General features: G+C 34.4%; 2 protein-coding genes and 6 long non-coding RNA genes across 8 annotated transcripts in view; 4 read left to right on the forward strand and 4 right to left on the reverse strand.

The window, feature by feature from the left end:
• The window catches only part of LOC113701193 (chromatin structure-remodeling complex protein BSH-like), a 6,139-nt gene extending 5,704 nt beyond the window's left edge, over nucleotides 1-435 (forward strand). Inside the window, exon 10 of the mRNA XM_027221724.2 lies at nucleotides 143-435. Within this exon, the coding sequence (XP_027077525.1) occupies nucleotides 143-242 (100 nt within the window). The 3' untranslated portion in view covers nucleotides 243-435. The remainder of the gene's footprint in view (nucleotides 1-142) is intronic.
• Nucleotides 436-2,734: 2,299 nt separating this feature from the next.
• On the reverse strand, nucleotides 2,735-3,403 carry LOC113700865 (putative wall-associated receptor kinase-like 16). Its single transcript, XM_027221297.1, has one exon. It carries the CDS (start codon nucleotides 3,401-3,403, stop codon nucleotides 2,735-2,737), a length of 669 nt encoding a protein of 222 aa, XP_027077098.1.
• A 683-nt stretch (nucleotides 3,404-4,086) lies between these two features.
• On the reverse strand, nucleotides 4,087-7,948 carry LOC113701518 (uncharacterized). Its single transcript, XR_011818173.1, has 3 exons — nucleotides 7,745-7,948; nucleotides 5,478-5,550; nucleotides 4,087-4,265 (listed from the first exon to the last, which is right to left on the reverse strand). It is a non-coding gene; the product is annotated as an uncharacterized lncRNA (long non-coding RNA).
• Nucleotides 7,949-9,720: 1,772 nt separating this feature from the next.
• LOC140010973 (uncharacterized) lies at nucleotides 9,721-11,671 on the reverse strand. Its single transcript, XR_011818172.1, has 2 exons — nucleotides 11,491-11,671; nucleotides 9,721-9,934 (listed from the first exon to the last, which is right to left on the reverse strand). It is a non-coding gene; the product is annotated as an uncharacterized lncRNA (long non-coding RNA).
• A 14,772-nt stretch (nucleotides 11,672-26,443) lies between these two features.
• LOC140010911 (uncharacterized) lies at nucleotides 26,444-34,563 on the forward strand. The gene is made up of 2 exons (XR_011818111.1): nucleotides 26,444-26,823; nucleotides 28,182-34,563. It is a non-coding gene; the product is annotated as an uncharacterized lncRNA (long non-coding RNA).
• A 6,858-nt stretch (nucleotides 34,564-41,421) lies between these two features.
• On the forward strand, nucleotides 41,422-42,378 carry LOC113702372 (uncharacterized). Its single transcript, XR_011818079.1, has 2 exons — nucleotides 41,422-41,696; nucleotides 41,875-42,378. It is a non-coding gene; the product is annotated as an uncharacterized lncRNA (long non-coding RNA).
• Nucleotides 42,379-42,899: 521 nt separating this feature from the next.
• LOC140011018 (uncharacterized) lies at nucleotides 42,900-45,792 on the forward strand. The gene is made up of 2 exons (XR_011818240.1): nucleotides 42,900-43,341; nucleotides 44,978-45,792. It is a non-coding gene; the product is annotated as an uncharacterized lncRNA (long non-coding RNA).
• A 15,406-nt stretch (nucleotides 45,793-61,198) lies between these two features.
• On the reverse strand, nucleotides 61,199-62,405 carry LOC140010975 (uncharacterized). Its single transcript, XR_011818176.1, has 2 exons — nucleotides 62,190-62,405; nucleotides 61,199-61,412 (listed from the first exon to the last, which is right to left on the reverse strand). It is a non-coding gene; the product is annotated as an uncharacterized lncRNA (long non-coding RNA).
• Nucleotides 62,406-72,089: the final 9,684 nt, after the last annotated feature.

The raw sequence follows: 72,089 nt of genomic DNA on the forward strand, positions 1-72,089 counted from the left end.
AGAAAGTGTCTAAGCATAACTACAAGAATGCTGTAGAACATGTTGCCAGTGCTAATATATAATAAAGGAAAGGTTAAAAGTTTTGAGTACTTGGCTGTGCTTCCACTTTGAAATTTATTTGTTTCTTGTGCTGTTATTTCAGGAAAAGAAAAGAGTGGGATGTATTTGAACCCATTGTTGACCTTTTGTCAAATGAGGAAGTGGATGCCTTAGAGGCAACAGAAGAGAGGAATGCCCGATGATAATTAATGCACATGTACTTAAACCTGTCATCAACCATAACTGATTCAGATGACAACTATTTTGTAAGAGACTATTTTTTCTGATAGATTTGTTGACTTCTTTTGAGAATAGTGCAGGAGTATGTGAATGTGAATTTGACTGTGACTGTGACTGTATTTTAGCATGTATAGATGAAAATGGATTCCCCCACTAGTTCTATTCCTCTGAAATTGTCATTCCACATCAAACGTGTGTTATAAGTTTATCATGCTGCTTATGTATTGTGATTAAGAGATAATTGATTCTTGCTGTCATTTGCTTTCCATCTGATGTCCATCCCAGTGCATGTTAACCCAAATTTTTCAGAAATATCTAGCTGGCTTGGGCAAGTTTACAAATACAGGTTTTGGAAATGTAGAATCTTAGGAAATATAATGGTGCTGTTAGCTGGTGATTGTACCAAAAAGACAAGATTGCTGCTATATTGTTAGGTTGAGATGATTTTGTCTGTGAAGGACATACTTCATAATGTCTGGGATGTGGTGTTCTTTTTATTTCATCTGCTACATTTTCAAGTGGAAATTCCATGACTTGTACACCAAACTAGCACGGATTAGTGCATCATTATTGGGATAGGATCTATGGGAAGTAAGAAATTAGCCGCCCAACTTTATTGTTCCCTAAAATTTGTTCTCCCACGTATTGCAATTTAATTAGGTACCTACTCAAGGAAAAGTTGTTTATTTGGGTCTGGAGTCCTCTATCATTTCCTTAATACCATTGGGAGCTTTCAGAGATCATTTTCGAGTCAAGATTTAAAGGATGTAACTGGCATTTCCTTGTTCATTAGATTTCATACTTTTTGCAAATGTACTAATGATACTAGTAGTAACCTACGTAATCTTGGGATTATGCCCCTTGATTGCTTAACATAGTCTTTTGGCAAGGTAAACATCATAATAATTGTACAAGACTTAATCAAAATTATATTTACTGTAGGAGCAACGTTAAACATTGACCTTGAAAATACACGCACACCAGAGGTGATATTTGCACTTTCATCATTTATTTTATCATATAGTCTAATAAATGAAAATTATATGATTAAAATGATAGTGAAAATGTGAATAACAAAAATGTGAGTGCAAATAACAGTTATATATATTACACATATACAGGGGTTAAGTTTATTTCATGTGCATGGAAGTGTACTATATTTTTTGTCGAATGTGTGAGGTTGTGCGCTTCTTTTGTCTTTTGTTTTTCAATTTTCTTGGCTATATACATGCATTTTCTTTCTTTGGAACCCAAAAGTAAGAAGTTGCCGCTAATGAATAAGAGACATCCGATCCTTTTTCAAAATGACATTCAAAAGATTCAAGACAGTAACATAGAGCAAAACTAAAAAAATAAAAAAAAATAAAAAAATCATAGATTAAATGGACGCCTAAATTTTGAAAATCTAAAATTTCAAGTAAATTTTGACCGAATAAATATACATACATGAGCAAATTTATATAGTACATACTTGTGTGCTGTATTTTCAAGACTAAAGATTCAAATTATTTAAACTGGATTTAATTAATATTGAATATTGCAACCTGAAACATGAATTCAGCTACTCCTGTGAATGAAACAAAGGTCTAGGAACATGAGCATTTCAGGTAGTGTTTTCCTATGATGAAGCCATGGGAACATGATCATCTGCCAGCTCATGAAATATAACTCAAAACATTCTCCCAATGCACATAATGAATGAGATAGAGAGATTAATTTAGCCTCAGTACACACTTTCCAATAGAGTGCTACTATAAACCTTTTTTCTTATGAAAAAAATTCCCAAAAAACAACTAAAAAAAATTTACTATTTTATCACATATCTTTGGAGTCATGGCTAAATGATTCCTCATTTATTATACTCTCTTATCTTATCTTGATATGAAGTTGCAATTTAGAATTTTTGACAGAAGATTAAGAAGAAAAAAAAATTAACAAAGAAGTCACTTGAGTTGTACATGCATGCGCTGTTAAAACTACAGCTAAATGACCAATTTTGTCCTCTTTTAAGTTTTTGACCAGTATGGTCGCTTAGTACTATGGCAAACTAATTTGGTCCTTTAAACTTAAAAAATTTGGCGAAAGTGATACTTAAAACGGAAATTCGGGAGTTGCTTATGAACGGAAATTCGGGAGTTGCTTATGAAATTAAGGATTTTTTTCTTGCAAACAATGGCTCCGTTTGGATTATGTGTTTTTTAAAAACTTTACTGTAGCTGTGTATATGAAAAACTTTTATTATATATTGAGCCGATCTAGTTGAAGTTGCAAGCTGAACTTCATACAGATTCCTATTTGGTTGACAATTCTTTTGTAAATAACTACTTTAAAATAGCATTACATAGAAATTGATTGGAATATGCTCTGGAGGGCTAATTTGGTTAGAACATAATAGTGTTCGCAATAGAACTACAGTATGTAATGGATCTTAGCTGCAGCCTGCGGCCAACAGATACTAGGAAACTGATACAATTCCGTCCCAGAAGTGCAGTGAAGGCTTGATTAGAGGTTTGTCTGGTGGTTCTTTGTAATCTTCAGCACTTGGAACCATATTATTCATTGATGCAAATGCCAACCTCATCAATTGCATTGCCACTTCTTTCATGGAAGGCCTGTCCTCTCCTTTTACATTCCAACATCGCTCTGCTAGCCTAGCAACTTGCATCAACTGCTCAATATTCTCTTCAGACACCATGAACTCTTCGAGAATCTCAATCAATCGATTTTGCTTTATCGAAGAAAGAAAATGATTGCTTAGACTTATCTCACCCTCCGACCTATCAAAGCATATGGGCAACTTGCCCGCCAATAGCTGAACAAGAACAACTCCAAAGTGATAAACATCACCTTTCTCTGTCAGCTGAAATGTTTGGAAAACTTCAGGGTCAAGATAGCCGCGAGTTCCTTGCGCCATTGTAGATAGTTGATTTTGGTCAAGCGGACCTAACCTTGATGCACCAAAATCAGAAATTTTGGCTGTGTAATTTTGATCCAAGAGTATGTTCACAGTCTTTATGTTCCTATGGATGATCGGAAGTGAGGCTGCAGAGTGTAAATATGGGAGAGCCTCAGCAGTTTCTGCAGCTATTCTCAATCGGATTTCCCAACAAATTTTACGTGCCATGTTTTTGTCATGCAAATGCTTGAAAAGGGTACCATTGTCGATAAATTCGTAAACGAGTAACGGTACCTTTGCTTCTAAGCAACAACCCAAGATCTTAACCACATTTTATGAATTGCTCAATTTGGTTATAGTCAATTGTTTTGGACCTTTTGATGGCTACTTCTCCGTTGTCTGCTAGAGATCCTCTGTAGACTACACCAAAACCTCCTTGACCAATAATGTTGCTTTCAAGGAAGTTATTTGTTCTCTCTTGAGCTCTTCAGCTGTTAAAATTTTTGTGTTGGAAGATTTGTCCTGTCTTTTGAGTTGTTTTTGTAGAATTAGCCCTCCATTTTCTCGAAAGAATTTTCCCTTAACAACATCATATTTTTTCTTGTCACGTCCCAAATCTGATAATCATAATTAAAAACATTTAACCTATAATTTAAAGCGCGGCACCGGCATACCCTCCTCAGAGGTCCTAAATCATTCTTATTCCTCTATAGCTTTCTCAGTCTTTGAAGTCGTGCTATCTCTTTATTCTAAAACCAATCCGTCTATGATTCGATTCCTTCTCTCATTGGTCTTCTACTGTGAAGCCCCCACTTCTCCCAAGGACGAACCCAAGGGTATCGGCGGGACGCCTGCCTAACTCTCGTCAGGACTCGGTACAATCCATAATTCAAAACTAAGAATACTTTAAATAACTTCAATATATATATATTTAAAGTACTCCAAAACACTTCATACTTACAATTAGTCAGCTCTCAAACTTAATACAACCCAAAAGAATATTTACTACAGCCATCTGCTGTAATACAACTTAAAATTTTCCCCGAAAGAAAACAATCTAGCACTATTTACGAGCACTTGGTCTCAAACCCTGTTAAGGAAAACAAAAACGTGGAATGAGCTACACAGCCCAGTAAGGTTCCAAGACACTCTATCAGTTCTAATAAATCAAGTAATTTGAGCTTAACACATGAGATAGATAACATGAGATAGTTAACATGAGTTTAAATCAAGGTTGCCCATTGTCACATTAACGTGAGATAGTTATCATTGTACGAGGAATCTGAGCATATCACAGGTATGGTTCAGGGTTGCACATTGGCACATTAACATGAGACAGTTATCATTGTACGAGTAATTTGAACATATCACAGATATTGTTCAGGGTTGCACATTGGCACATTAACATGAGACAGTTATTATTGTACGAGTAATTTGAGCATAGCACAGGTATGGTTCAGGATTGCACGTTGGCACATTACCATGAAACAGTTATCATTATGCAAAATAAATACATATTGAAGGATACGGTGTTCCAGTGGAACCATTTCGGTCAACTGCACCTTATAACTTCAGAATCCCTCGGTTTGTCTGGCCATCACCTTATCTCTCCAGTGGTAGTACTCGAGTATACCGAAACGGTGTCTCAGGGTTCCAACCTACCCGACCGAGCCCAGTCCTGGATCGAGTAGGTCAGTAACCAAGGGTAGGGCCCAGTTCAGCTTAGAGCTTACAACATGCACAAGTAATCAAGTAAATGGATAAACGGTAAAATTTATCAATTTTGTAGGTCGAGTGAGATGAAGTACACACTCGCCGTAAAACTGTGGAAAAATTCATGTAAACACGTAATTTATGGTAATCACATAATCAAGTAGTCAAGTAATCAGGTAAACAGGTAATCAAGTAAATAATCAGGTAAACGGTGAACGGTAAACGGTAAACGGTAAATAATCTCGGTTAACGGTAAGATTTATCATTTTAGTAGGTCGCTCATTGGCCGTTTCCCACTTTTACCACTTAAGAGTCGAGGAGATTCACTCCAATCGACTTATGCAGCCATAGCATAATCAATCATTGAAACACTTCACGTAAATATGCATTTCAAGTATTTCATGTCGAATAATTCAAGTACATTTTACTAAGTGAGAATGAGTGCGGTAAAGTACACACTCGACTCAAAATGGTGGAAAAGTCCATAGAAACAATTATCGGTAGCATTTAACAATTAAACACATAATGACCATGGAATAAACATGTCATAAAACTATTCGAATCACATATTCCTATATGAAACACTCACCAACCAAAATAAGTGAGTAAAGAAAGTCGTCAATGATCCACTTCGAGATTCTCTTCGAGACCTTCTTGATCGCCTGAAGAAAAGTGACCAATAATCACCCTCACAATTTCACAAATTCCTTATCAAACAAGAAAGAATGCATACTTGCTTTAGAATTCAAGTCAATGTCTTCATAAGGGTTTTATTTTATCGAAAGTTAAGATTCAAAAGTGTGGATTTTAAAGTTACTGAGGAAACTCATATCCTCCACGAAATCGGGTTCAAAACGATAGATTAATATCAAGATAAGAAGTCAAGTTTCCAAAATTTCATTTTCTAAGAAATCGGCAAATTTTGGCTTTGTGCGTCAAATTTAGAAAAATCATATCTTGCACTCAGTAGGCCAAAATAAGGAAAATCTTATACCGTTGGAATCTTGTTTCAAAGTACTAAAAGTTCCTAGAAGACACTTTTCTAAGATTCAAATCGAAAAAAAATCATTTTTCAGCTCAAAAAGGCTGATCTGAACAGGCAAGACAGTTTTAGTCATGTTTTTCGGCAAACTTTGGAAATTCGGTAAAATTCACAAGAAGTGAACTAGCCTCCGAAATTTGTACCTCAATTAGAATTCCAATCAAGGTTTAAAACGCAACAAGCGGAACAAGATTCGGAGTTTCGAACATCAAGATATAGCAGTCCGAAATTAGCTAAAAATAAGGACAGATTGAATATTTTCCAGATTTGAAAGGCTATCTTTGAAATATCATTTGACCATCGATTTGGCATTGGAACTACACCAAACTTGATACCCTAAGTCTTCCATGTGTGAACAACATTTCTACCAAGTTTCATGCAAAAACTCCCACGGGAAGGCAGTCATTAAAACAACTAAAGTTCAAGAAATGTTCCAAGGGTAATCTGCCTTCTCACGTTTCCTTCCTTTTTTAAAAAACTTTGATCCACACCATCAACCTCAATTAATTCAAATGTTGTAACCAAGGTTCCATAAACATCCAATAAGCAATTTAGAGATAATTGACATCAAGGTTTTCGAAATATAACTTCCCAAATCAGATTTGACCATTCAGCCAAGAGCAAAGGAAAAATTTTCCAGATTTGAAGAGCAACTTTGGGACATCGTTTGGGTATCAAAATGGTCTTAGAATAACACCAATTTTGGTACACTAAAACTTCCATATATGAACTATATCTCTACCAAATTTCACGTAAAAACTCACATGGAAAGGCAGTTAACAAAATGACTGAAGTTTGTGAAATTTTCAAAGCAAATCTGCCAACTCAAGCTTCTCTTTCCTTTTCAAACACTTTGTATCATGAAATCAGTCCAATTTGGTTCATTTGTGAAACCAGTGTTCTAGAGACATTTGATAAGTATTGAAAAACAATGGACATCAAGAATTTCGAAACAAAACCTCCCACATCAAGCTAAACCTGTCGGCCAACATGAAGGAAGGGATTTTTTTTCCAGATGTCCAGCTTTATCACATTTTCAAAATTAGGCCATAACTCACTCAATTCAAATTCGAATTGAGCATGGTCAGTGGCGTTGAAAACTAGATTCATAAAGCTACAATTTCTTCTAAGAAATTGTATTCAAAATCTGTCCACAGCTAGCTCATATTTGAGCATCAATTCGCTGCTCAAAACAGAACTCCTAGTGTAGACGCGAAACAGGACAGTCATGTTCAAAAGATTGGTATGGACTACTCAGGTGGAATCAGAATGTAAAGTTTATACCGTTGGAAAGCTGGGAATGTCTAGTTTCCAGTACCACAAACGGCACTTGATTTTGACATCGGAACAAAAAGTTATAGCTGTTTGAAAAACACTGCCATAGCAGTTTCGGGAAAAATTCCAGTTTTACTGGACTTTCGAAAACTCAACATCTACCCATCCAAATCACGAAATTTTTTGATGAAACTTTCTACACAACCCACACAACATGTATACATCATAAACAAGTCATTGGAACCACAAAAATTTGCTCTAAGGGCCACGGCATGTACAGGGGCAGAAATGGAAAAATTCCCTCATCACTTCCTTTGACTTTTCCTTCAACAATACAACCTATTTCCACTAGATTAAACACTAATCCAACATTAATAACATCAAAACACAACAAATCAGTCCATCAAGCCATAGTGGGAGTTTATAGAGCCCACACACCAACTTTCAAACATAAATAAAGCTACCCACATGATTATATAAGCTTATAAGTGCAAGATAGTCTTCATAAACTAAGATTCTTGTAGTTGATCGTGGTTTACCTCTCTTGATGAACAAAGTAGAAATTTTCGGCCTCTTGACGCTCAACAAAACCATGGAAAGCAAGCTCTCTTCCTAGCTTGAGGTGGTTTCCAAGTGATTTACAAGTTGTAGCTAAAATTTGGGGTGATTTGGGTGAGGATTTTGTGAAGAAATGGTGAAGAATTTTGGAGAGCTTTGGGTTGTTTTCCTTCCCTTGGTGACCGGCTGGAATGAGAGCAAGAGAGAGAGTGTTTTGATCAAAATGAAGCTTCCAAGAGAAGCTTTAATGTGTGGCTACGATTCATTCAAAAGTCAACCCTCTCCCCGCGTGTGCACACGCGCGTTTCGTGCTCGATTCCTCTCGAGTTTGTTTCACTTGTGCACTAAACCTCAATTGTAATTATTTTAACACTATAATTATTCACTCTTAGTAGTCTAGTATAAGTTTCTTAAGTCTCCGTTTAACCATTCCAACTCGATATACGCGAAATTCCAATTCGCGCGCAATAAGGCGAAATTTACGGGAAATTCATATAACGATTATATAATTAACTACTACTAATGTAATTGATTATAAAATAACCATTTTAGAAATAAAACATGAGTCCTCAAATCTCCAAGATTATTGTATTCTCGAATCGATTATTGTCTCGAAAAATGTGTACTCGCTATTTTTTTCACTAAACGAGCCCTAGAAAATTAAATTTACTAACGAGACATTTTAAAAATATAATTGAGACATTATTCCATATAAATAGATTTAATATGGTTGAAATAAATTATTTGGAGAGAATGGGTGAATAAATATTTAAATAAGCCATAAAAATAGAATTATAAGTGAGGAAAATTCGGGTCCTCACATATTCGAAGTCGTACAGCGAGCTTTTCTTTAAGGCGTAGCAGGGTTAACTCCCTTGAGAATGTCTAAAAGTCTTCCGCATTAAGTCCTGATTGTTTTTTCCTTTATTTAGTTATTTCAGTTTCTCTCTTTCTCTTGTGCATGTGAATTAGATTCTTAGGTGGCGTTTGATTCGCATATGTTGGAATCGGATTCGGATTCGGAATCATTCATCCTGGATTTGGAATGGAATCAATCATTACAATATATTTGTTTGGTTCAGTGCCAGGAATGTATATCATTACTATAGTTGATGTTTGGTTCATTGGCTCTTTGTAAATGAGAAAGAGTAATGCCTCTTTCTGCTTTCTAAGGAAAGTCAAGCCTGTTTGTTTACTAATCATCTGTTCATGAATCAGATGTGTGAGGGTATATTCTAGATAATATAGAAAGAGCTTCTTCTTACCCGAGTTTAGATTATGATTCCGGGTATGAGTTCAGCGTGCCAATCCGTAGCTGTCCATTCATTCAATCAAGCCAGCTTCAGTCATTTCAGGAAAGCCAGCAAGCAAAGAAGCGAAGAAGTAGCACGTTTGGGATCTAGTTCCTGCCTTGCCTTCTAGCTCTCCAAGTGGAGTTGCCAATACCAAGCTGGTTTCAAGCAAAGTCAAAGGAGCCATTCTCAAGTAGGCCGCTTTCAATCCTCCACTCGCTACACATAATAGTTGTCCAAAGCATTAGGCACAGTTTGTGACCGACCCCGCAATGAGTCTTTACTTATCCGTTCGAAAATGCACTATATCAAATTCATTTATATACCCACATGGGATCCTCCCTGAAACATTGCCTTTTCCTCTCCTTATGGTTGAGAGATCCAGTCGGTCAAGCCAGTTTGGTTAGTTCTTTCTTAGATCCAGTCCGAGTGGTAGCCTGGCGAAGATGGTGGCTCTACACAAGGAACCGAGTTATTAGGCAATAATGGTCAATATAAGATTTCCGATGATGAGCTGCCTATCTAGCTGTGAAGCTTGCGCCTCTTTTCATTCTACTTCTATTTTATGGACATGTTCTTCATATCCTCGATTCTAAGCATAGGATAGAGTTGAAGTGAACCTAGAGAAAACCGAGAGGAGTTTTCTACAAAGCCGACTATCAAACTTATAAATACAAACTAACCATTACATATACCTTTGAATAAACTTACAAAAATTCCAAACATGGAAAATCACTCTTACAATCCTTCACACTAAACTCTCAACAAATATAAATTATTAAGATACAAAAGTCATACAACTACAATTTTACAAAATTCAACTCTAGAAACCTAGCCTGATCAAACTAGTTTTCAATCCATCCTACGCCTGATCCTCATCTGCAGGGGAGGAAAAATTAATTGGGGTAAGCATCAACTTCCTCAATAAGTAACCTCAACATATCTTTACCGGATCGAGCACATTAATATTACATTTAACATTTAACAAAAGCATTTCACAGAATCCAATCACAATTAGCACATTACATGCATCTTACCAACACAATGCATAACTATGCACAAATTTATATTTCACCAGTCTAATTACAATCCGTGGAATCTTGAATCTTGTCACTTTGCTTTCAATTAAAAAATATCCAACGATTACTATTACATTATGTGAGAGGGCCATTAAATACCACTATTATTTCTTGTGGTAAAGCCATATAACGATTAAAAGCGTAGTTTCGGATAATTACTACGGTCACTATTCTTTCACATGACAGAGTCATTTGTCAACTATTATATCCCATGGAAGGGCCATAACAATATTCAAATGTGGCAATTCTAGAGGCTTTTTCTGTCCTTCACTTGTTTAAGCACGTTCATTTCATTAATATACAAAATATTGCATAACAATCACTTTTAAATACATAATGCAATTATTCATATGCACGTAGTTATAAAACAATTACATATGCTCAATCCAATTTAGTATAATAAAATACATTCTCCATAACAAGTGACAAATAAGAATTGCTTCAAAAACATTTTAAAAATCATACATATGTGAAAGAGCCACATCAGTATTGAAAGTCAGTAAGTCGTGTGGGTCACCATGTAAAACTTAAGATGCAAGCCTGACTATATCAGTATTGCCTTTAGCGTCTTGCAAAACTCACTATTTCCCAACCTAACTAAACAACCTCAAGTGAACAAACAAGAATACATATTAGTAATAAAGCTACATTCCATTGACCATAATAAGCAAACACCCCCAAGTGAACAAACAAGAATACATATCAACCACAAGCGAATAAACAAGAATGCATATTAGTAATAAAGCTACGTTCCATTGACCATAATAACCAAATAACCTCAAGTGAACAAACAAGAATGCATATCAGTAATAAAACTACATTCCAATGACCGTCTTATCAACGACTTTGGGGTCTTGCAAACATCACTACTTGCCACTTGCCTCTACTATATAATAACCAAACAACCTCAAGTGAACAAACAAGAATACATATCAGCTATGTTTTTATCGGACCATCTGGTTCGACCAATTGAACCGGGAACCGAATAGGCGTCCGGTTCGAGTTTCTATAAAAAATCGGTTGGCAGAAATCCAGTCAAAGCTGATTAAAATCGGGCTCATTCGGGTTGAATTAGGAAACTGGATCTGGAAACCCGAGTCTTGACTTCCCAAGCTTCTGCATTTTTAATCCAAGCCAAAAAAAATGCTCTTCCCCAATTTGCAGACTAATCAATGATGGGGAAGTTGATTCATCGACACCTAAATGAAAACTTCGAGAAAGAAGAAAAATTTGTAGATCTAAAGATCTAAAACATCATCCAAATAAGAAATATCAATGAAGCAAAGATATAGAAGGGAAAGTAACGAATAAGAAGTTTCCTTCACTTCTGTTTGATAAGAAAGCAATGATGGGCACCTGGATTGGAAGACAATTTCTTTCTTTTCTTTTTGAAAAAAGAAAGACCAGAACACAAATAGCGAACTGGACCGTGGAAACTTTGTGACGGGGACATAAGAAACCGGAAAGTTTCACGGCGGAGAAGAAGACTTGCTAAGGAATCCCCTTTTAAGCTTAAAACTTTTATCATATTGTACTTTGATCCCTTAATGTTTTGCACAATCATAACTACACACGTAAAGTTCTTTTATTACTTTCATTTGGACCATAATTTTTATATGTTTACAATGATTATTAATTTTCATTCTAGATTCATGATCTTATAGAATTAAAGACTCATTAATATGCAGTTCAGATATACAAACATTAAGTTAGTTGATTATTACAAATTATTTAATACAAATTTGACATTTTAATATATAGGACATATGTCAAAAAATATAAATGACTATAAGTACATGTTTATTCTATTTTTTTATTTTATGTTATTTAAAATATATTTATATTTTAATTATGACATCATCCGACTCTATCCCGAGCTAACCGATCAGACCCATTGACTCCTGACCCCTAACCTCTATCGAGTCATTACCCAATCCGAGTTCAAAACATAGGTTACAATACCACACGTTTTTTTATTGATAAGTGACTATTTATACTATATTTGAATGATAGTTTATATTAATTTTAGTTAATTTTTCAATATTATAAGAAAAAAATCCATTTTTGCTAGATTTAGTTCTAAAATGCTACTTAGAATTTAAACGAAAACTTTGTCCGTTTTACTTGCATATTTTTTATTGTGTTTGTAAAAGTTAGAAATTGGACTTCATTTTGGACAAGAAATAAGCTTGCATTATATTGATTAAAGTCCTAAAGTTCGCAAGGATGACGAGTTTCAAAAGTGGTTGGAGTCACATGTGACGGCCCCACTTCTTCCTAAGGCGAACCAAAGGGTTTGGCGGACCACCTGCCTAACTCTCGCCAGAACTCACTCAAACTCTTCAAAAGAAATAAGAAATAACCGCAAGGAACAATTTCCAAACTTGAAACGCATACTTACATTCATTTCTATCTCAAAATAATATACAATCCCCAAGAAAACGAAAGTTCTCAGTTCTTAATACATCCAACCCTATTCAAGCACTAACGTGAGAAAATCAACAAAACAAAATTCAAAAGAACTAGTCCAGACTAGTCTGCACAGATCTCACACCCTCGCTTGTAACCCTTGTAAGGAAAACAAAGCTAACGGAATGAGTTAAAAGCTCAGTGAGGTTCCAGACACATAATCAACTTAAACAAGGACATTAATCATGTAATAACAAGTAATCCAAGAAACATTTACAATATGAAGCAATGATAACACATTCATTAAAAGGATATATGCTCACATAGAGCCTTTCGTTCTTTCATTCACCTTTCATTTCCTTATTCCTCCAATCATTTTAAAATGCATTTTGTAAGTGAAAACCCCTCCATTGACATTGTCACTCGTTCATTCATTTCATTCTTCCCCTTTTTGGACATTGGCCAGACTCCACCCGACAACGTGGTAATACTCGAATATACCAAACTTTCATCCAAGGTCACTAAATCGCCCGACCGAGTCCGCTTCTGGCTCGAGTCAACCGACAACGAAGGGCAAGGGTCCAGTTCAGCCAAAAGGCTTACATTCATGCACAACTAGCGTATAATCAAATAATCATTGAAAATTTCACATTTATTTAGGTCGAGTGCGATAAAGTACACACTCGTCTAGGAAAACTCATTTTCAGCAATCATTGAAAGCATTTAACATTTAATCAAACATCCACAACAAGTCACATAGTCAATGGAAACATAACGTACAAAGAACACTCACCTATTTAAGCAAAATAACGTCCAAAGTATCCTTTTGGATAATACTCTCAATCACCAAGGAACCCTAATATAATCAAAAGAAAATATTACAGTTAAACCATTCAAAGTTTAGGTGAACCAAAGAAAATCCGAATAACTACTATTACAAAGTATAAGTATAGTTTTGGAAGTGAAAAGAGTACATTTAAACCAAAGGCCATGAGTAAAATATTTGTAAAACTTATGCTCGCTCGTAAAATCTTGAAATCTCCATTTGAGTCGAAGTGACAAAGAAAACGTATTTCAATTAGTTGTAAATTGCATTTTTCCAAGGATACAAGTTTCGGTCGAATTCTAACTTATATACCTCGATAAAAGAAGATGCAATTATCCTAAATGGTTCAAATGGTATTCGTTCTCAAATCCTTATCTAGTTCTCGAGTGCAAATTTGGGCAGCACGCCCTTTATATTTACCTATTTTCCAGCCATTTATGGCTCCATTCGTTTCCTCAATCAGTTCCAAAGTCACACACAAAGAGTCTCATTACAATAGCCGTTCAATAGGCTCAACGTCATACAATTACAAAACCATGCTACAGAAATGACCGGAAATAAGGTTTAAGGCAAAAAGTAAAAAAAAATTGGTTCGACGTCTCTTAGCGTATCGGTCACAACCGAAGCTACGCTTATCAAATTGGGGTAGAATTTATACCATTTCGAAGTTAAGACAAAGGGCTACAACTTTGATGAAGACCACTCAATCCAGTTCATAGTGTATCCAAGTCAAATTCATCGTTTACAGAACCAGAATTTCACCGTCAGGATGGTTAACAGCACTGTGTTCAACTGACAATAACTCAGGCTACAAAAGTCCGATTGAGGCGTTTTAAGAGGCGTTGGAAATATAAAACATAGCACTACAACTTTTATGTTTTGGTCAAATGCTAATTCAATACTGATCAAAGTGAAAAAATGCGGATAGAATGGCGAAATGTCAAAACCGTCCACAAAGCTCTACCTATGGCATCAAGGGTATTTTTGTCTTTTCATATGATACAGTACTCAGATTGAGCTGAAATTTTACAAGCCGGTATAAAACATCATTTCCTACAACTTTCATGTTTTAAGCTAAGGCTGATTTGGCCTCTAACATAGACTAAAAGACACGGTCAGAAACAGGACAGTTCATCATCAAAGTTGGAAATTTCATCAAACCTAACACTACCATGATAGCTATCATAAAAGTCATGCCTTTTTTTCCTTATAAAGTATCATCCATCAAGTAGATATAAAGACAAGTGGAAAAGATAAGGTGACTATCAATTTTACCTCCTAAATTCCACAAAACAATGTTGGAAAAAGCACAACACAACCTGAAAATCATGAAAATCACCATACAAATCCTTCCTTTAGCTTCTATAACATCATCTATCAAAGAAACTCAAAGATAAGGGAGGATTTCTAGCAAAGTTCTCCTCTTTACCTCCAAAACTTAAATGGATAGCCAAGCAAGAAGTACTCAAGGGTGTCTTCCCTAAAACTTCTCCAAGAGCTTCCCCTCAAGATTATCTCAAGGTTGATTGGAGTGGATTAGGGTTGATCTTGGTTTTTTTCTTCCATGATTCAAGCAAGAGATCACGGCTGAAAATGGAGTATTTTTCTCTTCTTCTTCTCCCAAATTTCGTCCATCATGGAAGGCAAAGTAAGAAAATGGTGATTGACTTGAGTTGGATAAGTTTTAAGCTTAATCTTGGTCATGGTCTTGGTCAAGATTGGCTTGGTGCTTGATAAGTGGCACAAATCCAAGGGAAGTCTATCTAATTGTCTCTTTTAAACACTCAAATATCTATTACTCCTCCAATCATCGCTTAACACCTTTTGTCACATAATTTCTTTTGCACAAAACTCCTTCTAGTCGTTAAAATTTTACCGCACTAACCGCACTAGCGGGTCCCACGCCCAATATGCACTACTAACGTCACATGAACTGACTTATACTAGAAAAATATTTTAGAACTTAATTCCCTTATAAAAATTGCTAGAAAATTAATATAATAAAGGAAAGTATAGAAAATGTATGCACAGAATTAAAATAAGGGTTAGAAAATAAGAAAATATCGGGTTCTCACCGTTTTCCTTAACTCGCACGTAATAGGATTTTTCACTTATAATTCACTAACTTATTTTTTTATTACTTCTAATCACATACTTTTTCTTATCTAAAACTCACTCTTAACCACCAAATTTAGTACATACTCCATACCGATTACTCACACTACGAAAAGACGTAAAAATCCTAATTTACGATAACAAGAAAACAAAAGAAAAACCCTTGATTCTATGTTTGTTTGCACTTATTGTGGGGTGAATGAGTAGTATAACTATCATAAGATAATGAATTTCAAATAAAAGGGAATTTTAAGAAAAATATGATGGATTTTACAATTCCATAGATTAAAATTAGGGTTTCGACTAAAATATAAGAGATTTAAGAAAACCTGTTAGTCACAAGTAAAACTAGGGTTTTGAGTATAAGTAGGGTTTCTAATCTTTAAAATAAAACAATGTCTTAAAACAAAAATCAAATATAGAAACCGTAATATCCTAAAAGTCGGGGTTTCACAATCTCTCCTCCTTAAAAGAATTTCGTCCTCGAAATTCATATATTTATTCGTAAATTCATATATTTATTCGTAAATAAGTATAAGCAAAATAAAATAGCTATAAGGTTCAATAAAAGCATTTTCAAATCATAAAATGAAAAATAATAAAAGACATTGAAAATAACACACTTTCTTTATATATATCATAGCAATTCGTACATCCTATTGCTCAGGCAAAACTTGACGAAGTACAACCAAGTACGTACGCTTGAATAATCAGGGTCACCAATCTCACTAATATCTTCAATATATCCTAAATTCAGACTATTCGCATTCCCCGTGCCTTGGCTTTCGCCATTCAAACTTACTCTCATATTATTCGGGATATCGACTTATCATAAAGGTATCACTCTTTGGTATTCGAGTATAAGAATTCGAAAATATGATCATTTTCCCACTCGAGTTAGCTACGCTCAAGAGGAAATCAACCACTTTTGAGATTTCTACCCAACATACATATCTAAGATCCCCAACTAGGGGTGTGCATCGAATTCGAATTCGGTAATTCGGAAGTTTGAATTCGGAATTTTTCGAAATTTTGGTACCTGGTAATTCGACCGAATTCGATTTCGAATTCACCAATTCCGAATTCGAATTCGTACCGAATTCAATTCGGAATTCGGTAAATTCCGATTTCACCGATTTCACCGAATTCGGAAAAATTTATATATTATTATATAATATAAAATTTATAATAATATATAATTTTATATAAATTTTATATTATATTATATTATATTTTATAAATTTTATAAATTTTATATTATATTATATAGTATAAATTTTATATTACATGTATAAAAAATATATTTATATATTAAAAACGAATTTGAAATCGAAATCGGAATTCGAATTCCGATTTCGAATTGTGAATTCGAAATCGGAAATTCCGATTTGAAAAACTCCATTACCGAATTCGAACCAAATTCGAAATATATGAATTCGGAAAATCCGAATTCGATTCCGATTTCCGATTTACCGATTTCGAAAATTCCGAATTCAATTCGAATTCGGTCGGTAAATCGGAATTTTTCGATTTTGCACACCCCTATCCCCAACAATAGACATTTTTTTCACACTTAACAACCCAATCCCCACAGTCCGAGAACCTTTTCCCGGCACAATCTCGATAAGAGCTCTGATACCACTTGTGACGGCCCCACTTCCCCCTAAGGCGAACCAAAGGGTTTGTCGGACCGCCTGCCCAACTCTCGCTAGGACTCACTCAAACTCTTCAAAAGAAATAAGAAATAACTACAAGGATAAGAAAAGAACAATTCCCAAACTTGAAACGCATACTTACATTCATTTCTATCTCAAAATAATATACAATCCCCAAGAAAACGAAAGTTCTCAGTTCTTAATACATCCAACCCTATCCAAGCATTAACGTGAGAAAATCAACAAAACAAAATTCAAAAGAACTAGTCCAAACTAGTCTGCACAGATCTCACGCCCTCGCTCGTAACCCCTGTAAGGAAAACAAAGCTAACGGAATGAGCTAAAAACTCAGTGAGATTCCAGACACATAATCAACTTAAAACAAGGACATTAATCATGTAATAACAAGTAATCCAGGAAACATTTACAATATGAAGCAATGATAACACATTCATTAAAAGGATACATGCTCACATAGAGCCTTTCGTTCTTTCATTCATCTTTCATTTCCTTATTCCTCCAATCATTTTAAAATGCATTTTGTAAGTGAAAACCCTTCCATTGACATTGTCACTCGTTCATTCATTTCATTCTTTCCCTTTCTGGACATTGGCCAGACTCCACCCGACAACGTGGTAATACTCGAGTATACCAAACTTTCACCCAGGGTCACCAAATCACCCGACCGAGTCCGCTTCTGGCTCGAGTCGACCGGTAACGAAGGGCAAGGGCCCAATTCAGCCAAAAGACTTACATTCATGCACAACTAGTTTATAATCAAATAATCATTGAAAATTTCACATTTATTTAGATCGAGTGCGATAAAGTACACACTCGCCTAGTAAAACTCATTTTCAGCAATCATTGAAAGCATTTAACATTTAATCAAACATCCACAACAAGTCACATAGTCAATGGAAACATAACGTACAAAGAACACTCACTTATTTAAGCAAAATAACGTTCAAAGTATCCTTCCGGATAACACTCTCAATCACCAAGGAACCCTAATATAATCAAAAGAAAATATTACAGTTAAACTATCCAAAGTTTAGGCGAACCAAAGAAAATCCGAATAACTACTAGTACAAACTATAAGTATAGTTTTGGAAGTGAAAAGAGTACATTTAAACCAAAGGCCATGAGTAAAATATTTGTAAAACTTATGTTCGCTCGTAAAACTTGAAATCTCCATTTGAGTCGAAGTGACAAAGAAAACGTATTTCTATTAGTCGTAAATTGCATTTTTTCAAGGATACAAGTTTCGGCCGAATTCTAACTTATATACCTCGATAAAAGAAAACGCAATTATGCTAGATGGTTCAAATGGTATTCGTCCTCAAATCCTTACCTAGTTCTCGAGTGCAAATTTGGGCAGCACGCCCTTTATATTTACCTATTTTCCAGCCATTTATGGCTCCATTCGTTTCCTCAATCAGTCCCAAAGTCACACACAAAGAGTCTCATTACAATAGCCATTCAATAGACTCAACGTCATACAATTACAAAACCATGCAACAAAAATGACCGGAAATAAGATTTAAGGCAAAAAGTAAAAAAAAAAAAAAACAGGTTCAACGTCTCTTAGCGTATCGGTCACAACCGAAGCTACGCTTATCAAATTGGGGTAGAATTTATACCATTTCGAAGTTAAGACAAAGGGCTACAACTTTGATGAAGACCACTCAATCCAGTTCATAGTGTATCCAAGTCAAATTCATCGTTTACAGAACCAGAATTTCACCGTTAGGCTGGTTAATAGCACTGCGTTCAACTGACAATAACTCAGGCTACAAAAGTCCGATTGAGACGTTTTTAGAGGCGTTGGAAAGCTAAAACATAGCACTACAACTTTCATATTTTGGCTAAATGCTAATTCAATATAGATCAAGGTGAAAAAATGCAGCCAGAATAGTGAAATGTCAAAACCGTCCACAAAGCTCTACCTATGGCATCAAGGGTATTTTTATCTTTTCACATGCTACAGTACTCAGATTGAGCTGAAATTTTGTAGGAAACTATAAAATATCATTAACTACAACTTTTATGTTTTAAACTAAGGTTGATTCGGCCTCTAACATGGACTGAAAGACACAGTTAGAAACAGGACAGTTCATCATCAAAGCTGAAAATTTCATCAAACCTAACAATACCATGATAGCTATCATAAAAGTCATGCCTTTTTCCTTATAAAGTATCATCCATCAAGTAGATACAAAGACAAGTGGAAAAGATAAGGTGGCTATCAATTTTACCTCCTATATTCCACAAAACAATGCTGGGAAAAGCACAACACAACCTGAAAATCATGAAAACCACCATACAAATCCTTCCTTTAGCTTCTATAACATCATCTATCAAAGAAACTCAGAGATAAGGGAGGATTTCTAACAAAGTTCTCCTCTTTACCTCCAAAACTTAGATGGACAGCAAAACAAGAAGTACTCAAGGGTGTCTTCCTCCAAAACTTCTCCAAGAGCTTCCCCTCAAGATTATCTCAAGCTTGATTGGATTGGATTAGGGTTGATCTTGGTTTTTTTCTTCCATGATTCAAGCAAGAGATCACGGCTGAAAATGGAGTATTTTTCTCTTCTTCTCCTCCCAAATTTCGTCCATCATGGAAGGCAAAGGAAGAAAATGGTGATTGACTTGAATTGGATAAGTTTTAAGCTTAATCTTGGTCATGGTCTTTGTCAAGATTGGCTTGGTGCTTGACAAGTGGCACAAATCCAAGGGAAGTCTATCTAATTGTCTCTCTTAAGCACTCAAATATCTATTACTCCTCCAATCATCTCTTAACACCTTTTGTCACATCATTTTTTTTGCACAAAACTCCTTCTAGTCGTTAAAATTTTACCGCACTAACCGCACTAGCGGGTCCCACGCCCAATATACACTACTAACGTCACATGAACTGACTTATACTAGAAAAATGTTTTAGAACTTAATTCCCTTATAAAAATTGCTAGAAAATTAATATAATAAAGGAAAGTATAGAAAATGTATGCACAGAATTAAAATAAGGGTTAGAAAATAAGAAAATATTGGTTCTCACCGTTTTCCTTAACTCGCACGTAATAGGATTTTTCACTTATAATTCACTAACTTATTTTTTTATTATTTCTAATCACATACTTTTTCTTATCTAAAACTCACTCTTAACCACCAAATTTAGTACATACTCCGTACCGATTACTCACACTACGAAAAGACGTAAAAACCCTAATTTACGATAACAAGAAAACAAAAGAAAAAACCATTGATTCTATATTTGTTTGCTCTTATTGTGGGGTGAATGAGTAGTATAACTATTATAAGATAATGGATTTCAAATAAAAGAAAATTTTAAGAAAAATATGATGGATTTTACAATTCCATAGATTAAAATTAGGGTTTCGACTAAACTATGAGAAATTTAAGAAAACCTGTTAGTCACAAGTAAAACTAGGGTTTTGAGTATAAGTAGGGTTTCCAATCTTTAAAACAAAACAATGTTTTAAAAAAAAATCAAATATAGAAACCGTAATATCCTAAAAGTCGGGGTATCACATCACAAGAAGAAGAAAACGAAAAACTTATCAAAAAAGAAAGTTGACTCGAATCCCTTTGAAAAATCTGGCCAATTTTTGAAGGGATTATCAAAGGGATTCAAAGTAGTGAGTTAGAATGAGAAACAAAATTTGAAAAAAAAAAAAACAGGGAAAGAATCTGGCCAATTTTTGGAGGGATTCTAGTCAAACTTTGCAGATTCCACTTGTGCACATCTCTTGAGGGATGTTTGGCAACTTATTTGCAACTGTAAAGATGAGATTCTAGCAATAATTTTTGATGCTGCTTCTTTTCTAATGATGAGTTTTAACTTGGAAGTCAAAATTGTTGACTAATTGGAGTTATGTTCACATGGAATATACAAATTAAAGGCTTGAAGACTTTTCTATAATTAGAGCTTGTGTCTTTCATTTTTGAGAGAGCTTAGGAGGGTAAGAAAACACCACAAAAATTAGTTTTTAGCTAGTTTTTTAGTACTTTAGTTTAGGGTAGTATAGGATAGTTTAGATTAGTTAAATTCATTCTCTCTTATATATAACTAAATTTGGATGAAAATTGACAAGTAAAAAGGGAAAATCGTTCAAAACGTCCATCACATTTTGTAAAATAATTTTTTTCGTCCCTCACTTTTAAAAGTGTAATTTTACGTCCCTTACAAATTCATATTGGTCAAATTTGGTTCCTACCTAGGTTTCCGACTAATTTTTGGTTGGAATTCATCACGTGCCTTGCGTGTGATTATTTTTTAGGGGTAAAATTGTCAAATTAAAATTTACATAATCCATCTATAATCCCCTACATTTCACAAAATAAATTGTTTCGTCCCTCACATTCACAAAATAAATTTTTCATCTCTCACATTTCACAAAATGAATTTTTTCATCTCTCATTGACCATGTACACAAATAATTTTTTTTTAAAATTCATGTATATATCTATTTGATTTCACCTGAACAATATGAATAGTATGTAATATATCTCTATTTTATTTCACTTAAACAGACTAATTGTAGTTGTGCATATGCTATTCAATAGATATATACATGATTTTAAATCTAATAATTTTTTTAAACCCATATATATTTATATTTAATTTCACCATGTAAATTTATTTAATATTAGCAACCTTTTCTATTTTGGTAATAATTCATTTATTAAGTTGTATAATAAGACCATTTAAAATAAAATCAATGTTAATTCGAATTTTATAGTTATGCTAACAAATTGCAATTTAAATCTGAAATTTTTACTCGTTACCTTTAAGACCAATAGTTGAATTTCTTACCTCATAATTATCTTAAAATTTAAAAGTGTCAATCACTTACTTCATTTTGTCATACTTTTCATTTGTTTATTTTTTCTGTCCAAATTTAATTCGATATAAATGCTTGATAATGTTTAGAATTAAATATCTTCTTTGTTTTCAATTTTTGAGTAAAATGAATGAACATGAGTAAAAAACTAACAATTTTTTTTAAACCCTTGTATATATCTATTTTAATTTCATTTGAACAGTACGTTCAGGTTGGTTGTTTGTTTGAAGTTGGAGATAAGGTTTTGAAATGGATTCTTTCAATGCAAGATGAGGCTAAAGGTAAGTTTGCTCCCAATTGGCAAGGACCATTCATTGTTAAGAAAGTATTATCCGGAGGAGCGCTTATCCTTATGGAAATGGACGATCAAGTTTTTCCCCAATCAATCAATGCAGACATGTGCAAAAAGTTTTTCATTTGATTATAAAAAAATTTTCTTTAAAAAATACTGTAAGAGACGGATTTAAGGCATACTTCCTGTCATTTTTTCATTTCCCTATCCTATTTCTAATTTCTCCCCTTTTGACTTTTCAGCATCACCTTCTTTTTTTTTCTCACTTGGCAGCCCCTTAAGATCACTAACCCCCATACCGGGGCAATTTTGTTTCTTTAAAAAAAAAGGAAAAAGGAAAAGAAAAAAAAAGTGAAAAAAAGAAGAAAAAAAGAAGGAAAAAAGCAAAAAGAAAAATAGAAAAATTGGATTAGAATTAAATTGGGGCAAATTTTATCTCTTTCAACCTTAGATCGGAGCAAGTTTTCGAAAGAATGCTATTTCAAATGATTGCAAACCCATCATAAGATCTACTTTCAAGTCTCAACATTTCCTTCACTATTTCATCCAATCCTAGTTACAAGAGCTCAAAGTTGTCTACTTTCAGCTTTTGCAGTATTTTGAGAAAAAAATTTTCTTAATCAATTGGCAAATGATATAAATACAACTTTTCTGAAATATGTTAGAGATGCTTGTCTCACTGATGCCACAAATTATCAAAATATGACTGGATTGATACAGTTGGGGTTAAAATGTTCTTGTCTATGTCTCAAGGTGAGAACCTGAAAAGGCACCTTTGAAAAAAAAAAGAAGAAAAAAAGAAAAAAAAAAAAGAAGAAAAAAAAAAGAAAATGGGTGGGGGTAACCTTAGTGAAAACCCGAAAGGGCACTGAGATAGGGTTTTGGAACACAAGAGAATCATCAACGAAGAAAAAGATACTGACGTCTGAGAGCTGGTGACTATGTTGATTTGCGTCTCTTTCATACTGTTATTCTTTTGCCAACAATGAATTCTAAAATGGATGACGTCGAAGAGGTCACATGGAGCACTTATCTTCATCAAAGGCTGTCCTCTAAATATGTGTCCAACTTTTGACCTTTGGACCCGTGTTTATAAATCTAACAATTTTATTTTTATTTTTTTACTATTGTATTTATTAGATACCATTATTTATTTCATATCAGCATTATCGCATGATGCATAATACATTTTTTTTATCATTTATGTTTCTCATTTATTGGGTCTCATTCAAAAGACAACCCTCTATAATTTATCTCAAAGGAGTCATGAAATTGAAGGTCCTATGATGATAAAGTCTGGATAATTGATATTAGAAGGTTGCAATGATTCTGAAGAGGTTGTGGACCAAATCTAAGGGAGCAATTTGTTGATATTAAAACTCATGTTTACATGGTACTCAAGGCAAAGGGATCACATGGTGGTGGCACTATTTCTATCACAATTGTTTCTTTTCTTTTTCCCCTTTTTGCAGGAAAAAATTGTGTGACACAATACTGGTTCAGTTGAGCATGATTCACACTGGGGCAACCGATAGAAGGATTGATCTTCAAGTTTCGCTGTGCATTTCTGAAGAAAGGAAAGAAAAATCATTATTCCCTCTCTTTTAAAGTTCGAAAAATCAAGAAAAGTTATAAGTCCACTAAGTATTTGGGTTTGGATTCAACTCCATTGAACAATCTGGATTCGTGACAATTTGATTTCCTGTTGGAGCGTAATCGCGTCCCTCTGCGCATCTTTTTCTAGAAAATCAAATTTAAATTCCTGTTGGTGAGTCTCAGCGTCCATCGTGCACCCTTCTATCTCCCTTTTGACAAATTTAAATTCCTGTTGGTAAGTCTCAGCGTCCACCGCACACCCTCATCCCTTTGCTTGACAATCAAATTTCATTTGAAAATATTTCATTTCAATTGGGCTCGGGTCTTATCCCACCAATGTATCATTCAATTGGGTTCGGAACGTACCCCACCAATCTATCAATTGGGTTCGGGGCATATTCCACCAATCTATTATTTTAATTGGGCTCGGATCGTATCCTACCAATCTATTAATTGGGTTCATATCATATCCCACCAATCTGTTATTTCTTGATGATCAAATTTAAATTCTTGTTGGTGAGTCTCAACGTCCACTGCGCACCCTTCTATCTGCCTTCTGACAAATTTAAATTCTTGTTGGTGAGTCTCAGCGTCCACCGCGCACGCCTCTATCCCCCTTCTTGACAAAATTTAATTTCCTGTTGGTGAGTCTCAGCGTCCACCGCGCACCCTTCTATCTCCCTTCTTGAAATCAAATTTAATTTTCGCTGGTGAGTCTCAACGTCCACCGCGCACCCTTCTACCTCCCTTCTCGACAATTGTATTTAAATTCCTTTTGGAGCATAACCGCGTCCCTCCGCGCATCTTTTTCTAATTATGACAATATACTTTTCTTGACTGTTTTGGTTAATAATTCTGTTTTCTCAGTTATCTTGTGTTTCATGTTAGAAGTTCCGAGAGCTCAGACTTCTTCAACTTTGCAAAGATCACAGATGGTCAATGCACATGTTTCATTGTGATTCACTCGTATTCAAACTACGTTTGACCTGATTCTCATGGCGGGATACGTAGATAACTCTACATGAGTTCGGTCATGTTTTCTGTAACATTATTGCATCATTCTGTCTAATAATTTTAACCAAATGTTGGCGCAGAAACAGGTAAGTAATTTGGTGTCTACGTCTTTGTCTTGAATTTCTTCGAAACTCTAGACAAAGAGGGGCAAGTTGTAGACACCAAAATTTTGTCAAATTTTAATGTTTTCTTGAAATTTTTTCTATTTAATGAGTTATTTATTTTCTTGCAATTTACTGTGCATTTTTCTTATATTTGCAGGTTTGTTTTAAAAAAATAAAAAAATAAACAAAAGAAAAAAAATTAGTTTTTGTATTTAAAAAAAAAAGGAAGTCATCATGAGCCATCATGATGACTCATGATGGCCATCACCTCTTTGACCGAAGCATACGAGCAATGTTTTTAAACCCGGACCGTCAATTGAACCGGTGAGGTGAAAGGGTCGAGGTTCAACCGGTCGGACCGGTTCAACCTCGGTTCAATGAATTTTTTTAAAAATAATTTATATAAATATATATGCACAAAATAAGACCTGCAATGAACTAATTTAAAACTTTTTATGATGAAAAGTTCACTATTTTTGAATAATTTGGATTTTCAAAAATAAATTATTTAAATTATAAGTTAAAACAAATAAATTTCATCTCAATTTCAATTATATCTACCAAAAAAATCTTAAATCCAACCCAAAAATATCACAATATTTTGAAATTATACAAAATTCACGTCTATGAGAATTTGACATTGTGAACTTAAATTTTAATTTACATCTTTGAGATTTAAAGATTGTAATTTAAAAAAGAAAGTTTGGAGTTCGAAAGAAGTTAAGAGAATTGAAAATAGAAATGCAAATTTGATAAGAAACAAAAAATGAGATAAAAGTGAGTGGTTGTGGCATTAAATAATTTGGTTTAAAGAAAAATAATTCTTTTTTAACTTTTTCCAATTTAATGGGCAAAAACAAAATTAAAAGATAGAAGAAAACATCAATAAATTAAAACTAATGAGATTTGATTAAAAATGGAGTGACAAAAGAAAAGATGAGAGAGAAAGAAAGAGTTGAAGATTAAAAAGAAAGAGTCATGAGAGGATGAGATTTTGTAAAAAAAATGGAAAAATGAAATATAGATGTTTGTTTTATATAAATAAGTTATCAAAAAAAGCAAATAAGATGTGATGGTGTAATGGTTACTACATTGGTCTTCTATTGCAAAGGTTTTGAGTTCGAATCTTGATAGAAGCATTTTGCAAAAAGTAAAAAAAAAAAAAAAAAAAAAAAAGGAAAACTCAAAAACCGGTTCAATCCGGGTCAACACGGTTCACCGGTTTTCACGGTTTTTACCGGGTTTGACTGGTTCTCTGGCAAAGTCAACCAGAGCATTGAACCGGACCGGTGCATGGCCGGTTCGCGGTTCAACTTGTCGAACCGGCTGGTCCGGTCCGGTTTTCAAAACATTGCATACGAGAGAAAGGAAGGAAGCAACGGAAAGAAAAAAGAGGCAACGGATCCAAGAGAAAAAATTGCAAAGAAGGACTCCTAAGATTGCCTTTAAGACCTCTCTCTCGGCCTTTTCTTTCGGGACTCTCGACAGACAAAAAAAAAAAGGAAGCAAGAAAAAAACCAATTCCCCACCTTTTCTCCCATATACATCTCTCGGCTCTCTCCCTCACAGAACAAGAAGAAGAAAACACTCCCTCACTCTGCTCACGGCTCACTCTCTCCCTTTCTCGGACTTGGGCAGAAGAAAGAAAATAGAACAAAAAGAAAGAAAGCTCCCTCACTCTCGCCCATATCCCCCTCTTTGCTCACTTCACACAATACACCCACACACAATTCAGACACAAGGAGGCAGCCGCCGGTTGGACAAAGAGCTTGGAACTTCCTCAAAATTTTAGTCAAGGGACCACAACCTCATTGAGGTATTTTTTTTTCCAGCTTTTCCTTTTTAATTAATTAGATTAAATGCATATTTGGCTACCTATTTGTCTCTTTTCTTTCACTGATTTTTGTTGCTATTGTGGTGTTGTTGAAGTTTTTTTATGGGACAAACTTGTATAAAATTAAGAAAAAAGAAACGGTGCTATGAATGCATGCCAAATGTTTGATAAAATATCGAAATGGAAAAATGGATTAAAAAGCTGAATATTGTGCATGTTGTTGTCAAAACGGATGACCGTTAGCTAGCACCAGGCCTGGAAATGTTTGGTTATCTAAATTTTTTGGAGTTTTAAGCTTTAAAGGCATTGAAATATTTTCTTCATTTTTGGGGCTGTTTTGACTTAATGCATCATTTTGTTGTTATTTACTTGTCAAACTAAGATTATAGTTGTAATGTAGAAGTTATAAGGAGGGTTTTGGCATATTTTTTATGATTTTTGGTGGAGGTTTAAAGGTTTTAAGAAAATAAAAATTAGACCGACTTTTGTTATTTTGATCACTTTTCTTTCCTTTTTTGTAAAAAATAACTTCGGAAATGGAATCTACGCGAAAAATTGAGTGAGAGTGTGTATTTTGGTGAAAAATCGTGACGGAAAATTTTGCCGGCGGCGGTCCGGCGATGGCGCCACTGACAGCTGCCAGCTGAAGCCGAAGAAGAAGAGAAAGAAACGGCTAGGAAATGAAGGAAGAAGGAAGAAAAAAAAAGAAGGAAAGAAAAGAAAGAAAAAGAATGGTTGGACTACTAATTTTTTCTGGTGGGTTTTTAGTTCGGTTTTTGACTTGGGTTTTGGTTATCTTTTTTGGGTTTTACGCATGGGCTTGGGAGTTGAAGCCCAAGCATTTCAGCTGGGTTTGTTTTGACAAAAACAATGGGCTAGCCCGTCTCTTGTTCTCGAGGCTTTCAGGTGGGCTTGGGAGTCCTGGCCCAAAGAAATGAGAAAATGGCCTAGTGACCTGATTTGTTAAGGAATAAGAAAATATTTTTGCATATCAGTCCCTATACTTTCAAGTATTTTCATTATGGCCCAGAATATTTTAAATTGATTTCAATTAGGTCTTTAGATTAATTTCATATGGGTCCCTAAATTTATATTTTCTTTATTTTTGACCCCAAATCTTTGTGACAATTATAATTTGACCCCATAACTTTGTTTATTTTTGTAATTAGGTCCCTAACAGATTTGATTGCTTAAATAGAAGTTGCTTTTCTTCTATAATCATTGATTACACTTCATTTAAGTGTTTCAATTGATTGATTTCATGTTTATTTCCATTTGTTATGATTTATTTGTTGATTAAATTGGTGCCTTATGATTTTCTTAATTTTGGAGTTAAATAGGTAAAACCAAACCCAATTAGCTACTACTTCAAGGGAGGTATTTTCTTGTTTTATTTTAAATTCTCTTATGTGCTATTATGTGTTTTTATGTGTGAATTTGCATGTTTTGAGTGATTTTCTTTTAGTGATTTGTTTTATTCGTTCTAAGTTTCATATATTTAATTTAATTTTTGATGATTATTTGAGAGGCAATTAAACGCCAAATTGTAATAGTTAGGTTATTATTTTTTATTCTTTACCCCTTTAGATTGTAGTAGCGTCCCCAAATGTAATAGTTAGGTTTTTATTCGCTTTTATTTGTTTGTGTGCTTGCATGCTTGTGTGATTACGTGTTTACTCGTTTCTTTAGGATCTTTGCATCTAGATATCATGCTTACATGTGTATATGCTACGTGCTCTTATGTGTTTATTTGTTTTACTGTGTATTATAAATGCATGAGGTCACCACACTAGTCCAACGCTAGTTGTGGCTTCTCCCTTCGTCCACTTGCTAATCCAACGCTAGTAAGATTTTTAGGAATGAGTTAGTCCAATGCTAGACCCTTAGATCGTTCACGCATTAGATTCATTTTTTGTATGGTATCCATTACATTTTCATGCATATTTTTATTTTTAGGATCTTTTCCGATTTGCATGGTATTCCCTATTATTTATTATCCCCCTATCCTCCATATGTGTTAATCATATCATTTAGAATTGTATCTCATTTAAGAAATTGTGGAATAAGTTAGTTCATTTGCTTGTTCATATTAGGAGAATTATTCTTTGATCATGGGTATAGGTGATTATAACTCTTTAGTTTAAATACTCCATTAATCATTGTATAAGAAAATTATGTCACGAGTTTTTGCCCCCCGTACCCATTATGTTGCATTCTTTTTTCTTTGATCACTTATACCTTATGTATATAATTTTCTTTTCTCTTCTTTTCTTTTCTTTTGATTTCATCATTCGCATATTCGTGACTCCTTTAAGGAATTATTTTAGCCTTCGCAATTAATGCGATTGGTATCAATTAAACCCTTGAATGAATATTTTGTCCCTTTCGATATTTTATAAATTTAGATTTGCATCCATGTAGAAAACATCCAAATGTGATAAATTTAAGGGTTAGATTAAGAAAATTTTGACTAAACCACGCAACTAGCTTAGACTAGGTTGAAAGGATGCCTTAGATTTGAGATAATCGAACATTTGCCTTCTTTTTCTTCAACCGTGACTCCCGAACTTATTTTCTCTGTTTTCAAAAACCTGGAGTTGTCGAAAAGGGTTTTATTTTATTTTATTTAAAAATATTTTTTGGGTGACTTGGTACACCAAAACTCAATACTAAGTAGCGACTCCTATTTTTCTTAAAAATCCTTTTAGACTAAATTTTGGACCCAAATTGTCGCATTGTTTTAAGTTCCATTCTAGGTCCTTTTTCACTTGTTTTAAAATAAAATCACATCTTTTGTAAACACCTTTTATTTTTCATCCCGAAAAAAGGGACGCGACAACATTGAAAATCAATTTGTGCACACATAATCAAATAGTTTGTGCACTCCCATTTTAGTTTGTGTGCACATAAATATTTGGTCATATTACAAAATAAAGTTACGTAGAAGGCCACATAGGCTTTAGCTTTTAGCTATCTCAATATGAGATATTCTGAAAAGTACAACTTAAAAATATGAATTTTGAAATATAGATGAAAGAATTACATATTTCTTATAGGCTTATATGTTTAAAAATGTGCTAAGTATTTTTTTTGAATCTTTTTTTTGCCAAATGAGTTAAGAAGTTGCATTAATTTGACGTTCATCCCTTGATACTTAAAAGATGCATAACTCATTGTAGACACCAAATTTTTAATATTTATTTTTGTTTCTTAATATTTTATTGCAATATTTACTTGCCTATTGATAATTTATTTTCACATATGCTAATATGAATTTTCTTATTTTTATTATTTTTGAAAATTAAAAAGAAAAGAAAAATTCTAACAAAATGTTTTCAGATCCGCACACCAATTATTTTTTTCTTGCACCAAATGTACTATTAACCCAAAAAAACACTCCACCTCCGATATTCCTCTTTTTCTTTTGGTACCAGAATTCATTATCACACACAACTCAAAAAATAACACAACTCTCCTCACTCTCAGACACACACACACACACACACACACGAACTCTCTCTCAATTTTCACCAAACACTAACACACACAAGCTCGCATTCTCTCAGCTTCTCCCTTTCCCCCTGGTTCTTTCTTTCGGGTTAAAAAATTTCAACAAGTATTGCTCAAAATAAGGAAAGGGCAGAGGAAAGACTTCAACTCCGGATCTTTTACATTCAAATTGGAAGGCCACAACTAACATTTAGTAAGCTTCGGAGAGCTGGAACTTGTGTCTTAGGTTTTGGAAATGCATAATCAAGTGACTTTTGATCCATACGCATGCCTATTAGTTTCATAAGGATGTAAATAGATTCATCATGCTTCTAAGTTGCTCTTTGCATGTTTAATTAAATTTGTAGTTGTTCTTGTTTTTTTGGGAACTTTAAACTGCCGCTAATATAGCCCAGCCTTGGTCTTCATTTATTTGACTGCCTATTGTCCTCTGGAAGATATTTAGGATGAGTCTTGTGAGTTTCCAGGTTTAGAAATGATCAAATGGGTTTCCTAATTTGAAAAATGGGTTTCTTGAGAAAAATCTTGATTTCTTTTAATTTGTGTAGGCTAGTGTTTATTGCTTATTGGGCTTGTTGTCAGGTCTTAGGAATAAAATTAGCTACCTTTGTTTTTTCTAGCATACTTAAACAACAAATTAGGCCCATTTGTTTAAATGAGATAGTTTGCCTTTTTTTGGGGCCAAATTGTGTATGGCCTAAACACTAAGAATCTTCCTATAAACAGAAAAACAATTTTTGCAATGTGAGTCCTAAACTTTTAGGTAATTCTAGTATGTAACAAAAACTTTAGTTTTCTTTCATTTAGACCCTTAATTTAGTTGTACCATGGAGCAAAAACTTTAGTTTTCTTTCATTTAGACCCTTAATTTAATTGCATTTGATCCCTAAACTTTATCTTTATCTAATTTTTCCCATAATCATTTTAAGAATTATGTTTTGACCTCAAAAACTTTTTATTTTTGTAATTTAGTGTGAGGACTTTAAAATCCCTTATATTTTTCTTAAAATTCCCTTTAATTTGGAATTTATTACTTTACAGTAGCTTTACTACACATTCAATTCTCCAATTGCTACAACTAATCATAGAACCAAGGGTTTCTTCTTTTCTTTCATCGTTAAGATAAACTAGGATTTTTACGTCTTTTCGTAGTGTGAGTAATCAGTACGGAGTGTGTACTCAATTTAGTGATTAAGAGTGAGTTTTAAATGATATTAAATGTGTGATTAGAAGTAATACTAATAAGTTAGTAAATTGTAAGTAAAAACCCTAGTACGTGCGAGTTAAGGAAAAACGGTGTGAACCGTCGGGTACCGTTTGTTACCGAGTGAACACACCACTTGACTACCACTTTATTAACTTAATCTCATTTTTATTAATGCATAAATATCAGCCCCTCATCAGCTCAAGATGGCCGAAATATTTGACTAAGAAAAAACAAGGAAAAGAAAAAATTTTGTGAGATGATCTTGAGAGGACACTTGGAAGCCATCCAACCCTCTTTGACACAATTTAAGACCAAGCTTCTTAACCTTTCTTGGAGCTTCATTTTTGCTCCATAAGCTTCATAGAGGGCCGAGACTTAAGAAAAAAAAAGAGAGAAAAACCACTTCATTTCAATCTTGATTTCTAGCTTAGTTGAGTGAAAATCGAAATTCTAAACCGATTAACCTCTTATTTGAGAAGTTGGGAAGCTTGGTGCGCTAAAGGTTTGGAAGGAAAGGTTAAGGTTTCTCTTGAAAGCATCTTTGGCAAGGTATTAAGGCTGTTTTTCCATTTTCTTACCCTTAATCTTGTTTAAGTTGGTATAGCAACTCATATTCTTAGCTAATGATAGTTATTTAAGTAGTTTTGATGGTTATGGTGGATTTTTGAGTTAGGGTTGAGTTGTTCAGTTGTGTTTCTTGTTGCTTATATAGAATATGATGTGAATAAGCTTGGATAGGGAGTTGGAGTAGTGGTTCTATACATGAATAAGAAGTTTATACCTTGAATGCATTAAATTCCAGTTTTAAGCTTTGAACTGCCCTGCTTCTGACCAGAATCATTCGTCCATGTTAGAGGCCAAATCAGGCTTAGGTCAAAACATGAAAGTTGTAGGAAATGGTGCTTTATAGCTTCTTGTAAAATTTCATCTCAATCGGAGCACTGTAACATGTGAAATGACCGAAATACCCTTGACTGCCAAATGTACGTTTCAGTGGGCAGTTTTGAGATTTCACATGTTTGGCTTCATTTTTCACTTTGATCCATATTAAATCAGCATTTACCCAAAACATAACTTTTAGCCCTATGTTTCAAATTTCCAACGCATCTGAAAACGCCTCAATCGGAATTGTGTAGTCTGAGTTAGTGCCATTTGAATCCAGTGCTGACAACCATACTGACAAGGACATTCTGGTTCTGTAAGCTGTAAATTCGACCTAGATCAATTGTGAACTGGGTTGAGTTGTCTTCATGAAAGTTGTAACCCTTTGTCTTAGCTTCGAAACGGTATAAAGTACATCCCAATCCAATAAGTGTAGCTTCGGTTGTGACCGAAACGCTAAGAGACGTCAAACCTGTGATTTTGTTAATTGTCTTAAACATTAGTTCCGGACCATTTTCTAGTATTGTTCTGTACTTGAATGATATTGAGCCTATTGAAAGGCTATTGTGGAGCCTAATTGAAGGGCTATGTTGGTAACATTGCTTGTGTATGTTTTGGGGCTGAATTTAGAAAAATAATGAAGCCATAAATGACTGAAAAATAGGTAAACTCATAGGGCGTGCTGCCTAAATTTTCACTCGAGAGTTAGGTAGAGGTACCGCGACTTGAGTAAGGATTCGGGAACGAATCTCACTTGAATTGTCTAGGGTATTCAAGTCTTCTTTCATAGAGGTATATAAGTTAGAATTCGGCCGAAACTTGTACCCGTGAAAAAATGAAATTTACGACTAAGAGAAATATGTTTTCTCCATTTCTTCAACTCAAATGGTATTTCAACGTATAATTGCTTCAAAGTTTCAAAGTTTTAAGAGCGAGCATGAGTTTTACGAATACTCTCTAAATGAGTTTCAATTACTTGATTATCGTTAAACGAAACGTTTAAGTTTCGAACCTCGGTTATTTTTTAAAACTCTTAAACAATGTTTTATCGCAAATTTGGACTCCAAACACGAAGTAATACCCGAACGTGACCCGTAAAGACACTACATCTTTTGGTGAGTGTTTCCAAATACTTGATTGAACATGACACTTGATTAAATGCTTGACCATTGTGGCCAGATGATATTTGATTGATTTGGTCCGGCAAGGGTGTACTTTATCACACTTGCCCTAATGTGATATGTACGTGTTTATTGGTGCAATTGACTTGATATACTTGTGCTTGATTTGTAAGTGTTGGAGCGGTAGCATGTACCACACTCAATCCGAGTGGGAGGTGCCTCTCATTCCTGTCTCCGTACTTTAATCTTGATTCAGTTGATTGGAGATGTTATCTCATCGACTTCTTAGGGACCCCAAATCCTACTGGCTAGTTAATCGAGTCGAGATAGCAAGAGTTTGGTCGATTAGATAACGAATCATGGGTATATAGTGTTGTCGAGTGGAGTGTTATCTTCTTGACTAATCAGTATACTCGAGTATTACCACCAGTGTTTATCTTGGAGTTCGGGCCCGGTAAGGGGTTTGGTTGGTGGACGGAGATTGGAGTTAAGTGGTGTACTACTGGACTAATTACTTTACTTGAAAGTTGACGGGGTGTCAACTACTATTTGATCAAGTTATGGTGGAACTGGTTTACCAAGGCAACTGTATCCTTTTATGTGAAATACTGATTATGAAATGTTGGCTGTACAAGTGTATTGCTCATTTTTTTGACTTGTTATGCTCGCTATTTCATTACTATGTTACATTTACTGTTAATTAATGGCTAATTTGCTATTTGGAACATCATTAAGCTATAACTCACTCCGTTAGTTTTGTTTTCCTTACAAGGGATACGAGCGAGGCGTGAGACGTGTACAGACTAGCGTAGTCTAATTGTTTTGAATTTTGAAATTGTACACACACTAGCACCCGACTAAGGTTGTTCGTACTTGGATTGTAAACTCGTTAATGTATTTGGGCGTGTATGAGCCTTGTAGTTGGATCTGAACATCAATGTATATATCAAGTTTGAATTTGTTGTGTTATTTAGTTTCTATGGATGTAAGTTATTATCTCGAGATACGAGTGAGTAAGTCCTGACGAGAGTTGGGCAGGCGACTCGCTAAACCCTAGGGTACGCCCTAGGGGAAGGTGGGGTCGTCACATTTAGTCCCTAATATTTTTTTGATATCTTAATTATAATTGGTTCCTTTTTTTAATTGTTAATTATGCTTCTCTTGCATGCATTTAAATTGTATTTTTGAGTATTTTAAGATCATTTGCATTTTTTGTGTAATAATGTGAATTTAGTACACTTTTGTGTTCTCTTTTAAAGTATTTTCAATTAAATTGACGCCTTGATCCTTTTGTTGATTTTTGAACATGAATAGGTAACATTCTCTCATTTAATCACAATTTCAAAAGAGAGGTACCTTATTATCCTTTAAATTCTGATTATATGATTTTATGTGCTCCCATGTATTTATATGTTTTTATGTGTTTTCTTTTATTTATTTAATTTAAATTCATATTCATTTTTACATTTATTTAGTTTAAGTTTTGTAACTATTTGGAGGGTATTCGAATACCTAAGATGTAATAAATAGGTTATATTTTCCTTTTCACAAAAAATTATAATTAGATAGACAACTGTAATAAATAGATTAGATAGGTTTATCATCTATATTTCCCATTTTAAATTGTAGTTAGGTTCCCCAATTGTAATAGATAGGTTAGATATGTTTTTTTATTCCCCCATTTTAGATTGTAATTAGATTCATTGATATAACAGATAGATTTTGTATATTTATATGGTTAATATGCTTTTGTGTTTTACTTGCATTTCTTAGAACTTGACATCTAGATATTATACTTATGTGCTATGTGCTCTACGTGCTAATATGTGTATATTTGTTTTAATTATACTTTATTATTATAAATAATGAGTGCATAACGTCACCACACTAGTTCAATACTAATTGTGACCATTTCATGCTTTCTTACTAGTTCAATACTAGTGAGGATCTATATAAATGAGTCTAATGTTAGACCTATAGGATCCGTCCAGGCGTTAGATTCATCCTTTGTATGTCATTCATTGTATTTTCATGTATTTTTCTTATTTTAGATAATTTTTTCTCATTTGTATGATATTTCCTCTTATAGTATCCCCTTATCCCTATATGTGCGAGGCATATCGTTTAGATTTGTATTTCATTTAAAAAATTAGAAAAAAAAGCTAGTTCATTTGCTTTCTTAGGTTATAAAAGTCATCCTTCGAATATTTTATTAAGAGGATCGGTATTACAAAATAAACTTTTGGTTAACTTGGAACCAATGCAGCTGCTAGAAAACCCAGTCAAACAAGGATAATTTTGTAATTAGCATCCAAATTCTTCTTCTGTATTATTGAATGAACAGTGTTAGGATCCCTATTTACAAGTTAATTAAAATCATACTGTCTTTTTCAACTTCCTTGATTCCTTTTTGCTAAAATCCAAATTTTGCCCTGTAAAAAAAAGTTGTGGTGATAAATCCAATATGTCAATGTAGTTATTTGAATGTAACACATATATACATACATACATGTATATTGGCGTATCAATGAGTTGGATCTTATCCATATCCAACCCAGAACTAATATATTTGGGTAAGATTTGGATTTAATTTCTCAAATCTAGGCCCTACTTAGATCCAAACCCTGTAAGAGAGTCATGGGTCTGGCCAAGGTCTAGTTTTCTATAGTCCATACCTAAATCCAAATCCATACTACAATCTACCTAAACCGATGTATATATAATCAAACAATATATATTAGTAAATTTATAAAATAATCTAATATTCTATGGCCATTAGATCGAATAGAGTAAGATTTCATGATTGTTTTTTTTTCCAAACTAATCCTTGTTTAAAAAAACTAAGCTGGAGTTTCGTTAAATTATTTGCTTCAATCTGGTTAACTCAACATCAACATCATCAGCCATGTCATAGCAGCATTACGTGCCCTCCAAATATGATAAATCGCTAAAAAAAAAACAAGCTTTTTGAATTGCTGCACAAAAGTCTCACCAGTCCAATGTTTGGATACCCACTGAAACTCCCCCTCCAGCGTGCCAATCCCTCTAAATGCCACATGCATTTTCTGAGCTTTCTCCCAAATCTTGGATAAAGTTTTGCACATAAAAAACAGATGATCAAATGCTCTCTTCAGCTGTAGAGCATAGTGCACAATCAGTTGACTCCACTGCCATACACCAATTCTTTAATCTATCTCGAGTATTCAACTTTCTTTTGCATATCAGCCACAACATAAATGCAAGTCTAGGAATAAATTTTTTTTCCCATACCAATCGATGCCAATACACTCTCAGCCCTTGCTCCCTCAATTTCTCCATTGTTGTTTTCACCGAAAAACTCTTGAGGCGCTAGCTGTCCACTGAGCATGATCTTGAGGAGTTGCATCCAAAAGTTGTTTAACCTCTTTAGTGAATCCTGAATCTTGTATTTTGCAACCGAAGCTATTGGTTGGACTTCGGTTATGCACAACAAGAATTAGAGAAGCATAGATGTTGGGATGAATGTGAAGTCAACCATTTGCACCTTGTTAACTCAAGCTCAATTGTCCATTGCTCATATGAGTGGCAAGATCATGGATGCATTATCAGATGTGTCCCTACCAATGCTGTCCATATTGGCCAATTGTGATCATGTCTAGCTATCGCGGATTATATTTTGAAAATTGTTGTATAACAACCTTATTTAACCTCTTTTAGTGCTATATTTCAATAACTTTCTAACACGCTTTATGCCTTCTAATTACACAACCATGAATACATATACATTGTTTACCATGGCATATCCACCACCATTTCAACAATATATACATTGTATACCATTGAAGATCCACAACCATTTCAACAAATTATGAACCGGGCAATAACTAGGCAACTTTGGATGTTCTCACCGAGCATCGCATGGTTTTCACCTCCTAGTTCCGAATAACTGGACAATGCCTTGTTTTTGTAGTATTATGATATGATTCTTTAGTGGAAGTTTGTTTGTTAAAAGGGCTTAGTGCTTTTTATTAGAGATGTTTAAATGGGTGATTCAGATGAGTTTAGACAAGTTGTTGGGTGTCAAACCAACAAAAAAAATTCTACTTTAAAAATATAATCCGAATATAGTGATGAGTAGAGTCATATTCATAGGGATTGGGTAATTTATTTTCTTAGAGAACAACAAATAAAAAAGGGGAATTGATAGGAAATTAATCTAATTAGTCAAATTAAATAAAGACAAAAATACAAAATTAAATAAAGCTAAACTAATAAAAGACAAATCTCTAGTCAAAGGATTAATCTTGACTTTTGGTTCATTTAACTGATCATTGATACAAAGATAAAATCAATTATTTATAAATAAACTGGTTATTGTTGTTAACAAACTCTAATAACTTATCTCTTCTTACTAGCTCGATAACCACAATAATCCCTGTGATTATTTTCTTTGCCAATTACGCAACCCTCAGTGAGTTTTTTGGATTTAACTTATTGACAGTATTAATTATTAGAGAAGTTACCGGTTTTAACCAACAAACTCACAAGTTCGGTTTTAAATTAGATTATATATTCTTGTGACATATATTCGAAAGTTTCTACTATTGTATATTACTCACCATAAACACTAAATCTACCAAACAATTATGGATTTGATAATTTAGATGGCAATAGATTATTCGAACAATTAAATAGTGGCCAGTTGTTTAATTATGCGAAACAATCATCTTAAGAACGAACAGAAAATATATAAATACTTATAAATAAATAAATCAAATAAATCAAATTAGATTTTATAGTTTTCGTTGAATCAAAACTTCAATTATCACCTGACTCGGAAAAGAGTTCAGCCACTAAAAATCGGAGAATATTCGTTCCTTATTCTCTATCTAAAGAAAAGGAATACTCACGTCTTTTTCTATAACTAGAAGGATTAGAATCCTTTTTCAACTATAATACTAATAGTCCGAAAACTAACAAAAAGGAACCTGAATATATTATTCCTAAATTAACGAATAATTTTCAACTCCAAAAAGTAAATCACATTGCTTTCTAATCGATAGCTGAATAATCAAGTAGGGCAAGAGAGATCTCGGGTTCGAGTAATGCTGATAGTGTATACACTGTCAGTGTAGAAAAGATTAATCCAACAAGAGTAAATCTTTCCTACACTGACGGTGTATACACTATCATCGTTGGATTCATGACATGTGTACAAAAATTGAATTTCAAATTCAAATTTTGCATAGTTGTCATTCATCTAATGCTGATAGTGTATACACTGTCAGTGTAGAAAAGATTAATCCAAAGAGTAAACCCATTCAAAGTGTATTACATATCCAAATCCGCTTATTAATGGACAGATTTGGGCGGTTCAATACAATTGGATTGTGATTGACACCCTACTTTTTATGAGAGCTTTTATCAAAGCTACTGAGGAATCTCAAATGGATGATTACAAATGAGTATACTTTATGCATTACTTCATCCAAGTAGTTGTGCAAACGGATGACACCTATGCTAACATAAAATTGACCGATGGCATGCACTTAGCGCGTAGAACCAAATTTACAGCTCATATACTATTTAAACTTGATTATCAAAGTTCAATTTGGAATATTAATCCCTAGCTTTGTTGGCTAGTTGATAATTCAGTATTTAGCAGCATAGTCTGTGTTTACATACACACACGAGTACTTATAAACGTACGTAGATCTGCACGTGTCTCTGTGTTTTAGTGATGCACATAATATGCATTTACAATATATTCTTAAACACTAATAAAGAACATAGGGATTCAAAGTTATCTTAGTACATTTTCTTTCAAGGATACAAAAATTAACCTAGCAAATTTGATGACCCAACTCAATCAAGTTGTTCATCATATTTGAGAACAAAATAGTTGGCCTACATGATGAATCAACATTATTCTGGCAAATATGGCAATATTTAATTCCTACATGACTCTCATCGCTAACATTGCAACAATATCCCTTTCGTTTATTTTCGTACCTTTTGATTCTTGATTTCTTGCAAGGGGCATAAAAGGGTATTTAGGTTCATAATATTGCCTATAAATTCTAGAAGTCTGCTTTGGTCTTACAATCTATTTCTGATTACACTTTAAGAAAACATGACTGAAATGGCAACCAACTAGCAAATGGCTGAAGTCACATCCATTTGCCAACTAATAGAAGTTGCAACAAATTACGGTAATTTCGAGTCTTTGGGTTTTACAGGTATGCATTTATATTTCTTCTTAGAAAATTTATATGTAGCAAATTATTTTCTTCAGATTTAAATGTTGTTTCTTTATGGAAATCAGTGAAGTAATTCCAGTCTGCTGAAGCCGATGCTATACTAAAGCAAGTTGAAGAGGTAAATTGATCACACATGCCAATCAACATAAAAGGCCAACAGTCGAGATGCATAATATGCTAGTAAAATGACCTATATGCTAACCATGTGAGGCTCCTGGATAACTGATAACAAGATGAAGAGCTAAACAAATAAGGTAGGAAGCTAACTAATGGGTTGTGGCTGTAGGCCTTGTTTGTCTTTGAATTACTATATGTTACTACCATGCCTATTTATTCTCCTTATTCTTTGCAAGACCAGTCCGATGGTTCCCAAGTATGGATTGCAAATAGCAATTATTAATTGAGATGGAATATTTTGGAATTGGAGGGTTGGGATTGAATTTGGGGCATAACTTTTGATGAGGAAAAAATTTTGTTATGTTTTTATACATTATTATTTTAGTGTCTACATTTATTATTATAGTGTCCATTTTTGTTGTATCAGTACTTACATTGCACTATACAATTGTCATTGACAATCGTAGAGACTCCTAATCCATTTCTCTAGTTTCTTGTTGCCTTATCCTTCGAACTATTAGGTCATACAATTTAAATCAGTCTCATCAAGCCACGGTAGAAGAGGGGAGGGGTCGAAATTTCCTGCTTGCATTTTCAAGTTAGGATTTCCTAACAATTTCTACCAGCGGGTGCAGTTACACTGTCTGATTTGGAAATGGTTTAGTCCACTCTAAATTTTTCAATAGTCCCATTGAGTCTGTCTCATTTTCCAATAGTATAAGAATAACTATAAATTGTTGCCGTCTAATGAAAATTTTATAAAAAATACAGCACCCATTCGCTCCTTTGTCGCCGACTGTGGAGAGTTCCCTCTTTTATAATTCTTTTTTACATCAATATAAAAGACATTTTGAAATGATTACCACCCATCTTCAAAGTCAATGGAGTGGGCATCTATCTTGGATAAGTGCCAAGTAGGAAAAGGAAAATCGTATATTTGGGCAGAGGATAAAGATCCCTAGCTTTGGTATGTATGCCTCTCATTTCGAATAGCTAGAAATTCCCTTGGATTTTTCTGGTATTATGATGTGATTCTTTAGTGGAATTCTGTCCACAAAAGCTGTCTTGCTTTCTATCTAAGCTATCAAGGAATCTAAGATGGGGACAATTACAAATGAGCACATTCTATGCATTACTTCATCCAAGTAATTGGGCAAAAGGATTACACCTACATTGACATGCATTTTGTACCATTTAACTGCATATACAGCTCATCTACAATTTAAACTTGAATATAAAGCTTTTAGTTCATCAAAAGTTTACCACAAATTAATTGTTAGCTGGCCAATGGTTAATTAATTTAGTCTATTAATTCCACTTTACCTTTCCAATTATACTCAAACTTTTACTTTGATCTTTAAACTTTAAAACAGGACACATTAATGGCTAATCCATAAATATTAATCAATTGGAAGAAACAAAAAAAATGGTCATTGAACTATATTCATACATTTCGGGACTCTAAATACTTTTAGGTACCATAAATGAACAGCAAGTTTATTCTTTCACTTCTTGAACTCAGCTCAGTCTTTTTTTTTTTCTTGAAACGATAGGAATTGAAACTCAGCTCAGTCACATATGTCAAATTTCCTCAAGTAGTACTCTAATTCAATTTTTGTAACTTTGATTCTCAATTTTTCACAAAGGGCATAAAGGGGATTTAGGCCCAATATGTCGCATATAAATTGTAGGAGCCTGTTTTGTTTTGTTCCTCTAATAACTAACCACAATAACCTATTCCCAACACTTTCTGAACCAATTACTACAAGATGACTGAAGGTGCAACTAACTACAGTATTTTTCACTCTTTGAGTTTTACATGCATGCATTTATAGGTTTATGTATAAAAGAATATGCATATAGTTTTCTTTTTGATTTTTCATGTTCATGCATAAAAGAATACGCAGCTTTTTATTTTCTTGGGACTAAAATGTTGTTGTTTCTTAATTGAAATCAGTGAAAGAATGTCAGTGCGCTGGAGTCGATGCTACACTGAAGCCAGGTGGAGAGGTTAACACGTTGCCGAACAAATGTGAGCGCGAGGATAATTGGATTGCTATGGATCCTTCCAAGATTGAAGAGATCAAAAAGTTTGTAGAGGAAGACTACAAAAAAAGGACAGGCAACAATCTGATGATTGAGTCTATAAAAACCACCTCGAAATCCCCTTCAGGTGTCATTTACTATGGGCTTACTTTTACAGCTAATGATGGCAAGGAATATAGAGCACAAGTAAAAGAAGAAGTTAATGAAGAGCTAGCTAAGCAGCTGATGTGCTTTCAGCCCATTGAGGTCGCTTGCTACTGAGAATGACTAAACATATATGCATTCTGTCAAGTATTTTAGCTTGTGGTTGATAATTATGGATGTTTCTGATGTATTGCCAACTTGTGGAAGGTGCAATTAAACCTCCAAAATTGCACCCATATGTTAAATAAACTAGAAGGATATCACCACGTGATACATGGTGTGATTATATAATGTATACATGCCCAACTAGTAATCATGGCCTGAGTTAAAAGCATTGATATACTAAATTAAGGAAAGTGAATAGAGTTGAACATTTTGGTTATAAATATTGAACAGTTATTCGAACTAAGTTGAAGTTTGTGTTTTTAAACTTAGATCGGACAGGCCGATCTGACCGGTTCGATCAGAAACCGGCCAAGTGACCGGTCCGAGTTACCCTAAAAATCGAGATGGTAGAAACTCGGTCAAACTCAGGTCAAAACATGGGTTTGACTGGAAACCAGTAAAACCAGTGAGAACCCGGTTTTTTATTTTCCTTGTTTGTTGTGTTTTTTTTATCTTTGCATCTGATCTAAGTCCCTACTAATCTCTGTGAGGACTCATGTTTTTACTCTTAAAATAATTATTTTTATAATTATTTATCCTAGTATTAGTTAATTATATTATCGTTACATGAATTTCTTTTAAATTTCGCTTTATCGCGCGCGAATCGAACGTTCACGTATTTCGCGTCGGAACGGTTAAGTGAAAATTTAAGAACCGTATACTAGACTACTAAGAGTGAATAATTATAGTGTTAAAGGAATTACATTTGAGGATTAGTGCAAGTGAAACAAACAAGAGAGAAAAGTGGTAGTACGAGACACTATTCGCGCACTATTTGTAGTTGACTTTTACATAGCTTTTAGCCACAAATTCTTCAAGCTTCCAAGGGAAGCTTCACACAACACAAAAACACTCTCTCTCCTTTCTTGTTGGCCGGCCGAACCCCTCAAGGAAGAAGGGAAGAAAAAGCTTCACTTCATCTTGCTTCATCTTGCTCCATTTCACTTCCAAACTTGCACCCAACTTCAAAATCTCTTGGAGATCAACTTTAGCTTGAAGGAAGACATCATCTAGTGGAGTTTCTTGGAGGTTTTGTGGTGAAAATTTCTGGTTTCTACAAGCGTTAGAGGTAAACCCATCAACTCTTCTAATCTTTCCATTTAATCGAAGTTTAGTGGTTGGATTTGCATGGGTTTGAAACCCTAAGCATGAAATAGGCTAGCGGACTTGAGGTGTTTCATTTCTTATTTTAAACTCTAGGCTAGCAGACTTGATGATACCTTTAGGTAGCTGCCTTGAGGTGTAATTAGTTGATTGTGGTTGTTTATGTGTTATTTGAGATGAATACGGTTAGAAAGTGAAGGAAAAATCGAACGAAGAATGGAAGTGCAAGCTGGCCGAATCTGTCCTGTGGTTAACTTGCTTGTATTTCAAATTTTTGTTGGCTGTTTGGCTGTGAAATTGAGGGATATATGTTTTATATTATGTGTACAAAGTGCCTTGCGAAAATCATTTCAATTGGTTGCTCAAAACTAGAGTTTTTGAAAAAGAAAGAAATCTGGAAATGGTAATTTAGGCAGCCGAACAGTAACTCTTCATTCGAACATAACTTGCTGTACAAAATTTGAAATCGAGTGCCGTTAGTGGCAATAAAAACTAGACATCCATAGCTTTCTAACGGCATAAAAATCATTTGCTAGTTCGAACTGAGTGAACCGTAGTGATTCAGCAAATTTGACTATCCTGTTCTAATTGTCTGTCCGAGAGGAATGGAGAAGCTGCATCTTGTGGCCCTATTTTCTCTTACTTGTGGACTGATTTTGAAAATTTTTTCTTCTGATGAAATGTAGAATTTTGAACCTAGTTCCAACGCCAGTAACTATTCCCAATTTGAACTTGTATTGAGTGAGATGTGATCTGATTTCAAAAGTGCAACAAAGCTGGGAAACTGGACAGTTTTTCCCTTCTTGCTAGCCGATTGGTTAGGTTTGTTTTGGGATGTTTTATTTCAAAAATTTTGATGTCAATTGGAACCCTGGTTTCAAAAATGGATCGAATTGGGACTGATTTCATTGTGCAAAACGTTTGGAAAAGAAAGAAAAGTAAGAGGGCAGAATTGCCTTGAAACATTTTTCAAACTTTGGTAGTCTTGTTAACTGCCTTCCCACGTGAGTTTTTGCGTGAAATTTAATATAGGGGTAGTCCACTTATGGAAGTTTAAGTGTACCAATTTGGGTGGAATTTCAATACCATTTCAATACCCAAATAACGCCCCAAAGATGGCTCTTCAAATCTGGAAATTCACTGTTCACGTCGTGAAAATCAACCGACTTTGAACTGTTGTATCTTGTTGCTCAAAACTCCGAATTTAGTTCCGTTTGTTATGTTTGAAACCTTGTTTGGAACTTTTATTGTGTTATGAATTTCAAAGGCTGATTCATTTTCTATGAATTTTGCCGAATTTTCAAATATCGCCGAAAAACAAGACTGGTTCTGTCTTGCTTGTTTAAATCAGCAACTTTGAGCTAAAAAATGAATGCTTACTGTTTGGAACCATGTAAAAGTGTCTTCTAGGAACTTTGATCTTAAAGTGTCTTCAAGATCTGATTTTACCAAATTTGTCGCGCAAAGCTGAAATTCTTGATTTCTTAGAAAATGAACTTTTAAGAACTCCCTCATTTGCAATTTGTTGATCTTGATTCCTATCTTTTGATGTTTACAAAACAAATAAATGATACTAATATTTCTTCAAGATATACTTTCAGTTTTGAAGTTGTTTGATTCCATGAACAAGTGCAATTGAAAGGGGACTAAGTATGCTGAAGCTGTCGGACGCTCAAATAGTCAGGATCGGACGTCCGAAAGGATGAAGAACATCAAGAAGGAAACTCTGTCGGACGCTCGTAAGGAAGCATCGGACGTCCTGAAGGATCGGACGCATGCTTCGGACGCACATCAATCTCATCGGACGTCCTAAAAATTCCACGAAGATTTGATAACTCTCTGGACGACGTTCGGACACAGAAGCTCGGACGATAAAATCCCATCGGACGTCCGAACAACAACTTGACTGATTTTCGGACGATGGGATCGGACGATGACTAAGCCGTCGGACGTCCGACAGCCCCAACGGCTAGCTGACTCTTCATCTGCCTTCTATCCGTTGGAAGTATTAATGAAGCCCATTTTTGGTTCCCTTTAAATACAAACGATTCTGAATCAGACAAGAACTTTTGCACACTTTGTTTACAAGATCTCAAGAGATATTTTAGTTAGAAAATAGTCTCCAAAGCTAGATTTGTAGTCTTAGTGGTGTGAGGTTCATTGTAAGCTTTTCATTTGTGAGTGAATCTTTCATGAGTGTAGCTCTGTGAGGGTTGTCCTGAGGGATAGTAAAACGTCCTGGCTTGACCGAGTGGAGTTCGGGGCAAGGAGGAGGTGAACCTTCCTTTGTACACAAGAGTGATTATAATTCATCAACTTGAAGTAGCTTGTCTCAATTAATCTACAAGCTCAAGAGGAGTTGGGTAGTTAATTGGTTTGCAACTCTTTCCTTTTTATTTACTTATTGTTATGTTTATGATCTTTAATTTGTTTATCTCTTCTACTCACAAGCACTTGTGCTTTCTTATCAACTGTCTCATTGGTTGTCTTCGGGCCTTACACAATTGTTGGACGGTTTTAGGCGTAATTTCATGGTGGAATACACGGTTCCATTAGAACTTTAAACCTTCATTTCAAATCTTGATTTTCGAAAGTTAAACCTTTCCTAATGCGTTTTCTTGATTGTTCCATTTTCTTGGTTAATGACACCTTATTTTATACTTGAATCTTGGAACCTTAGTTTTGATATTTTTTCTATGAAATGAGTGGAGTTTTGGATATGTTTGACTTCATTAGCTTGGAAAAATGTGAATACTCTTTACCTTCTAAAGTTTCGACATGAGATTTAAAGTTTTGGGAAACGAGAACCATTTACTTCTTTTTCTCGATTTTCGTGTCGAAAGTGAAAACGGTGCTATCTTTTGGATTTGAGATTTCTTATCACGACTTGAATCAAAAACCACCTTCGAGCTCTCTTGAGCATTATTTTAACGATTTAGTTAGAAAAGCTTCTTTAATTTAGCTCGAACTTGTAACTTGGAGAGTGAGTAGCGAGAAAATGTCTTTCTTTGTAACCTTGGTCAAATACCTAGGTAATTATGATTGTACATGTCTCAGGTAGTCACGAAGATGCCGAAGAGCTCGTCTGACAACTCGCTTTACTCTTAACTTACCCTTGACTTGTGGTGAGTGTCAAGTGCATGTTAAATGCTTATGTGATTGAAATGTTAATGGTACAAATGTTATACATGATACGTAAACTTGCCGAGGCAAGGGTGTACTTTATCGCCCTCGTCCTCTCTCTCTTTTAATTACGTGATATTTGTTACATGAATACATATGTTTGGAAATTGTACATGAATATGTTTAATTTGTGAGTTCTGAGTGGATGCATGTACCACACCGATTCGGGTGGGAGGTATCTCTCATGTCGATTTCGAACCATAAACAATTCTGAACGGATGTATGTACCACACCAATTCGGGTGGGAGGTACCTCTCATACCGTCTCAGTGCTATAATTAGTTCTCGGAGCGATAGCATGTATCACACCGATTCGGGTGAGAGGTACCTCTCATGTCGACTCAGAACTATAAATAATTTTAAGTTGATTGGAGCGATGTCTCATCGACCACTTACACTTCTGGGGGGCACCCCGACCCATTGGCCAACCGTGTAATTCGAGCCGGCGAGTGCTCTCGTATCCTTATTGAGTATATCTATTTTAAATTGTGAATTATGTTATAACTTTATTTCTCGCATAAGTGCTATTACTACTTGACTATGTGTTTGCATGTTTTTTTTTTGGCCTCACTGAGCGTTAACTCATCCCATTCTATTTGTTATTCCTTAACAAGAGAATGATTTGAAGGAAGCGATTGGAAGATACTAGTGAATGCTAGTCTTTTGTATAGTTTGGTATTTTGTAACTGACCTTTGGGAATTGTGAGATTTGGAACTCGATGTAGTTGACTTGAGAATTGTACCCTTGGGTGTACTTGTGAAATGAAATATTATAGTCGTATTATTATTTTGGCATTTTAGATGTAATCATTGGAATTGGTCTTTTTTTTATTGGAGGATTGTAGTGAGTCCCGACGAGAGTTGGACAGGCGGTCTGCCGAACCCTTTGGTTCGCCTTAGGGGGAGGCGGGGTCGTCACAATCTCTCACACCTTTGCAAAGTACAAACCCATTTTCACCTCTTTGGCTCCATCAATTCAGCCGTCACAATCAATGCTTGATATCTTTTTCTAAACAAGATTTAATCTTAGATCTAGGAAAAAGACCAAAAAAAAGAAAAGAGAGAAAAAGAGATGAAGAAAAGAGAAGTTTGAAGAAAAAAGAAAAAAGTTAGATTATTTGTTAGTTTTGAGAACAAATAACTAACGATATAAGAATGGAAATCATAAAAAGAAAGAAGAAATAAGAATGGAAATAAAATTTGAAAAAAAAATGAAAAGTAGAAAGAGTGGACAAAATCTAAAGCTTGTTTCTCAAAACATTTGGAGTGGCTGCCTAAGAGCTTTCGCCGTCGACGGACTTGAGACTTGAGAGCATATGCTGCTTTCCATCCCTTCTTTGGATTATTTTTAAAAAAAAAAAGACGAGTGGACATGAGCAGCCAGAGAAGAAGAATAAGAAGAGGTAGCATAAGAATAGTTGGAGACTTTGTCGACGTTTAGAGGAAAAAGGAGGAACGAACTGGGGGACTACTAATATGGGGTTAAAAAAGCTTTTTCAATATTATGTTCTAACCCCTTGGGTATTGAAAAACTATTAACATACCTAGAAATGTTTCATAATCTATAAATATTGTCCATAAATTTAACTTTAAATTGTAAGTATGCATTGAATTATATTAATTGCTATTTGAATGCTCTAATTTCTTTGCACTTTCTTATTAAATAGTTTTGAAACATCAAATACATATGTATACACCTTTATTGATATTAACTAGTTTTTAGATCTTTTACATAATATTTTAATTTTTAAATAATTTTTATTAATAACACCATATTGAAGCTATGGCATCTGTGAGGATGACTTCAATATGTCAATCACTATTTTGGTCTTATAATTTTTATGTTACAGTCAAGTCTTGTTGGACTAAATCTAAACTTATGAAGTTGTAAACCACCAATTTAAAGGTAAATTTTGTATATTATTTTGATTATATATTATTAATATATATTTATGACATCATTTGATTTGATTCTGGTTGAACCCGATCGAACCCATTGACCCCTGACTCCTGAGGTCGACCGAGTTAATACCCAGTCCGAGTTTGAAAACATAGATTGAAATTTAACAGTTATCCTAACTATGAAAACTGAATGAATTTATTTTTAATTGTGAATGTTTAGGTTGGTAAAGTTGATGCCATTGCTGCTAACAAGATCATCTAGAACGTAAGAAGTTATAATGTTGAATGTGGTAGATTCGAATATCCTGAATCTTGGAGGAGAAGGTTTAATGCAACAAATAAGCGTCCTTATAATTCCTTTGTCCTGTGATCCCTATTCGGAAGGAAAAAATTATAAACTTTTTAGTTATATATGTATCACACTATGGATAAAGCTAGCCGATATTTTCATCATAATAAAAAAAAATGATCACATTAATGTGTTCATTTTATAATGAATTATTTCATTGTATAATAAATAAACAGTATGTATGATATTGGAAAGTAGGAGACCTCTAAATCCAAAAAAATAAACTTCTATTTTTTTTTGTAGGTGGTGTTGCTAATCTAGTTATTCGCTACTTTTCTTGGACATTAATTTTGCAGGTCCAACCTTTAGAACCAGGCAAGACGTCTTTTATTAGGATAAGATGTTCCATTCTGCAATTAAAAATAAAATTACATATAGAACGATAAATCGTTAAAAGGATTATATTGTTTACATTGTAAACCAATTGCTATTCAATGACATGGATAATCATACCTTATGTATCATATCTTAGCCAAGCAAAATATGTCATGAAACACAACATTTCTTATTTTGCCGTCAACTTTCAAGCCATCAAAAGTCCCCAGAACAATTAAAACTTTATATTAGAGCTTCTAGATCTAGAAAGAGCAACATAGAGTCATCCATGAGAAAAAACAGGTTCACGGAGGTAAATTCCAATATAGTCAAGAGTTTGATCTTGAAATTTATTGATTGTCATCGCAAAGTATAGATGGACAAGAAATTGTGTCCTTATAAATGGAATGCCATTCTTTTCACTATCAGAGGTCTACAAAGGGATCCTTGGGATAAAGACCCTTTATGTGAACCGGAGACAATTTTAGCAGAAATAGTGTGCTAACCCAATTCTCTACAAATTAACCTTGTGCCAATAAAAAGACCCTTTGTTGGATTCAAATTTCTTAGAAGCATTTTACTAAAATTTTCTTTTAGTAAAAGTTCATGTGGAGGTAGACCTTACGGGTTTAGAGAATTTAGAAAGTTCTCATAATCTGTTTGATGTCGTCTATCAACAATTCTATCACAACTTATATATTTGCGAAGATTTCCAAGGAATTTTTGAATCATTATCCCATTTATTTCATCCACTGAACTGTTTTTTGAATAAAGTACACATCTATTTATCATTCGATAAGAATCACATAAGTATAGATTTAAATCAGGGAAGACGCTATGTTTTCAGACTCGGACCGGGACTCGACTCGGTCGAGGTCAGGGGTCAGGGGTGAATGAATTCGACCGGGGTCGATAGGGGGTCAACCCGGATGACGTCATATATACGTCATATATATATATACCTACAAATCAAATTTACAAAATATAACCAAAGAATCCAATCATCTAAATTTATATCCAATTCATCAAACAATTCACCAAATTCATCCAAACTCACAAAATTTATAAAATAGAAATCCCATACATGTTTAATCCTTAACAAATAGCAATCCAAATAAGGTAACAAGTTCATGTTGAAATGCTTGATAAATATCAATCTAAATAAAACAACATGTTCCAAAGAACTATCTAAGCCATTCTTCATCTTCATCTTCATCATCCTTGTCTCCAATTTCATAACTTTCGAAGTCGATATCACCAAGATCATCCTCATAATCAAGTTGCATAATATTGATGTCTTTTTTATCTAAAAATTATTTAAATACTCATAAATAAAAATATTCAAAAATAGACAAAATGTAAGGCCCAAAGACAACCTAAGAGGGGGGTGAATTAGGTTGATTAAAAATTCTTTATTGAGTTTATGCACTTTTTCTTTAATAAAAATTTACCTTCTTTTCTAGTAGTGATCAGCCAAGTAAATTTAAAGAAGAGAGCAATGTTGATCAGAAATAAGAGTGTATATAAACAATGAGAATTTTAATAAACAAAAAGAATAAGATAGAGTATCAAACCGATTGTCTACCAAGCTTTCCTCAAACTTGAAGACCAATCACAAAGATGAGCACCTTCTCTTTGATGAAAAATAATCAACCCAATGTACAATGGAGGGATCACTTCCTCCTTGCCCCAAGTCTCACTTAGTCAAGTTAGGAAGTTTTACTATCACTCAGATAACCCTCAACAAAGCTACACTATTGAAAATTACAAACACAAGAGAAGAGTTTACTAGAACTTCACACAATTAGGAGAACAAATCTTGCTTGGGAGACTATTTTCTTGCTAAAATATCGCTTTAGATCTTGTAAACAAAGTGTGCAAAAGTCACTTTCTCGTTCAGAATCGTTTGTATTTGAAGGGGACAAAAAATGGGCTTCATTAATGCTTCCAACGGATAGAAGGCAGATGAAGAGTCAGCTAGCTATTGGGGCTGTCGAACGTCCGACAGATTAATCATCGTCCGATCCCATCGTCCGAAAATCACCAAGTTGTCGTTCGGACGTCCGATGGGATTTTATCGTCCGAAAGCATCTGCATCCGAACGTCGTCCAGAGAGTCATCAAAACTTTGCGAAATTTTTCGGACGTCCAACGCGATCGATATGCGTCCGAAGAGTGCGTTCGATTCTCCCGAACGTCCGATGCTTCCTCACGAGCGTCCGAAGGAGTTTCCTTCTTGATGTTCTTCATCCTTTCGGACGTCCGACAGTTTCCTTTCGGACGTCCGACATGAGTGCCCTGTTTTTGCTTCTTCTTTTGATTGATTTTCTTTCCTTGACACCTTTGTACCTGATTCTCTAAAAAGCAAAACACTTATATTTGAAGAGAATTAGATAAACATTTCAAAGTGTTTTGTGATCATCAAAATCAAGAATAACATTCTCCCCCTTTTTGATGATGACAAAACAATGGTTTGAAATGAAATTTAATGATTACAAATAGGCTCCCCCTTTCTCATTTGACAAAAGCTCCCCCTTACTTAGTCAATCATAGAACATGATTACAAATAGGCTCCCCCTTTCTCATTTGACAAAAGCTCCCCCTTACTTAGTCAATCCTAGAACAAAAATTGAAAAACTCCCCTTCACTTGGCTACTACACAAATTTATTCAATCATCCAGCAACCAACATTTTACCAACTGTCCAGTCAATTTTACTAACATATCTCTTCATATCTCTCCCCCTTTTTGTCATCACAAAAGTCAAAGGGTAAAGAGACATTACAAGAACCAATATCATGAAAAAGAACTAAACATTCTTAACAAAATATCACAACCATTACATCCACATATCCAGTTTTGAACATTACAAGCACCAGAATCAAAGAAACAAAACAAAAACAAAAAAATTCGATGCAACCATCTAACATCCAGCAAATAGAAATCAGGCAAAAAGAATGCAAATGATCCTAATATGGCTTGTGATCCTAAATGGTAAACTAAGTGGATCCAGGCGTCCTTCGAATAAGCAGATACTGAGAGAGATCCTCCTCCTCAGTGTCTTCATCATCTTCAGCATCTTTACTAACTGGTTTCTTGCCTTTGTCAGATGTGGAAGGATCATGAGGTGCCACGGGAGTAGAGGTGAGGTCGATGGGAGTAGGACTCATAGAGCGAGTAGGAGCTGATGAACTTGGATCATTAGAGCGTGGCTCTTTGCCATGAGGAACTTCCTCAACCACAGGTGGGGGAAAGAGAAGATTCTTTTTATCCAAAAAGTCTGCTTGTTGCTCAGATGACATGGTGAGCATGAAACCATGTTCAAGAAGTAGAACATGTTGTTTAAGATCTCGAAGGAGCTCAACCACTTCAGAATTTGAAGAAGAAGATGCCTTAGTGGCAGTCTTCCTAGGATGAATAGAAGTCAGTGCAACAGATGATAAAGTGTGAAGGGGATCATGTGCAGCCTTAGATCTAGGTTCAGTAGACATAGCCCCCTTATAAGCCCACAAATTATCTCTAAAGACAAGATTCTTGCGCTCAAAATAAGCCTTAGTAAAGGCAGAAGAAAACGTTTCTTTGGGACAAACACCAAGGATGGGTACTTTGTAAAACTCAAAAATTTTCTGAAGAAATTTTCCATAAGACAGTTTTCTACAAGAATCAGAGGTAAAGCGAAGTAAAAACTTGCACATGACAAAGCTAAAGTCAATGCGAATTTTTTCTCGAAAACAATAAAACAGATACAGCTCCATTTTATTGGCATCTGTCCTATGACCATCAGTAGGCACAAGCAAATTTGAAATGATTGAGAAAGCAATGAGATTCATAGGAGCAAGGTCATTCAGTTTTGCATCAGCAGGGGCAGAAAACTTCTTTTGAAAATAAGACAACATCTTAGCACTATCAAAGTGATTATCAGCAGTGGGATGCTCTTCATAAGAAAAGAAATTGGCAATTTTACTTTTGCATCCTGGTTCAATAACAGTATTTAAAACAGCATTCACAATCTCAGGATCAAACACTAAATCTACCCCATTTACCCTGGACATAATTTCAGTGTGATCAGTGCCTTTCCTAAGATTGGCAAAGAATTGATATAGCATTTCAGGGTACTAAACGTTAGGCATGGAAATGATATGTGACCATTTCTGAAATTCAAAGAGACGCAGAATGGACTCTAAACCTATTTTGCGAAACTCAGAGGGATTTATGGTACGTTGAGGAATGAAACCTTTTTAGGATATCCAGGAGTGTTTTTCTTTGGCAGCATCATCAAAGAATGGGGAGACAGTGGTTGATTTGGAGGGCGGTTGAGAAGAAGTTCCTTGTCCGGATTCTGGCTGAGCGGAAGGCTGTGAAATTTGAGCCTTTACTGCCCCCTTTTTGACACGTTTGGATGATCTTTTGGCCCTAGGAGAATCAGCATCTTCATCCCTGAGTGTGTGTTTGCGTCCGGCAGTCACCTTTCCTCCTCTTAGTTTCACCATTGTGTGAAATGCGTGAGATGTATGATGCTAATGATGCACACAGTAGTATGGGAGTGAATCACACAAGAATTTTGGGATAAACGAGCCTTGAAGATGATTGAAGAGAATGGCTAGGAGAAAATAGGGTTTTGAGGAAAATTTGGGAACTGTCGAAATGTGATGAGATTTGGTGAAAGAATCAGGAAAATGAACTCGCAATGATCCGGAAAGGTTTTTGGTTGAATCAATTTTGGAATAAGTGTTTCAGAATAGCAGGAATTTGAGAGTGAAAGGGAAGACAGTTTTCGTCCGAGTGAGAAGAGAAGAAGAAGAGTTTGAAGCAAATGAGGAGGGAAGTTACTTTAAAAAGTGTACCATTGCACTGTCGGACGGCCAAACGAAGTCTTGCGTCCGACAGTTTCGTCCGAACAGGTGCTTTCTGGGAAAACAGCTGAAGAACATTATCGGACGTCCGTTCATCTTCTATCGGACGTCCGAAAGCTTTGAAAAAAAATTTAAGATGATTTTTCGATTATCCCTAATTTTGATCTTAGATGAATGAATTGATCCAATGACAAAGCTTTTGTAAAAATATCAACAATTTGATCTTTGGAACAAACATAATTCACACAAACTTCACCTTTTTGAACAAGATCGCGAATAAAGTGGTGCTTTATATCTATATGTTTTGTCCTAGAATGTTGAATTGGATTTTTGGTCAAATTGATTGCACTAGTATTATCACAGAATATAGGCATGCAGTCATATAACAATCCAAAATCATTCAAGGTATGCTTTATCCATAAAAGTTGAGCACAACATGCACTAGCGGCAATATATTCCACTTCGATTGTAGACAAAGAGATTGCATTTTATTTTTTGCTAAACCAAGAAACTAAGCAATTACCAAGAAAATGACAAGTTCCACTAGTACTTTTTCTGTCCACACGACAACCACCAAAATCCGCATCCGAATATCCAGATAGAGCAAATTCACAAGATCTAGCATACCAAAGACCATAATCTAATGTACCTTTCAAATACCTAAAAATCCTTTTAACAGCGTTCAAATGTGATTCTTTTGGACAAGATTGAAATCTAGCACACAAGCAAACAACAAACATAATATCGGGTCTACTTGCGGTTAAATAGAGTAGGCTTCCAATCATACCTCTATAGTGCTTTTCATCCACATGTTTACCTTCTTCATCTTTGTCAAGTTTTGTAGAAGTGTACATTGGAGTTCTAACTTGCTTTGAGTCCTCCATGCCAAATCTTTTCAGCAATTCCTTGGTGTATTTTGCTTAATTTATAAAAATTTCCTCTAGAGCTTGATGTATTTGAAGTCCAAGGAAGAAATTTAATTCTCCCATCATACTCATTTCAAATTCACTTTGCATAATGGTGGAAAAATCCTTGCATAGATACTCATTAGTAACACCAAAAATAATATCATCTACATATATTTGCACAATAAGAAGATCATTTAACACTTACTTAGTAAAAAATGTGGTGTCCACAGTACCTCTTTTGAAACCATTTTCAATCAAGAAACCACTCAATATTTCATACCAAGCTCTTGGAGCTTGTTTTAGTCCATATAATGCTTTTGAGAGCTTAAACACATGACTTGGAAATTTTGTATTTTCAAAATCGGGGGGTTGATCCATATATACTTCTTGATCAATGAAACCATTTAAGAAGACACTTTTAACATCCATTTGAAATAATTTGAAACCTTTGAAGCAAGCAAAAGCAAGAAGCATTCTAATCGATTCTAATCTAGTTACGGGAGCAAATGTTTCATCAAAATCAATTTCTTCTTCTTGTGCATATCCTTTAGCAACTAATCTAGTTTTATTTCTTACAACTACACCTTTATCATCCAACTTATTTCTAAATATCCACTTCGTGCCAATGATAGGTTGATTTTGAGGTCTATCAACAAATGTCCACACCTTATTTCTTTCAAATTGATTAAGTTCCTCTTGCATTGCCAAAATCCAGTTTTCATCCTTTAAGACATCATTGATATTTTTAGGTTCAAAAAGAGAGACTAAAGTAAAATTGTCTATCAATTTCTTAGATGAGGACCGAGTCTTTACCTTCTCGGATGGATCACCAATTATAAACTCTCTTGGATGATTTTGGCTAAATTTCCAAACTTTGGGAAGGTCTTTGAATGAATCATCATTCTTGTCTTCATCTTCCTTTTCTTGATCTTCATGAGCTTCATCCTCCATTTCCTTTGCTTCCGGTTTAGAGGTTCCTTCATCTCCAATTGTTAGCTTTTTCATTCCTTCACGAACACCTACATCATCATCCTCACTCGAACTTTTGAAATTATCATCATTAGTTTCATCAAATGTTATGTGTATAGTTTCTTCTATCACAAGAGTTCTTCTATTAAAGATTCTATATCCTCTTTTGTTCTCCCAATACCTCAAAAATATTCCTTCATCAGATTTTTTGTCAAACTTACCAAGATGTTCCTTTAAATTCAAGATAAAACATTTACAACCAAAACTTTGAAGTATCCAACCGTAGGTTTCTTATCAAAAATCAGTTCATAAGATGTTTTATTCAAAATAGGTCTCAATAGGATTCTATTCATCACATAACATGCGGCGTTTACCGCTTCAGCCCAAAGATATTTTGGCAAATTACATTCACTCAACATAGTTCTAGCAGTCTCTTGGAGTGTCCTATTTTTCCTTTCTACAACACCATTTTGCTGTGGAGTCCTTGCAATAGAAAACTCATGTGTTATGCCATTATGATCACAAAATTCTGGAAAATCACAAAACTTGAATTTCGTCCCATTATCACTTCTAATCCTAACAATTTTTAAACCAAACAGATTTTACACTTTAGCAAATAATGAAGTGAAATTCTTGAAAGCATCATCTTTATGAGCAAGGAATATCACCCAAGTATATCTAGAATAATCATCAACAATCACAAAATAATATCTCTTACCTCCCAAGTTAGTAATTTGAGTAGGACCAAATAAATCAAGATGCAAGAGTTCCAAAGGATTAGAAGTAGATACACACCTCTTTGGTTTAAAGGAAATCTTTGTTTGTTTTCCAAATTGACATGCATCACAAATTTTATCCTTTTCAAAACTGATTTTTGGCAAGCCCCTAACCAGCTCCTTTTTCGAGATTTCCTTTAGTAATTCCATGTTAAAATGACAAAGTCTCCTATGCCACAACCAAGGATCTTCATTTGAGTCTTTAAGACATTGGAAGCTAGATGAATCAAGTTTATCAAGAACAACAATATAAATATCGTTAAACCTCTTACCTTTGAACACAACATTATATTTAGAGTCAAGAACAATGCATTCATGCTTTTTGAACAACACATTCAAATCTTTATCACATAATTGACTAACACTAAGCAAGTTATAACCTAAGTTATCAACTAAGAGCACATTATGAACAAAAGTTTCATCATCCTTACCAACATCACATATTCCAATTGTCTTAACTTTCACGTCATCACCAAATGTCACCTTTTCACTTGATTTTTATTTTAGCTTTATGAACAAAGAAGGATCACCGGTCATATGCCTTGAACAGCCACTGTCAATGAACCATTTGGACTTGTTTGAGTCTTTTCCCTGAAAAGAGAGAGTGTTTGGTACCCTTTAACTTTTAGGTCCACAATAGTTAGAATTATGTCTAACTAACCACATGCATCTCATTCCTCTATTCAGATTTCTTTTCACATAACAATCTCCTTTCAAATGCCCTCTTTGACAACAAAAACTACACATAATGGAAGAGTCTTTAACATGTAATGATTTGATAAATCTCAATCTACTCCTTCTATATGTTGTAAAACCATGTGCATTTCTGTTATGTGCTAATATTCTTTCATGAGCAGTAAGAAAGGTGGTTGACATGTTCTTTTTGAGATAATCTTGTTTTCTAACTTTTAAAGTCTCATCCAAATTGTCCATCCTTTTATTCAGATCATAATGTCTTTTCTTCAGCATTTCACAAACACTTGTCTTGCTATCAAGTTCATTTTGAACATCAAATCCGGCTCTTACAAGGCACTCATTGTCAGCCTTTAGTTGTTTATTTTGTTGAAAAAGACTTGCATTATTTTGAATGAGAAAGACAATTTTCTGTTTTAACTGTTTGTTTTTATCATAAGATTCCTTCAAGGCATTATGCAATTTTTCAACAAAGGATTCAAGATCATCATCACTTTCAGATTGAGAGTGTATGGAAGTTACCTCATTATCTCCAATAGCCATGAAGGTCATTTGAGCTGATTCTTCTTCTTCTTCAACTTCGCCATCGGAGTTACATTCATTCCATGTAATTTGGAAGTTGTTGAACCTTGGCTTTCGATCAGCTTTTCCATCTTTCTTTTTCTTCAGGGAGCATTCGTTTGCGTAGTGTCTAGGCTGTCCACATTCGTAGCATTTGTCCAATTATTTCTTGTTGAATTCTTGTTTTCCTTTGTTCCTTGCAATTGGAGACTGATTCTGGAATTGATTGCTAGGTCCTCCCCTTCTAAACTTCCTTTTATTCAAGATTCTCCTGAAACTTTTTGTGATTAGAGCAAGATCATTGTCATCACCATCCGAATCTTCATCATCCAACAGAGTTGGATCATTTTCACCTTGAGCTGCCTTTAGAGCTATGTTTCTCTTTGCTCTCGCGTCCTCTTCCTCCTGCACTTTAGTTTTCAACTTTAACTCATAGGAGGTTAGTGAGTTAATGAGAGATTCAATAGGCACAGAATTCAAATCCTTAACCTCCTCTATTGCAGTCACTTTACTTTCCCATTCTTTGCCCAACGCATTGAGAATTTTCCTGTTTTTCTCTCCCAAGGTGTACTCTTTGCCCAACACCTCGAGATCTTTGATCAAGTCATTGAACCTGCAATACATTTTGTCAATATCCTCAAGAGATTCTATTTTAAATTATTCATACTTTGTGACCAAGATAGACTTTTTCTGTTCTCTCACGTTGTCACTACCCTCATGAATTTCTCTTAGCTTATCCCACATTTCTTTGGCAGATTTACATCCTTTTACTCTAATTGATTAATTTGAGTCTAAAGCACTATAAAGAACATTCATGGTTTTGGCATTCAATGTGAGATTGGTTCTATCTTGAGCATTCAATTCAGCTCTTGTTTTTGGTCGAAACAAACTTGTATCTGCATCAAGAACGTTAGCATCATACGGTCCTTCATTCACAATAAACCATAGCTCAATATCAATAGATGCAAAAAGATAATCATTCTTTCTTTCCAACTAACATAATTGGAACCAGTAAACATGGGAGACCTAGTGACAGATTGCCCCTCAACAAACATAGCATGATTGGTTGTCATCTTTACTCCAAACTGTTTGAGCTTAATCTCTAGGAGACCAAGCTCTGATACCACAAAAATTAAAATGAAACTTAGATAAAGTTAGCAAATATAAACTTACGTGATTGAGAGGCTTCATTTTCGCTATTTTTGGGAAATTCTTCTTCAATCATTTCTTCTAACTCATCATAATCAAGCTTTCCTTCTTGTTCCTCATCAACTACCCAAAATTCAACTTTATCAATAGTTTCATAATCCACCGGATCATAAGACCTCTTTTTATATGAAAACCTACAACGAAAAAAAAGAGCAAAAAAAATAAAAGAAGTAAGTAATTTTAAAAAATTAATAAATTTACAAAAGAAGGTAAGCATGTATAATAGTAATTCCATACCTATTCTTCAAACGTAAATTATAATGAATATAAACAAGATCATTCAACCTTTGATGCTCAAGTCTATTTCTCTTTTTGGTATGGATGCGTTCAAATACACTCCAATTGCGTTCACATCCCGAAGAAGAAGATGTTTGGTTCAAGAGTTTAATTGTCAACTTTTGTAAATGTGGAGCATCATTACCAAATAATTTCCACCACTCATCTATATTAGTAAGACATAATTAGTACTCTTTTATAAAGAAAACCAACAAAAGTAATTCTTAACATAATCAATGCGAAATTAAAGTAGGCATACCTGGACGGGCAGTTTTGTGAGTATTTTGAGCAAATTCAAATCCAAAACTTTGATCCGTTGATCTAAACATTGATATTTCATTCATCATATATTGAAGTCCATCCATTTTTAACTTTTGCATGACTTCTAAAACACTTTTCATAATTTCAGGCATGTGACAAGGGCTATCCTTATCATATTGGAAGGCCGGATTCAATCAAAAGGCAGCCGCATGTAGATCTTTTTTCAACATATTATCTCACCTCCTATCAATTATATCAATGTATGGGCCGTAGAACTTTTTCTTGTTCTTAAATAGTTCTTTAATGCCATTAACAACTCTCCATATGCCTTCATATACATAACCCAATGATGGTTTTTCATCAGAATCACAGATGCGCAACAAGCGCATAATTGGACCCATAATTCTCACAATAATCAAACAATTATTCCAAAACTTCCCATCAACAACAATTTGTTTGACTTCTTTACCTTTTTCATTTTTCAACTCTCTCTTATATGCACTAGAAGTCACTAAAGCCTCCAAATGCTGTTTCAAATCATGAAGATTCTTCAAAACAATAAAATTAGTACCAAATCGTGTTTTCGCAGGACGAAGAATCTCTCTCCCACCAAGCCTTTTTCTTAACCAACTAAGAATTCATTTTTTATTATGTACATACACAGTGACTCTTGAAGCAAGAGTAATTACATCTTTCACATGAGTCATTTCTCCAACATCTTTCATAATTAAATTCAAACAATGTGCTGCACAAGGAGACCAACTAATTGTAGGATATTTTTCAGAAAGTAATCGACCAACAGCTTTATAATTACTTGTATTATCTGTGACCATGTGAACAACATTACTAGATCCAACAATCTCAACAATTTCTGAAAACAGATTACACAAATATTCAGCATTAGACTCAAAATTTGAAGCATCAACAGATTTGATGAATGAGATCCCACTAGGACAATAGACCAAAAAATTGATCAAAATTCTTTGCCTATTATCCTTCCAGCCATCACCCATAATTGTACGACCAGTTTCAGCCCATTTACTACGTAAATTGTCAACAATTAATTCAACTTGCTTCTTTGCATCTTTCAACAAATTAACCCTTAAAGTATGATAGCTAGGTCCTTGATAACCATAACCCATACTTGCTATTATTTCAATTGCTTGTTGGTAATAGGGAGAATTACAAGCATTCATTGGAATACATGAATCATAAAACCACAAAGCTATAGCCATGTCAGTATCATGCCATCTCTCTTTACTTTGCATACAAGACTTGATATTCGGTTGAGAACGATCAAGAGATTTACCTGTCATGTAAGATTCAATGCCATATGCCTTTCTTTTTCCCTTATTCCCACTCACATTAGTTTGAGTTGCCTTTTTTTTGGATGAGAAATTTCTTGAACATCACCACCTTCAAATCCCGCTACACTTCGGCCAAAAGGATTTCCAATTTCAAATATCCCTTTTTTCTCTTTTGCTTTTTAAACATTTTCATTCAATGAATCTTCCATTATCTGCTGAATATCATTTGGCACATTTTTGCATGGAGCAACATTACCCTTGACTTTTGCAAGATGATGTTTCATTCGATTAATAACATCCCCTCTAAAAGTACTATTGCACCATTGACATATCAAAATTTTTCTACCTTGTGAATCTTGTCCTTCTATAACATGTCTCCAAGTCACATCAGTTTATTGCCTATGATTTTCAGAACTTGACTTTGACGCTGATCTTTCATTTGTTGGTGTGGATTGTGAATCGATATCTTCCATTGTCCTACATTGGAAAGAATATTGAAAATATTCAATAATTTAAAAAACCTCCTATAAATGAAAATCTATAGCAATTATTACACATGAAAATACATTGCAAAGTTGAAATTAACATAGCTATCATGATCTGTACAAAAAAATAATCAGCATGATCTATAGTTTCGGTCTGGCATAAATTAAGGCAAGGAACATCTATTTCCAGCAATTCATTCCATCAAACGTTAGTTCCTCCAACAATGTAACAATTTGGATCTCAGCTTTTCTTTACTAGTTTTAGCTAGAATTCTGAAATTTCCTAATGTTACGTTTCGCTGAGCTTACAACCTTAATGTCCCTAAGCAAGAATCAGCTTTTCATCAGAATTTCCTCCATTAACCATTTCATTAGGTATTCAAATCTAGCAAACATGCTGGAACTTGAAATGATTTCTAATTCTTTCTCTCGGCTACAACTAATATTTCCAGTAGCAGCAGCAATCTATGTTCCAGCTAAGTAGGCAAGGGGTAATCTATTCAGTTACTGATTATCCTTAACAGAACGTGAAAGTTTATGACCAAGATTCCAGAGACTAAACAGAATTAAACACATTTCTGCTCTTAATTACAAATCTGATGCATAATGAATCCCAAATGCCAAATCTAATTAAACACCCCAACTTCTCATACACACCCGTAATATCCAAATCCCAAATGCCCAGCATAATGAATCAAAAAATTCCAGTCACAGATCAACTTTAGCATAACGAATCAGCAATAATAGCCTTCAGATTGTAAAAAATTACCAGATTTAGCTTCAGTTCACTCGCGTGCTAACTACTTGATTGTCTTGAAATCTGAAGGAACTGGTGGTGTTGTGGCGGTGGAGGCTAGAGATTGAAGGACAATCGATGAATCTCAAGAGATGGCGGTGGAGATCGGCGCTGAAGAAGAAACTCAAGAAAGGAAGAAAAAGTATGAAAAGAGAAGCCAAGTAGCCGATGCAAGTTTTGTCAATTTTGTCCGATTTTTTCAGTCAAATTTTAGCATTTTTAGTTGGTCAGACAATTGTCAAATTGTCAAATTTTGACTGAAAAAAAGGCCAAAAAATAAAAAAAAATAAAAAAACCGGGGTTAATCAGATTTTTCGGTTCACCGATCAAACCCGGTCCGGGTTTGACCGATTTTATAACATCCGAGTTTTTTAACTAACTCGGACCGGATGCCTGGCCGGTTCCCGGTCTAACCAGTCCGACCGGCCGGTCCGATCCGAGTCTAAAAACACAGGGAAGACGGTTCCTAGCAAGCTGGTACAATTTAAAAATAATTAAGTCTAATAATAAAATAATGCATAGGAAATGAACTATTTACAACACAATATATAATTTTAACTTGTTAAACGGCTTTTCTTTGTTATAATAAGGAATGACCAAATCATGTAGAAGAGATATTTAACCTTGTTCATCAACAAGTTCAATTCCTTCTCCTACTCTAAGCAAGAAATCTGAAAAAGCTTGATTTAAGACAACTCTCATATTTGTCATCAATTGGAGTTTATACATATGAGACTATAGAGGTGAATTTACAAGACTTGATCTAATCAAATCTTCCTTAGTTACCCGTTCAATAACCGGTAGAATTTGTCAGAAATCACCGCCAAGAACTAATAACCGGTAGAATTTGTCAGATTCCATTATATCTTTAAGAAGAGTATTAAATGCCTCAATTGTTTCTCTTTTTGCCATTGAAGCCTCATCCCACAAGATTAATTTAGCTTCAAAGATTAGCTTGGCAACACCAATTTGTTTAATCAAATTGACAAGTTTTTTGTGTTGAAAATCCAAGGGAATCTTGAACCTAGAGTGCACAGTCCTACCATCAAAAAGGACAGATGTTGCGACACTAGACGTGGCAACTGCAGTTGTCACATATCTTTGTGAGTGCAAAACTACAAGAAGTGCTCGATATAAAAAAGTCTTACTAGTTCCACCTGGGCCATCAATAAAGAAAGTCTGACTTTTTGAGCTGTAGATTGAATCTAGAATAAAATCAAATGCATATTTCTATTCAACATTCAATTTTAAAGGAAGAGGCACGTCTTCTGGATCAACCTATATATTTCTTTCACTGTCAATTTCTTTAGTCAGTCGCTCATTGTAAGAGCATGTAAAAGATTTTTCAACAAAATGATAATCATCCAGGCCTTTTTCCATCTGTTCCAATGTCCTGTTAATGTCTTGAAGAACCCTTCTTTTAATCTCTGTTGATGTACAATAAGCATGTGTTCGGCCTCATTTATAATCAGAAGACAGCTCCTCCTTAAATGTTTTCCAACGATAGAACAGGAGCATGTCAAATAAAGCTCTTAATGAACAAGACATTTGGAAATAAACAGCTTCCTGTAAAGTTTCTTCTATATAGGAATCAGATTCCAACAATCCTAACTATAAACAAGCCTCCCTAAAAGAACTCATTTTGTGACCTCTAACCATGAGCAACTCCTCAACTGACATTGGCCCTCGAACATGTGTAAGTAAACGTCTCAAGTAATATCTTTCTCCTTCTCTAGGCTCAAAAGTTACCAGCCTGTGACCTTTCTTCGGCTTCTCTCTACCCATATCTTTGTCTTTGGTGTCCATACAAAATATTTAGGAAAATCTTTATATAAGCACTTCAAATTTTGAGCTTTAGCATTTGTTTTGTTCATTTTTAATAACTCAATCAACCTAGTCTTTAAAAAATTTATTTTCCTCAAAAGGTACAATAAATCTGAACTTTTATCAAAAGAAACAAATTGCTGGTCAGGAAGATAAACCTGTAGGGTAGAAACTGATGGATTCATTTTTGCTAATGAAAATTCATATATGAGCTAGAAAGTTTCTAGAGATGAAACCCAACACCTTGTTGAAAATTATTAATTTCATCATTGTTATGAGCACATTCTTGAACAATAACATCAAAGCTGATAAGACATGACCTTTAACAAATATATTTATAAAGGTACTTAACAATTTTCGCATTAGAGCAGATTTTCACATTCATGTGACAATCAAACAAAGCTAACAAGTATGGATTATAAGGTATCACCCATCTGTTGTTAATTCATGCTTGTGAACCTTTATTTTTCTGTCATCATTTCTTCTTTTGTAACATGGATTGTCCTTACCATGAACTGTATAAGGTGTAAAATTCTTAGAATAATGACTCTTGCATGCACCATTTCTCATGACTTTAGGTTTAATAACTTGGACTCTAGTTTAAGTATAAACAGTAAATAAGCATGTGGAAAGCCACTCTTTTGAAACTCAATCACATACCACAAGCTGCAAGTTCTCCAAAAATTTGTTTCTTAAGCAGCTCGACTTTCAATATTTCATACTTAGTTCTTAATACTTTAACCAATAAATCAGCCCTATTCTATGGTTTCTTATGAAATTGAAGATTATCCTAAATTTCTTTCTACATTAGATTGCAAAATCATGCTAAGAAATATGTCAGACTTTCCGTACTTCTGAACTAAAGCCATTGCATCAAGATATCTCTGCCTCGTGTCTCTAGGGCCGTCAACAAATGAAGCTACTAAAACTATTTGCCAACCAACTCTAGAACCATTCGTTTGACCTATTACAACACTGTCCATGACTTCTTGAAGAGTCTTTGTTCGAATTTCATTTTGTTGCTTTCTATGAAAATCAAGTCTGATGTCTCAATTTTTATATATGTACCAACAACAAATTATTGCAATAATCTCAAACTATGGAGCAACGTAGAATCGTCATTATTTCTGATTTGAAACCTATAACAATAATACTCTCTAGCCGATACAATACAATCGTCACCTTTTTCTGTTCAGTAGCTAAATAGACAGAACAAAATTGTGACGCCCCGAAAAAAAATGAGTTTGAGAACCCGGAAATTTTCTAATTTTCTAGGGTTTATTTTTTTAAACGCCCGCATTTTCTACATTTTCTTGATTAGAAAAATTCCCCAGATAAAGTTTATGAGCAAATATCGTTTTCAAATGATTTTTCTAGTATTTGTGAGTTTTTAGAAAATTAAGAATATATTTTGGACGTGGGACCCACTAGTGCGAAAAGTACGGCAAAATTCGGCCAATAAGGTTAAGTTTCGGATACTGGTGGAAATTTATCGGGTGTTAAGAGATAAGTAGAGGGTGACATGGCATTGATGTGAGAGGAACCAAGTGATAGGAAGGCATTAAATGAAGTGCCAAGTGGCACTATGTGATTGGTCCACTTGTTGGACATTTTTGACTTTTCTTATCATGGATTAAATATCTCAAAAATTGACTAAAAATTCATTCTTTCTTACCCCTTGTTGGCCGATTCTCTCTCTTGGACAAGGAAGAAAAACTTCTTCAATTTACAAGCTTCAAACTATCTCAATCTTCCATTCCAACCAATTAAACTTAGATTTGCTCCATAAAATCACTCCATTAGGTGCTAGTAAGTGACTTGGTGAAGTTGTTTTGAAGCTCTAAGGTGGCCAACCTCTCTATCTCTCTTAATTTCTTGGTAAGTGATGCTTGAACACCCTACTACACCTAGTGATGGTTATATTATGCTTAGAAGTGGCTTGAGTGTTGGATTATATTATTTATTTCTTGGTTTGGCTTGATTTGGTGAAGTTTTCCATTTTATGATGAATTTTCTGGTTTCATATGATTTTGATGTTTTGGACTAGTATGATGGTTGGTAATAAGGGGCTTTGGCTCTAGTAGGTGTGAATTGTTGTTAAATGCAATCAATTTTGGATTTGGAATGAAATGTGAAAAGTTAGGGTTCTTGAACCCCTATTCTGTCCGAAATTTTAGGTCATAGCTAGAGGCCGAATTGGACTTTGCTCAAAACATTAAAGTTGTAGGTATTGATGAGTTTAGTGTGCCTGCAAAATTTCAGGGCAATTGGACTAGTGTAGAGTGAGTTATGCCGTTTTTACTGTTGCTGTTTTTGGTGCACAGAATGTCCGAACTGCGATAGTAATTGCCTGTTTGGACTGGTATTGGTTTGGATTTTGAAGTTGGTGTCTTCTGATGAAATGTAGCTGGATGTCTTAAATAACTTATGCCTTTGGAATTTCGGCATTTGGACTTGTATGGACTGAGATATACCGATTACAGTTTTCTGTGTTTTGCAAACCTGTTTTGGTGATTCTGGTTTAGTGTTTGGCATTTTTGACCTAGTTGGGTCAGGAACTGGATTGAGTGACCTTCTACATTGTTGTAGCCCTGTCTCTTAGCTTCGAAACGGTGGGTCTTGCACCTTCATCCGACCATCGTACTGCTTTTGATACCATTACCGCAAAAGGACATCAAATCTGTTTTGGGTTTTAGGGCTTGGATTCGGACAAGATAATGGTATATGACGGATGGGTTCTGAGCCGTGGAGGTGAGTGACCCTAAACTATTTCCAAAGTACTTGTGAAATGTTTCTTGCATTAATTATTCGATTGCATATCATGCGTGCTTGCATGTGAATTCATGACATGATTTGGCTTCAATGAGTTCTGGGAAAGTCTTGTGCTGGACACCAACGTCTCCACCTTGTTTATGGTTCATGTTCATGGTTATCTGGAGCACCAATGTTGCTCCCACTTTCGTGAGTTCGTGAGTTAATGTTAAATGATATATTTGAGCGTTGGGTGTTCAAGTGCAATGATTTCACTGGCTCACGAGAACAATAAACGTACATTTGATCTTGGAATCATGACATCATTGAAATGCATTATTGTGAAATATATTTGAGTTTTGATTTTACTGGTTACTCGCTGAGCTTCTAGCTCACCCCAAAAATGTTTTATTTTTCCCCCCCCCACAGGGCTCAAGGCGAAGGAAGGACTTGTAATACTTGTTCACGTGACTGGATGGCTTAGTTGGAATTGTTATATTTTGTACAATTTGGATTTGGAATCATTTTATGTATAGTTGAGAATTGTTTCCGCTTCGCTTATGACATGTAAATATTGGAGATTTATATTGTAATATTTGAGGTTTATTCTTGTAATTTATTTGAGGATTGTAGTGAACGACTGAGTCCTGGCGAGAGCTGGGCAGGCGGCCCGCCGAACCCTCTGGTTCGCCTTAGGGGGAGGTGGGGCTGTCACAAAAATCGTATAATAAGTGAACCTCTGATAAGCAACAATAGCATAAACATATGAATAAAATCAATAAACATGCCTTTATCTTTTAAGCTGAATAAATCAGAAGCATTTTAAACTGAAGTAAGATTAAAATCAACATCAGTATCACAATTATCTAGTCTTTTTCTCTTTGAAAAAACTCACTTAATTCCACGATGCCACCTGGATTCACCTCTAGGAAACAAAAGAGGATACTGAAGCGGATCATGACATGCATAATATGGTTGTGAACTCTATAACTTGTGTTTGAATGGTTATATACTTGAATATGAGGGTTTTTTTCAATAGACTTATCATCCGTCTCAGTCTATATGGCAGCCACGTGAGAGACAATACGAAGATGAAAGATGTGCTAATCCAACCGAAGATAATATTTAAGAACTATAGTGCAATTCTCAAGACTCGAAACACTCCTAAAATCCTTAAAAAATTAATATAAGGATTATCCTGGAGAAATGTCATGAGTAGCTTCAAAATGGTTGGATAGAGTTTATTAGAATTTTGAGCCCTCTTTACAAGTTCCTCATCAGTATTATAAAAGTACAATTGAATTCCAGACGACTTATCAATTGAAGAAATTAAACGATTCAAAAAGTGATTGACTTGACATTGAACTTGAAGTGTATAGACACCTTTAGCATTCCTTGTTATTCGTGATCATACTTAGCACTATACGGTGTGAAAGCCACATTATTATTTTATGTATGAGCATTATTTCTAAAATGCTCACATTCTTCATCATCACCAATAAATAGTCGTTTAAGAGCATAATGCATACGTGGGGCAACACTAGATACCTCTTCTTTCGAGCAACAAAAAGAAGGAGGTTCTGAATGAAATCATTTAGCACCACAATGAATATAGTTTGAAGCAGTAGGAAGAATAACAGATTCACTTGGAATCCTTTCTAGGCGAGCTAATTTTGAAAGTCTACGTTGAACACCTATTCCTGAAAAGAGTTTAACATAATGACTAGACTATACAGACCTTACTAATGATTGTAAACAGAAGCAGCTTACTGTTTAAATAAATATTGACCAACCTGAAGGATCTCATCCAACGAGTATTAAAGTATGATGAACTATTATAGAAGTACATATTTCAGACTTTTGAGAACTTAGAAAATAGATGTTATGTCTTGAGAATGAACCAAAGATAAAAGTTCAAAGGATAAAAAGACAATAAATACAATATCTATGACTAAGAGAGGTGAATGAAATATTTGGTACAAAATACAAATACACATGTACAAGAGATATTTGGGGTAGATACAAAGTTGAATAAACTCTAACAGGCATTAAAAAATTGGGTTCTGAATAGATTGTTAATAGAAGATAAAATAAAAATAGATGACATGGAAAGAGTTAACAAAGATACCTCCTATAATAAGAAAATGACAGATGGCCATTAGCCAATAACAAAATATCACCATACCTCTAGAAAGAAGTGACAATGCACAGCTCAGTATAACAGAAGAATGTGATCGATTTTTCGATTGTAAATTACTACTAACACTATCTAATATCTCCATAACTGCATCCCTATTCAATCCTCCTCCAATATTGAAAGATGAGTCATACAAATTAACACAATCTGACGTAACATGGTCAGATTGACTATTAAATGATTGGTTTCTATCATCACCTAACAAACACCAATCTGAACATAACCAAATAGAGTTCTAGAAAAGTAATTTCTACTATTTTGTCTAGAGCTCTGAAATTTTATTGTTTCATTAGAAGAAGATATAGAGGCATTTCTCCTCTTTGTAGCGTTACTCCCTCGGCGATGACGGGAGAGATCAGCCTTCTCAATATCTGGCATTTCTACATATCTTTTACGTCTTCTAGCATTTCTATCCATCTTTCGATAATATAGATGGATAAGATAACAAAAGAAAAGGCAGAAATAGAAAAGTATTTAAAAATAAAAGTAAAAGCAAATTAAAAAGTTATACAGTAGGCACAAAAGAAAGCATGGCAAAAATAATTCTATAAAAGAGGATAAGAAATGGACAGAACATTTAACGATAGCATAGAATCATGAAGAGCAAACAGCTCAACAACCTTGCGGCAGCAAGTAAAATAGGAGAATGAACTAAATTTTTTTTAAAAGGAATGTGCCAAAGTAAATACCTGAATCAAAAACTACAGCAAAGAAAAACTACCAAAGGGATGAAGCACTTAAAACCAAACTATACAATGAAAATGAAGCAAAAGTCAATAATGGTGAAGTGTATAATTCTAAGAAACCAAAGCTAAAAGAAGTAAGATTGTACTCACCAACAAGACAAAAAAGGTTACACAAACTAATAAAGAGCAACACATAGTAAAGTAAAAAATGATAATAAAACAGAGAGGACCACCCACCAATAACGTAGAAAAGGTACTAAAAACATAGAAACAAAGCTAAATACTAACTAATTGAGTAGCAAATGCAGACATCTAGCAAGCAGCGAATAGGATAATTTGAAAGTGTAAACTACAATGAAAAACTAAATAAACTTAAGCCTAGCAAAAAAATCTAACAAGCTAATTTAGCCAGTAGACTGTCCTTTTTTTTATGGTAGAAATAAAAGAGAACTTAGATTGAAACTACAATATCAAATAAGAAAACCAAAGAGGACAATAAAAGCATAGTAAAAATACAAAAAAAATGTTAGACAAAAACAATAGTTCAATTATACTAATGTACATTCAACAACCCTTCTATGAACAAATTTCAGAGGCGAGGTACTAAGATAAGCAAAAAAAAAATTAATACAGAAAACAAATCACACAGAGTATCGAGAAATAGTAACGCACATTTAGCCAGACATGTATAAGTTCGTTTAAGAGCTAAAACCACAACAAAAAAATAAAAATAGAAAAAGAAAAAATATACAAGACACAGTACAATAGCTTGATAAAATTGGAGAAGAACTTAGTTGATAAAATTGAAGAAGATTTAGTTATACCTCACAGAGTATAATTCTCTAAGATACAAGGCCTCAATAATCGTTACATCTTATTTGTAGAAACAATTGAAAATCTATTGCGAAACTAATTTCTATTAATACATAAATAAAAATAAAATGATTAAATAATCATTCTATTGAACTTCTCATCTAATTCTATATTAGTAATTTCTGTAGGATATCTTTTTCCTACTTTGGAAAATAATTTAGGGAGATATACGAATTTAGCATTTAAAAATTTCTCAGTATGATGATTATTTGATAAAGTATAAGAAATCATATATGTAATAGAGTATGGTCTATTTCCAATGAAAACAAGAACCATATATGTTCATTATTAACATAACGGATCCAAATATAACATTTATTCAATCATTATTTGATTATTCTACTAGCAATCCAACTCTAGCAATCCTAGTCACCATCAATCTCAACAAACTGATATACATACTCATCCTTTGCATAAAATGTTAAAATATTGGGATGAACATCAACTTCTTCCCCGGCAATGGCGCCAAAAACTTGACCAGCGCGGGGTATAAATATACAATTAGCTCATCCACAATCAAGTTTTACATTTATAACATTCTAAATATCCCACACGCGATTTTTCTGTAAGTATACAGGTCGTAAATGAGTATAGGGTATTAAGGGTCGATCCCACAAGGAAGATTTTCAATTACCGGTGTTTTTGAACTCTTTTATTATTTAGACTATCACAAATACAAGTAATTAAGTCTACGCTACAAAAATACAATGAAAAACTCCTAGAGGTATGGAATTCTTTAATATTCTTGCAAATGAAGTTATCGGTCAAGTGAATGCTATTATCTTGGCTAGTTATGGCGTAATTTCCTAATGTATGTGAAACCTACTCTCATAGTGAATCAACTATACTTGTAGTTAAGTCATACCTACTCTCGTGGTTATGAATTAACTACAAGTTCATTTCTTCTATGAAATTACATGAAACAAGTCATTAAAGCCACAAAGTTGCTCCTCTACTCTTGTGAGTGAACTCCCTATATTTATCACTTCCTTGAACTACTGTTAAATTCCAATTCTCATTGCAAACTTAACACCTTTAGATAATCACAACTAATAGTCAATTAATCATGATTAGAAAAGTAAAAGTGATAAATAATTTGTTCAAAATAATATCATCAAATAACCAAGTAAACATCACTAATAAGATATAGAAAGTCCATCCATACTCTAGGCATAAACTTTAACTAAACATGAAAACAAACACCAAACTTGTATTATAGCTAAACATGAATTTAAATACAAAGAGAAAGTGATAGGAGAGAAGTTACCCTTGTCACATGATCTTCAAGCTCTCCATCTTTACTCTTCAATCTTCATCCAAATCTAACTACAAATACAAGAAGGAAAAACTACATTAACTACTCTATACTACCCTAACTAATGAACTAAGGAAATTATAGTGAAAACTATATTTTTGGTGAGTTTTTCTAGCCTTCCAAAGTTATGAAAATGTTCTCCAAAGGCCTCTATTTATAGAAGATTCAAGAGCCAAATGAATTGTTTTTAGTTGTCATTTTTTACTCTTAAAAATTCTATGAGTTGT

This window comes from Coffea arabica, chromosome 7e (assembly GCF_036785885.1).
Source record: "Coffea arabica cultivar ET-39 chromosome 7e, Coffea Arabica ET-39 HiFi, whole genome shotgun sequence".
Classification (NCBI taxonomy): domain Eukaryota; kingdom Viridiplantae; phylum Streptophyta; class Magnoliopsida; order Gentianales; family Rubiaceae; genus Coffea; species Coffea arabica.

Coding starts and splice junctions, on each gene's coding strand:
- LOC113700865 (XM_027221297.1), bottom strand. CDS start 3,403: ATGGCACGTAAAATTTGTTGGGAAATCCGATTGAGAATAGCTGCAGAA.